Consider the following 72089-nt stretch of genomic DNA (forward strand, 5'->3'; position numbering starts at 1 on the left):
TATCATCTTCCTCAAAAATAGACTTTATTTATTAAAGTCAACTACGCTGAACAAAATGGCCATCTCAAAATTTTGATCCCATGTGTTTGCGGGAAAAATGGGCGTGGGGGGGGGGGGCTAGTTGCCCTCCAATCCCTTTCGACTATTAAAAAGGCCACTAGCCACTCCAATTTCCAATTGAATGAGCCCTTTTCAAAGTTCCTACAACAACTCCTTCGATACGAAGTGCCCAGGTATGGAGAAAGAAGAAGAAAAAAAAAAACATTTTGGCCACATCGTTCTTTACTTAGGCAGCGCTATTGCGCTGCCTATGATTAATTAAAAAAAAATTTCCACAACAAGTTTTACAAAGAAAAGTAAAGAACTCCATTAAACCAAAAATGAGCAAAAAATAAAATCAAATAATCTGCCAAGCGTGAAACTACCACAAATCAGCATTGATAAATAATACCAAAAACGAACAAAAATTTCAATAAATAACCAAGTCAAACTCAAAACAAGCAGAAATTAACATGAGCAGGGCTCAAAACTCCTATGCCTTTCCAAGGCCAGAACATAATTTGCACTTTACTGAAAAAATATAAATGTTTTTTCTTTCATAGCTTTAATAAATCAAATAATATTAACATTTTGATTACTAAATAACAGTATATGTATATTAAAATGACAATTCATATTCATTTGTATTTTTTTACAGTAAACTCAAAATTTTGATTGGATGTGTTTTGGGAATTGGTGGGCGTGGAAGGGGTGTTATTTGCCTTTCAATCACTTTCGACCATTAAAAAGGGCACAAGCCACTCCAATTTCCAATTGAATGAGCTCTTTTCGAAGTTTCTACGACAACTTCTTGGATAGGAAGTGCCCTGGTCTAAAGGGAAAAAATAATAATTAATACATTGAGCCAACACCATTCTTATATTCCCTCGGGGCATAACTTAAAACCCTTGCCCTGAGGGCTGTGGGGGATTGTCCTCCTTAAAAACATAATTTCTATCTAGAAATCAACTACGCTGAACAAAATGGCTATTTCAAAATTTAGATTGGATGTGTTTCGGGAAATGGTGGGCGTGGAAGGGGTGTTAGTTGCCTTCCAATCACTTTCGACTATTAATCACTTAACATATTATATATTTTAAAAACAACTGCATTGAGCAAAATCGCAACCTCAAAACTGAGATTGGTTGTGTGTGGGAAACTAGGTGACTTCGAAGGGGTGATAGTCGCTTTCCGATTACTGCTAAATGTTAAAAAAGACACAAGCTATTCGAATTTCCAATTGAATGAGCCATCTTCGTAGTTTTTACGGCAACTTCATCGATACGAAGTTCCCTGCTCTAAAGAAAAAAATAATAAATGATACATTGTGGCAACATCGTTCTTATATCCCCTCTGGGCGTAAATTAAAACTCTTTCCCCGAGGGTTGTGAGGGAGTGTCCTCCTCAAATACATATCTTCTCTCTGCAAATCCACTACGATGACAAAAATGCCTATCAAAAACTTTTTTTGGGTTTGGTTTAGGTGAATGTTGGGCGTGGGGGGGGGGCTAGTTTCCATACAATCCTATTTGACTATTAAAAGATTGGAGGGCAACTAATCCCCCTTCCACTCCCAACCTCCCACACCCACCCTCCCATTTGCCCATTATGTTTTAATACTAAATGTTGCCTTAAGATTAAATCAAAATGCAATGTGATAATGCTAATTCCCAATAAGGCATCTCAGCAGTATCCCAAGAACGACTGAGGGTATTATGTTCAAACTTCCGGTGATACTTCTGCTCTTAAAATTTAACCAAATCAAAATAGCGTAAGTGTATCCAAGCTATCAAAGAAAGTAAACGAATTTTTTTTGCGAATGGTATCAAGTTGTCCATTTCAGGTCAACTAGAGGAGGTATGAAATTAAATTGAACAGTACTATTTGTGTCCAGGTTTTTAAAAGGGTGTATGTTGTTAAAAATTGCTGAAAATTTTTCTCCAGCATACAAATAGGCCAAACTATAGAGTCTTAAAAAACTAAAAGATATCATGTATTATTTTTCTTATTTCCCTAACAGACAATGTCAATACCAAAATAAAGGAAATTAATTATAAAACTTTTTCTAAAAAGTAATTTTTTCCCAGAAAATTAAAGAGATACATTAAATAAAAAATTAGCAAAAATAAAATCTAACATTCTAGCTAACGTGAAATTAACACACATCAGCATCGATAAGTAAATGAAACCCAAAACGAACAGAAATTACAATAAATAACCGATTCAAACTCAAAACGAGCAGAAATTAACATAAGTTCGGGCGCAAAATCCCAATGCCTTCCCAGGGCCAGAAAAAAATTTGCACTTTATTAAAAAAAATATAATGTTTTTACTTTTATAACTTTAATAAATCAAATAATATTAACATTTTGATTACTAAATATCAGTATATGTATATTAAACTGACAATGCACATTCATTTGTATTCTTTCAGTAAAGTGAAAATTTTGTTCTGGCCATGGGAAGGCATAGGGATTTTGCGCCCAACTTGTGTTATTTTCTGCTCGTTTTGAGTTTGACTCGGTTATTTACTAGAATAACTCTTCGTTATGGGTTGCATTTATTTATCGATGCTGATTTGTGGCAGTTTTAGGCTTGGTCAATGATTTGATTTTATTTTTGCTCATTTTTTATTTAATGGAGTTCTTTACTTTTCTTTGAAAAGCTTATTTTGTGGAAAAAGTTTTTTTTTAATTAACCATATCAAAGATCAATTGAATCAACTTGATTAACTGAATATTTAAAACAAGTGCCTATATTAATCGTTTTCTAGGGACTGCTTGACTCTTTAGGAACAAACACGTCACCTCGGGGCATTACTGCCTCTTAAACGGGGAAGCTCATTACATAGGCCATACATTTCAATAATTTTAAATCGATTGGCTATTTCAGAACTTTCAATGGTTAGCATCTTTGCCCTCTTTTTGGGTCAAAATTGTAGTTCACCACCACAAATTGGTAGGAAAATGCACATTCTTAGAGTGTCGGTTACAATTTGCCCAGGTCACTCCTTACTTCCATGAATTGTATGATACGTCACGCATATCTGATGGAAGCAACGAGCATATCATGTTCTCATGGATTTGATCAAACCACGAGCAAAATATTAAAGATTTGTCTATGAAACCTTTAGGTTAGCGAAACCTAAAAATATCGCTGCGAAAAAAGAATAGAAAAGGGAAGAAGAAGAAGAGAGTGGCAGGGGTAGGGAGAGAGGAAGTATTTCTTGTCCTTTTTAATGGTACGATTAAGAACTGCATCAGCTGTACAATTTGCAAAGGAAGGGAGAAATTTGCAAAAGGAAAGAGAGAGGGAGAGAGAGAGAAGGAGAATGAGGGGAATAAATGAAATTCCAACCGTTAATGATCATTGCAGGGAAATACTTCTACACAAAGATGAAGTTAGACAATCTTGTTTATTTTCATAAAAACATTGAAATTTTACAAAAGGCAGTTAATTATTTCTGCACTTTTATCTTACCTTCCGCCTTTAATTAACAAAAAGCTATAAGCGAACCAAAAACATCGCTTTTAAACAAACGAAATACAATAGTTCAAATATTTTTGTTCACAGAAGAACTACAAAAAAAGCACTTAACCTTGGGAGCTTACCTAATCCAAAACCAAATTTCTTAATCACAGAGAGTTTATATTTTAGGCCCGACTTAGACGATGGTCAAAAGAAACCATTGATGCATTTGTCCAGGTGTATATTTAAAAAAAGTAGTGAAATAGAAAATATTGTAATACTAAGAAGTTTGAATATTAATTAAAAAAAGCTCGAAGAAATGGAATTCCGATTAGCAATCTTTTTCAATGAAAATAACAAAAAGGGTATTCTTCAATGAAGATATAGAAAAAGTATTGTTTGAAATAAAGGAGGGGGAGGGGGAACAAGCAAATGCCTTCCTCCAACTGGCGCCACTGTTTCTCAGCCCTAGCTTATTGGATTTGGTTTATGTAATAATGCACCAACATCAAGTTATTGCAGTTACTTCTTATGGTGTAACCGTACAAAAAAAACTGCTTATTATTTATCTGCTCCTCAATGTAATCAGTGTCCGAGTAAGAAACGAACTTCCAGCTTCCTTGGGGGGGGGGGGGGGAAGCAGACTATAACCTACCGAAGGGAAGGGACAAGTATGTGAAAAAACTCCAGCCCTCCTCAAAGAGGGGTACGATTCTTTTCCGATGAAAACTTTCTATGACACCACGCACATCCTTTGAGCGAGGTTATCTTGTCTGAAATTTAAGGATTATCAGCTTTATAACTTTCATTTCAGCTTTATATATACATTATTATACATATCGATTTATATAGATTATCAGCTTTATATAACTTTGGGATTATCAGCTTGAAGAAAGATGATTCTGATCTATGCAAAGATAACAGTACAGAGAAACAGAAGGGCTACTTGTAAAAATCTCGTGATTCAAAAAGCTTTTTATCCTTTTATTGGTTTAGAATTTCACGCAGGAGAACCTATCAAGTTTTCAAAAAGGCGGGATTATTTGTCTCCCAAGAGATTACAGAAATTAGGGAATAATTTGATAGGTTTACAAAAAAAACGTATCGGGCATAAACGAATGAAATTAAAACACTCTTTACTGGAAACAGGAAAGATTACAGGTAAATCTCTTTTTCTCTTTGGTTGGCAGTCTTCCAATATCCTAGCAAGAAAATATACATGACCAAAACATACAAACAGAAAGCAGGGTGCTTTTAAAATAATCTCAATGAATGACTGTGGTGTTAGATATGTTAGACAGTTGCGAGGGTAGCTATTACATATCCCTTCCTACTTAGTTTAGTTGTTAATAACGAATCAGTGATCGAACGAACAGATGGTTCATACTTGACGTCTTATTTTAGCAGGACTTACTCCGATTTCTACGAATACAAACAAAATTAGGTAAAAGCCATGATACACAAGGTCGACGCCTGAAGCTTCGGGACCGACTTGAATCGATCATCGAATAAAGAGATTGCTCATTCTTAACATTTACTTTTAGCAGTTGGTACTAATATTCCTATGAATACAAACAGAATTAAATACAAATTACGACATACAAGGTCGTAGCGTGAAGCTTTGATATAGATTTGGATCGATCCTCAAACAAATGGATTATTCGTTTTTCACATTTATTTTAGCAGCAGGTAGTAAGAATTCAAGGAATACAAGCAGAATCAAGAAAAAGCTATGATGTCCAAGGTCATAGTCCGAAGGTTTGAGATCGATTTGAACCGATCATCGACACACAAATTGCACATTATATTTAATTTAGTAGGACGTACTCAGACTTCTATGAACACAAATAGAACTAAGTAAAAGATCGGATGCCCAAGGTCGCAGCCTATAGCTCTGATATCGATTGAACCGATCATTGAACAAACGGGTGGTCCATTCTTGACATTTATTTCTGCAGGGCATACTCAGATTTCCAAGAAGAAAAACAAACACTAAGTAAAGCTGCGATGGAGAAGTTCACAACCAAAAGGTTTAATGAAGTTGGTTTTTAAACGAGTTCTGATTCGAAAACTAAAATTTTTTGTCCTAAAAATATACTTTCCAGGCATCTCTTTGGGAATTGTGTCCTTCTTAATTCTAAGGAGAAATTTCAGAGTTCACCATTGTCTCTAAAAGTTTTAATGCAGAGTAGAATAAAAAAAAGAGATTAGTTTCGAGAAAAAAAAAATACAAAAAGAAATGTAAAAAAAGATTGGTTTTCCAATTAGGATAAAAATAGAAGTAACATATGTCCGCTGAAAGCCTGAAAAATTAGAAATACAGGAAAAAGGAAGCTATATTAACAATAAATCAGAAAGTTTTTCTAGCCAGCACTCTTTGTCCCTCATCTTCATATTCTCGTTTGGAGATCCACATTCTTTTGAATGTGTCCAAAGAGGCCAAAATAGATCCGCCAATCCATGTGGAGTATAACCTCTCCTGAGGGGCAGATATCTAAAAAAAAGTACGATGTTATACTTAACTTATCATTTTCGTCCAAGGTAAATACTGAAACGTAAAAATAAAAAAAAATCATTTACGATTCGATTGCGTCAGGAAGAAATCAAGAATGAATTCCCAAGTCAATACACTCAGGATCTAGGGTGTGACGCTGAGGATCAGAAAATAATTTCTATGTGTGTGAGCTAGTGAATGAGTAAAAGAAAGGAAGAGAAAGAGGGAGAGGGAGAGGGAGAAAGAGAGAGAGAGAGAGAGACAGAAAAGGGGAAAAATAAAGAGAGATAGGACGACGGGTGGTCAAGTCTCCCGAAAAGGAACATTTAGGTGATCAGTTTTGAAACTTACTAGCGGGTATTGGTATGCCAACCTAGGGGGGGGGGGAGCCCTATTCCTGTGTGCACATATATCTTACCCTGTGAGTACGTATGTTTCACCCGTTAATAGAATCAGTACTTTACAGAAGATAAACCTATCTTTATTGCTGCTACACGTTATAATGAAAATGGTTTGGTATTCACAATGCAGCAGTAAGTCAAAGGCATCGTTTCTAGGTTTGGGGGGTCACAACCCATTAAGGACTGGTAATCCCATGGGTAAAATGTTACAATTGGCCAGAAGAAACTTAAACATTTAGCTCCGAAAAAAAACCTCTATTTATGTATAGATCTCAGTGGCCAATACAAATGTGACAATAAAAACTTCCGAAAAATGAACAAGCGTCAATAAATAGCTAATGATAAACCTTGGGTTTAAGGATGAAACAGATATCTAGGGTCAATTTGTATTTATTGTAAAGGGGGCTATGAGAAGATTGAATTTATTTTTAGCTACTTTGGGGTCACGTCACTGAAAAGGTTGAATCAACGGTACAAAAAGGCGATTACCATACACTTTTTCGTTGGGTATAGAGGAGTCAACTTAATAGCTTCCCATTTATGAACCTATTTTTACGGATTACGAACCGGTTTTTACGGACCCATTTATGAACCGGATTCGTTCATGTTTTAACCATGCAAAGGCCGAACGCAAACTGAAATTAACGTAACTATCAGCAACCCATACTACAGGAAATAATATTCTCATTTTATTGCTGACAATAAAATTAGTATGCATTAAACTTGCCTATTAAATATCTATTAAACTAAATATATTAATAAATACATGACTTGTAGTCGCGCACTGAGTTGCTTAGAGGGTGCTCGGGGGAGGGGGACGGGCAAATCAAATTTGAATTAGCAAAGCAAATCAGATGTAAACACAGGATTTGTCTGAAAAATTCTTGGCAAATACTCCTCCCGGAGGCTGTAATGATTTACATATGGAAGCAAATATACATTAAACTTCGAAGGAAGTGGATTTTGAAAAGCTACACTCTTTTTTAAGATTTACGCGTCAAAATGGAAGCGCTTAAGTCTTGAGGCAAAAGTTAAGCGGTCTTGAATATTTTTTATAATAAAAAATAACTATATTATATAATAATATTTTTTTCAGTATGATGCTAAAAGATCCAAAGACAAACCTTTATTTTGATGTCTTTTGGTGCCAATCTTTTTACTTCTGACAGCAATCTATCACCAAAACCCTAGAAAGTAAAATCAATTTATTTATTTTTTTTTTTTTTTTGGTAAGCCATGGCTAATTGTAGAAAAAGCCCAGACAGATAGTCCGAGTGAGTGAGAGGCAATCCTGGCATAAGCCCTTTTTAGGATTGTATAAAAATGATGTCATTTCACTTGTTGATAGATAAGTCTATCGTCCATCATTTTAATTAAAAAATTCAGCATATAAAATAGTTTATTTAAAAAGACTGCTACAGCAACCGGTAAATTTATTAGACATAGTAAACAGGAATGAACACATAAGGAAAGTAACAGGCAAGCATTAAATTTAGATAAGTTAAGAATTATTGATTTATTAATTTAGCTAATTATTTAAATTATTTTTAATTATTATCATTATAAGGTTTGGTATAGTATTGCGACTTATTTAAAACTAGCTAAAAAAATATTTCCAAATGCAGTTACATTGCCAGTGACATACCTTTACTTGTTATATCGAATTTTAAAAGAAAGAAAAACAAGACAATCAAAATTGTTATTTTATAAAATGTTGGTTTACAAAAATAAATGTGCTAGTACACATTTGACCTCACATTTAGCTTTTTGACACTTCCTGAGGACAAAATTCTTGATTTGAGATTTTGGCTTTTTTTTTATTGGAACTAATAGAACTAAAAAGATCAGTTAAACAATTATGAGCCCGAATTCATTCTTGGAAGAAGAAATCTAAAAAACGCTAGCTAAACTATGTTTCCATACGACTTTATTTGGAACGGCTTTTGTATGCATCTTTAGCAAGAAAGCCTAGAACTTTTTACACACTTTTTTTTTAAATTATATTTTTGCGGTTATACGGTTACAAACTATTTTTAATAATTTTTTTTGTTGACTTGAAAAATCTTAAATATGCATAAGAAGTTCTATTCCTTAATCTGGATTCAACTTACAACTTAGAATCATGCTGAAATGCCGTCAAATAAATACAACAAAACTTGCACACAAAATTGCTGCGATTCAATTTTTTCAAACTGAATCGCAATTGAATTGAATTTGACGGTATATTTGGTAAAGTTCAAGTTACAGCAATAATTGATCCCGAGATTTTAATATTTCTACGTTTGTGCATATACGCAGGCAACATCGAAAAAAAAAAAAAAAAAAAAAAAAAAAAAATTGCCGAGAAACAACAAAAACAGGCGGGCGACTCACATGAAGAATGCAGGAAATTGTGCATAATTTTTCTGTAATTAGATAGAGTAGATTGCGAACAGATTCATGTTTACTGTAAAATTGGCTAATTTGTGAATTATATCCTGTGCAATGTACTTCAGTGTTCCGCACTTCGATCGACATAATCACCTTACCACTTTTATCACAACAAGCTTGCAGCAGGCCGGTCATCAGAAGAAGGCAAACATTGCCATAACTTCTCTAGGTTCATTCTTCAGCAATAGGTTGTTTCATGTCTTCCAAGTCCAGAACTGGACAAATTTACGAACCAAGATTAGAGTATTGGAAGCTACAGTGATGACAGTGATCTAGTATGGTTCTGAAGCGTGGGCGCTACGAAAGATGGAGGAAGATTCGCTAGATATTTTCCAGAGACACTGCCTCTGGATTGTTTTGGGTACCCTACTGACTGACCGTATCTCAAATAGTAAACTCTACGAAAAATATGGTGCAATCCCGCTTTCCAGGGCTATAATGAGAGAAAGCCTGAGATGGTTAGAACACGTTCTCCGGATGAAGGATGACAGATTGCCAAACATCGACCTTTTGGACCTATCATCTAGGGCCGAACGAAAACCAGCTCGTCCCCGAGTGGGGTGGGAGGATGCAGCAAGGGAAGATTTAAGGGAACTTGCAACTTCTTGGGAGGGTGAAAAGAGGGAGGCTATGAATAGATGGAGGAGAAGCGTGAGTAGCTATGTTGGCCTCAGGTGGCTTGGTACTGCAGTGAGTTGTAAGAGTATACATATTCCAACTTTGGTTGATATGAAATAAATGGAACTTGTACTTTAACTTGATAAGTGTAGTTGTAAAAGACTCAAGATTCTGGAAGAACCAATTTGATATTCCGAAATATCGAAGAATCAGAGTGCTAGCTCGGTATGTATATTCAAATATCATTGGACATAAATGACATTTTGGCTCTGCTTCTCAAGAAAACAAGGAACTACAAGCAACTTGCTACAGCTATAGCAATTAACTAAAGTTTTATTATCTTGAATATATACAAGATACTCTGGGAACAACTTTGCAAGATCTGAGAGGATGGAGAATGCTTCCAGATACTAAGGTCAAGATCAAGATACGAGAGATTTGGTTTTCACCAAATTCAACTAAAGGTTACATTCTATTAATATTTAGTACTATTTTCGTGAAAACTGTGGACAAACGCAGGACCATTTTATTACTATTATTGACACGTGTTCGAGAGAGGCCTTTCAGAAGGTAGACTTGTTTTTGTATATATTGTACATATGAGTTATGGAATTTCTTGTGAGGCGTAAAAAACAGAATATGTAAATAGGATGGAATGGAGGAGGAGTGTCAGCAAGTGTTGGTGTCGTCCTTGCCAAGTGGTTGGCGCGCTGTATTTGGAATCTTTTGTCAGAAGGGCGGGGGTTCGATTCGTCCTTCGGACAAAAGATTGAAGGGCGTCCGAAAGCACAGAATGGCTGGGCCCCAACCCCCTCCCTCCCATTGCACTTCCTGGCTGAAGGGCCTTGAAACAAAGATCAGCATCACCGTTTGGACTTTAAAGGTCTAGTGCCGCATCCTTCACCTTGACCTTAAGTGTTTTGACCGTTGGTGGATTAACGTTAAGGCGAGTTTGTAATAGTGATAATGTTAGTTTTAAGCTATTACTGAGAATAAGAATGTTTCCCTTGTTTATGCCCATTTTAATTCATACGTTACACGCTAAGTAGTAGTACTTAAAATTAGAGAAATATATGTACCTTTGTTAATGTTGATCCTCCAGAGAGAACAATATTTTGGAACAAGACTTTTCGTAAATCCATATCCGATTTTTGAATACTATAGACTAGACATTCGTGAATTCCTTCAGATTCATCACCAATTAAATCCGGTCGGAAAAGAACTTCCGGTGCCCGAAACCTAGCTGCACCAACCTAAAAAAGAGAAAAAATTAAGATCCATTCATGGAGTCCAAATAAAAGTCGGACCTGATTGATTTTTTTTTTCTCAAAGCGAGATCAACTATAATAATCTCCCCTATGGAATTGTGTATAAACATTAACAGAACTGTATATTAAAATTAACAGGCAGATATATTAAAATAGTATTAACTATTAGCATAACTGTGAGTAGATTGAAAGAGGAATTACAAAAAAAGATGTGAAATTTGATTAAATGTGACATTTGAGATGGGATGCAAAAGATATGAAACTTATCACACAAAAAAATTTGTTAACCATAAAGGCAGTTTATTGACGTCTTAAAGCAAAAATCTAGTAATGTGTCATTCATCGTTTCTGTGTCACCAGTTTCTTCTCACTATCGATTAGGAGGTAGATAGGAGATAGACTACTAGCCATTAGGAGATTGTTTTTCAAACTGAGAGGTTGCGTGACCCAGGGAAAGGGGATGCCGCATAGAAATGAAAACACAGTCGGCCAGAAAATAAAAAAAAAACAATCATATAAGAATGTAATTTTTTACATTCTTTTAAAGTAAATTAATATATTTTGAATCAATTAATGTATTGATATATTTTATCAAATATATTCTAGATATACTGTATTTTAAATCAAATGAATATATTTTGCAACAAATTCCATACATTTTTAAAAATAAAATTAAATGTTTAAATCACATTAAATCAGATTATTTCCAATTTAAATGTACATCCAAATGCAAAGACAAAATTTACAATAACGACTAAACATCTATCACCTAATTATAATGAGATTATTTGACTCATAAACAAGTAAATAGGCACTAGTAACCTCAAATTCATCATAAATATATTTTGTAGAATTAAAAAGAGCGTTTAGTCACTTCTAAAATACGGCAATCTGCTAGTGTGCAATTCAACATTTCTCTGTCACCATTTTCTTCTCCCTATGGGTTAGGAGATAGCTGCTACTAACCCATGAGTTCAGGACCTTCAGATGGGGGAGGGGGTCACATAGACATGGGGCTGCAATCGGCCAGAAAATATAAAACTATTACATTTTAATGTGCTTTGTATATACTGATCAATATATTTTTAATTCAAATGTACATCCAAACAAAGATAGTACAATAATAATTAAGGCTTGGGAAATAGGTACTCCCAATTAAAACACAAACTACTCACTTCTAAAATATGACCATCTGGTAGCGTGTAATTCATCCTTTCTGTGTCGACACTTTCTTCTCGCTGAGGGTTAGGAGATAGGTAGCAGGTCCTCTCTTTTAAAGTCCTGACTACTTCAAATTCAGCTGTTGTCCTGAGATTTACCCCTTCTCTTCTAAGCAATAGCCTGTAAAGAGGAAAGTTCAAGCAAAAATGGATAGTATAATGAATTTACATTTTATTTAAAAAAAATATTTTTTAGACTAAGAACCTCCGACGCCTAGTGGCGTAAAGGGCAGCAATTGCTGCCCTTTACGTTGGGCAATCCCGAGCCAAAAGCCACAGCTCATTGAGTGATCAATTACTCTTGCCTCATCTTCAAGTAAACGACCAAAAGGGATCCACTGTCTTCTGAAAAAGTCCAGCACCAAACGTCATAGGGACGTCGTTGTTGTCTCATTCGAGTCATGTTACCCCAATACGCCACCTTCTAAGTCGGACTTCATCGGTTATCTGAGGTACGTAAAAGATGAAATAAAATATAATGGAAATTAAGGATATCTCAAACTCCAGTCTTAATCGATGAAATGGCTTGTCTTAGTTGGCGAACAACACTAATAGAGATTTTTTATTTTTGTGTAACAGCGTCAATAAGGCCAATAGCGCTTATAACACTAAAGTGGAAACTCGTTCTGCCTGCCTATTCATCTTAGTATTCAAGCAATTCCCTCTAACAGGTTCAGAATGGCTACGGTAGGGAAGGTGTAGTCCCTTCTAATTGGCTTATACCTTATAACGAAACTGCTAAAGGAGAAGAAGGGACGGTCTCTTTGAGCAATTCCTGAATCAGCTAGAAATGGCAATTTTGACAGTTTTCAAACTACCTTAGAAGACCGGTTGGCGACATTATAAAACAACGGGTGAAATTTGACAATAGGTAGGTCTATAACTACTTCAAGGTTGTCCAGATTACATAATTTAATTCTTTTTTCTTTTTAATACTGAATTTTGCATCTACCATTACTGAATACTTCCAAAAAAGCAAAAAAGCCAAAATAGACGTTTTGCAGAGTTAATTTTAAAAAATCTGTCCGGTATTACCTTCGGGTAAATCTAAATTAATAAGATTTATATATTTAATTAAATGTTTAATAAGTATTTAAATAAAATCTAAGTATTAATATTTTAGGCATTGATTAAGAGCTGACATCAAAATCTCTACACCGTTGAACCTCAATTAAATTAATTAATTTTATATTAAGTTAATTAATTAAAACATTAATTAAATGTTAAACCTCACCTTTCTTACTTGCCTTTCCTTTCACCTTTCTTTTCTTACTTGCCAGTTATTGTTGTTTCTTTTTTTAAACGCGGTTTCTAATTTTTGGTTACTATGGGCCGTGGTTTGTCCTCAACTAGTTTGCTGCTACCGCTGCAACTATGATGTCATATATGAATATGGACAAGGTAAGTGACGTCACTGGGGGGGGGGGTGTATGTACCCCCATCTAGATATTGAAAGATGTTTTTTTGGGAAGGGGTATCTTCACTAAAGCATGTATATTTTATTTTCACTGAAAAATTGACATATTTAACCAAAGGGACAGCCAGATCATGATTAATAAGTGAGACAGCCTATGGTAATGTCGGCGTTTAAAAAAAAGAAACCTGAGGATTTAAATCCAAATAGTTGATAGATTAAAATTAAAAATGAACAGGGGCTATTTTTGCTGAATATTCTACTGTTTTTTTTTATTGTTTTTCTTTTTATTGTGGCGTGAAAACAATTTAATCTCCAATTTGACCAACAAAAGATAGCAATGGTTAACAGCCAAAAACATCTAGATAAGCAGGAAATATAAAACGCTAAAGCGCTTTTAAATGACACAAAAATCAAGTATCAATAGGAAATGAAATCAACAATCAATCCTTGAAATACATTTGCACATTAGGGGGGGGGGGGCAAATTTTATTTCTGATGTAAATGGGAGGTAAGTTTAAATTTTACCCTCACCCCCCTATTGTACAAATATTAAATTAAAGAATGACACAACTATATATTTTCTCAATAGAACCGAATACACATCCTTTTCTTTTATTTGCAACCAGGGTTGTAGAGTCGGATTTTTAGTAAATTTGTGCTGAATAGAGTCGGAGTTGAAGTCGGTATATTGAAAATGTCTGGAGTCGGTTAAAACTTACAAAATATAGTTAAATGAAGCTTTAAAACAGGGCTCTGGAGTATGAATTTTAGTAAATTTGTGCTGAATAGAGTCGGAGTTGAAGTCGGTATATTGAAAATGTCTGGAGTCGGTTAAAACTTACAAAATATAGTTAAATGAAGCTTTAAAACAGGGCTCTAGAGTATGAGTTTTAGTAAATTTTTGCTGAATGGAGTTGCAGTCAGTATATTGAAAATATCTGGAGCCGGAGTCGGTTATAATTTATAACCGACTCTACAGCCTTGCTTACAACTAAAATCGTATATAATAAAGGTTCTTGCATGGATCTTATTATTTGAAAGATAATCAAATCTTTAAAATAACTCCCTTTAACTTTGACATTCATTTTTTTTTAGAGAACTAATTTCTAAATCTGACCTTTTTAACTAAAAGTTTTATTCTTATAATAAATAGGCATAATAGTACGTAAATATACCCCAACGGTTCTTAAAATAAAATGAAGAGAATGACCTTGATATTTTCTTTTTCTATAATAAACTAATCTAGCATAGGGTAAGTCTACTGATTTTGGCATACATTCTTTTCCAAAAGAACTAATTTCACATCTTGACCTTTTAATAAGAGTTTTCTTCTTGTTATAAATATACCCAAATAGTTCTTGAAAAAGGTAAAGAGAATGGCCTTAAGTTTGTTTTTATTTTGTGTAAAAATAATCCCGAACTGAAATAATCTATCAATTTTGCCATGTTTCTTCAGAAAGGACTTATTTGAAATCATCATCTTTTTAAGCAAGGGTTTCTTTATATTTTAAATATGCGACAAATCACGTAAAACCAGAATGTTCTAGAAGAAAATCCATAAGAATTAGAAAGTTCATAAAAAGTAGAAAGCTTATAAAAGAGAGAAAATTCATAAAAAATAGAAAGCTAAAAAAAGCAGAAAGTTTATAAAAAGTAGAAAGTTCGTACAAAGTAGAAAATTATATAAAAGTCAGAAGGTTCATAAAAAGTAGAAAGTTCATAAAAAGTAGAAAGTTTAAAAAAATAGAAAGTTCGTCTGGTCCAATCGTGCCCCAAGATTCTTCCCGAATTTCGGGCTCTTGTCCCCTTCTCTTAGTTACGACCTTGAGAGCATTTTTCTTTCAGTTGTTTTTCTACTAATGAATGATATTTTCAAGTGTGTTCATATTTCCTATATGACATGATCAAATAGTTGAAGACTCGAGCAATAATCATCGTTTGGCAGGTATGAGGACAAGATATCACGAGCTATTAAAAGGGCATTTAATAAGTTTCATCTACGCAATTCTGGGCAGTAAACTATTTATAAATGTAAATTGCAATTCATAAATTTTGCTTATTCAAGTTTTTACTATTCATAGGTTTTACAACTGAATCAGTTTTTGGAAAAAGGACTGTATAAAAAAAAGTACGTTCTTTTGATACAACTTGTGATTTTAGAAAGTCAACTTATAAAAGCAGGGATGAGGAGATATAGAAAATCGGTACACCAGTCAGAAATACTGCTAAAATCGGATTATTTCCAAGAATAACCTTTTTTTTTCAAGGCCATATCCGGGGGGGGGGGGACCCCGGTTTGACCCCCCCCCCTGAAATTTTTGACCGAGTCGAAAATTAGTCTAAAAAATACCTGTAAAGATAAAACCTTACCAGAAAAAAAATATGCTCCCACATTAAATCCTATTGCATTTTGTAGGTAAACGGTTCTGATCAGCTTACACAGGATGTTAGACAAAGTCCACGGGATAAAATCGGGTAACCCTCCCCCCCCCAACAAAAATCCTGGATCCGCTCTTGTTTTTTGGTATTTTCATTGAAAAAAATTGAAAACGACAAAATATCACTTCTCCCTAGATTTTGGAAAACACATCCCCCCTCCCCAATGTAGGAAATTGATGCCACTGAGATTTTGTTATTTCACCGTAATAAATTATTTAAATTCGAAAAATCACAAATTCCATCATTAATCTTCCGTTTGAGGGAGGGGGGATCCGCATGGGGGGAATGGTCCAAGGAGTAAATTTTCCAATACTTTTGAATTTAAAATATGATCGTTACTAGTAACTTCCTAACTTCCTTTGCTAGCTTCACTAATATTCCTAACTTTGCTTTTTGAAGCATAGAAACACTAAACTAAAAAACTTTCCTTTTTATATACTTTTTATATTTATAAAATTTTCCTTTTGATAAACAAAATGAAAATAGTGCATATATTTTTGTCAATATTCAAAACAAGCTACCATGATGCAGAAACCCCATAGAGAGGGGAGGGGCAGTTCCCCTTTTACACATCAATGGGTACTTGCTCCCTAGATTCTAATTTCTAAAACAATTCTTATAAACACTTTATCGTCATTGTTTTTGGAATACAAACAAGCGCGTGTCAAGGATTTTCGTTGAAGAGGGGGGGGGGGGGGGGTACAACAATTTTTTTTTAACGCATAAAAAATTTATAAAACGCAAAATATTAATTGTTGTTACTCTTTTACGAGTAAAACCAAATTTTTAGGGGGGGGGGGTCAATCCCAGTAATTCCTCCCTAGATATGGAGTTGAATACAAATGATCCATGTTCTCTAAATACCACTTAAAAATAAATCTGCGTTGGGTTCTCTTAATAGTTAAAAATTGCAACCATTTTTTTAATGCAATAATGCAGTGTTTACTTATTTAAACATTTAAGAACTATTTGTAAAAGTGTATCAATTTGGTCATAACAAATAACAAGATATTGTTTAGCTGCAATGGTGGACAAAAATAAAGTATCAGGCAAAAAAAAAAACGAGGAAACTTACCTTAGATACCTAGTGACATCTCTTCCAGCAACGTCTACCCTCATTATACTATGGGGCAGGGCAAAACCTTCATAAATAGGGACGGCATGAGTCACTCCATCACCACAATCTAGGACTACGCCAGTTGTACGGCCAGTAGCATATCTATAAATATAAAGAATTAAACTAATAAGACAGGTTGACAAGTTTACGGACAAGCAGAGCTTTGTCTTCTTTTTTTTTGCAATTACAACGAAACGGATTAGTAAATCTAGTTATCATTTTTTATAAATTTGACATTAAATCAGATGATCAAGTGCACCGACTGGCCTTTAAAAATTGAATGTTCACATGACTTAGTTGACACTAAATGGCAACTAAATGTCGTCATTTTAGTTGATCACATGATTCAGTTGACACTAAATCATATGATCAAGTGCACCGAGTGGCCTTTAAAAAATTGAATTTTTACATGATTCAGTTGACACTAAATGTCAACTAAATGTCGTCAATTTAGTTGATCATATGATTCAGTTGACACTAAATCATATGATCAAGTGCACCGAGTGACCTTTAAAAATTGAATGTTCACATGATTTAGTCGACACTAAATGTCAACTAAATGTTGTCAATTTAGTTGATCATATGATTCAGTTGACACTAAATCACATGATCAAGTGCACCGAGTGACCTTTAAAAATTGAATGTTCACATGATTTAGTTGACACTAAATGTCGACTAAATTTTTTCAATTTAGTTGATCATGATTCAATTGACATTAAATCAAATGATCAAGTGCACCTAGTGGCCTTTCAAAATTAAATCAGCTCTATATGATTTGGGTCAGTCTATTTGGAATAGACCAACCGGTCTATTCAGAGCTGTAGCAGAATCAACACGAATTTGAAAGTGTTCCATTACCAACTTGGAGCAGTTCTGCCACCTTCCCATCAATATGGTTTCCTTCTTTTCAGTAGCATAAAAAGCTTGAGACTTGGATATCGTAAAATAATTTCACTGCAGCAGTACAGGGCGTCCATAAAGTCCCTGTGCATTTAAAAAAATTACAACTTTATTTGTATTTACAATAAAAATGATTTGTAAAATGGATTTAAAAGAAGTAAATCTATATTTTTTTTAAGGTTTCATTGAAATTTCATTTAAGTTTCCACAAAATTCGTGAAAACTGTGGAAGTTATAAAATTTGCTCATTGCTTACGGATAGTATTTGTTATGGGGATGCATGCATACATTTTCGGGTGGGATTGGGGGGGGGGGACAAATTTTCTGCTGGGGGTTTTTACGCGGGGGAATTTTCCATAGGGAGGGAAGTTTCCAGGGAGTGAACTTGTCAGGAGAAATTATACAACTGCAGGAATGTGCCAGAATTCTAATTATAAAATTCTTTTTATATATCTTGCTTTTTCTTTTACGTCTCATTTTTACGCGCGGAGTGGTTAAGAGTAATCATCCGGGGTAAATTTTCACTGGGATTGAATTGTCTAGAGGATATTTCCGTGGGGAGGGGGTTTATCCGTGGAGGTGGGACTAGATTTCCTGGCATTATTTAAACAACGATCAGAAAATAAATAAAATACAAGCTTTTTCAACTGAAAGTAAGGAGCAACATTAAAACTTAAAACGTACAGAAATTATTACGTATATGAAGGAGATTGCCCCCTGCTCAGCATCAAGCCCTTTACGCTGAAGCTTGAATTTTGTCGCAATTCTTTAAGAATGACTCCTGAAACACAAGGGCCGTTTAATTACAACAATAAGACGCTTTTTTAAAAGTACAAAAAAACTTTAGCGTAAAAAGGTGTTGAGGAGGGGGCAACCCCCTTCCTATACGGAATAATTTCTGTTCATTTTAAGTTTTAATGTTGCTCCTTACTTTCAGTTGAAAAAACTTTTCTTATTTATTTAATTAGGAATAGAAAGGATAATATGATTTTACATTTCACGAAAAACATTTGGCAATTGATCTGCCTGAAATCATATTAGTTATTTTAACTTTCAAATCCTAATGAATTAGACCTCGTTGCAAGCTTTATCGCTTTTTTGTAGATTATTTTTATCACAAATAGAAATAAAAATTATACATTGTTTAAAGTGCACACGGACTTTATGAAAACGGACCCTGTAAGGTTTCGAGTCGTTCAATCAGTTCTTGATTTTGAGTGCTTTATGTTCACACTGAAAACATCACTTTAATGTTCAATCGAGTGCCCCTTGGAGATATTAATTGTGGGGTTTGCCCAAGGCCGTATCCCGGGGGGGGTTACCCGGTTTGAACCCCCCCCCCCCCGAAATTTTTGACCGAGTCGAAAATAAGTCAAAAATTAGTAAAACCTAGGTAAAAATCAGTAAAATTAGTCGAAAACTGAGTCAAAAATTAGTAAAACCCCCCCCCCCGAAAAAAAATCCTGGATCCGCGCTTGGGTTTGCCTACAGATTCGATAGCTTGAATAAATTTCACGTGGCTACAGGATTAGCGACAGCCTCCTGTAGGGCTTGGCGTAACAGATGTAACTTTTTGAGACGAAAAAGCTTCTAAACTTGTTTCTTTATAAGTTGCGATGCTACACAGATATAGTTAATAGCTTAGAAAGCATAGAACGGAAACCCTGGGAGGGAAGGAGGTAGGATTCAAAAAATAGAAAAGAAAGAGGAGTGGCGTTTTGAAATAATCGATCTATTTATATCAGCTCTATTTTGAAGTTATGGGTCCGTCAAAAATAGCTTTTAAACGATTTTCCAGTCTCAAACGAACCGATTCCAAAAAAATATAACATCTTGGTTCCTGAAGGAATCAGGCAAAAAGACATGCTAAAGAATAGGATCAGCTAGGGTTAAAAAGTCGTTTTCAAATTTCGACCCTGAGACTCAGCTTGAGCTCAGTGCTCTATATGTGACTGCAGCATCAAATAGCAACTATTGCACCATCAAATAACAATTGCAGCAAAAAATAACAACTATTGTTGAAGTACCAAAAACATCAACATAAATTTTTTTCACAATTTTGACACTGAGATTCAGCCTGAGGTCTGTGCTTTATAGGCGGCTACAGCAGCATCAAATAACAACTATTGTAGCATCTATGGTGCACAACTAAGCTAAAAATAACAACTATGCTGCCAGTAACAACTATTGCAGCAAAAAATAACAACTGTTGTTGAAGTACCAAGAACATCAACATACAAATTTTTGGACCGCTTATCACATCTTTGGTCTATTCACATCTGAAAACCACGTTTTTTTAAATTTTTATTTCGGTTGTTTCAAAATTATGATAATAAGTTTTTAAAGCAGTCCCATATTTTTGACAGTGTTGCCACCTTTACCCATGAAGATAAATAAGCCAAATTAATTAATTACAACACTGTTCGTCTCTAAAATTCAAATATCAACAATATGTTGATTACCAAAGCAGACTAAACCTTCAAAGGAAAACAGTAACTTCTTAGGCTGTTTGGTGCTGTACCTTTTTAGATTATCTTTTGCTGATTTCTTACTAACGTTTCTTTTTTTTTTAATCTGGCACATGCTCCTGCCAGAATATGGATTATTTTTAAAATATTCGACACAAATTTTTAGTGGCACAATATAAGTAAAACTAAAATTTAAGCATCTTAGACATAATAAAATGTATATCAAATTTCAATAATGCAGAGTATAACAAACATATTTTGTTACTCTTTAGTCTTACAGCAAAGAGTAATTCGTTACGTTATTCGGCAACGAAGGTGGCGATACATTGGGCAACGGGACCTGTCCAGCATTCACACGACGATCCGACCTCAATGGGAAGAGGTTTCGCTGGTCGCACACATGCGGGATGACTGGCAGCTCTTTGTGGATGCGCTGGATGCCTCTGGTGGCACAGGAGGATATAAGCCCGCGGAAATTAATTTTAATCTGGGTGAAATTCTATACGAATTTTTTTGATGGGTTGATTTCCACCGGGATTCGGTTTCCCTGAGTTGAAATTTGCGCAAACTTTTTTCATTTATTTATATGTTTCGTAATTGATTCTGTAGATTCAGCTTTCCGGGTTGTCTTTTACTAGGCTGATATTTGCGAGGGCCGTGTTTTTTTTTTGGGGGGGGGGGGTTGAATTTCAATTGAGCTGAGTTTGCTAAACAACATCTTCTAGACAAATAGAATTTTCTGTTTCTTAGTTCATTTTTATTTACTACAACGACGCTTCATTGTTTATGAAACATAACGAGTAAATGTCACATATTTTTCACGAGTTTACGAGTTTTAACGAGTAAATGTCACATTAAAACATAACGAGTAAATGTCACATATTTTTCACGAGTTTACGAGTTTTAACGAGTAAATGTCACATTAAAACATAACGAGTAAATGTCACATAATTTTTCACGAGTTTACGAGTTTTAACGAGTAAATGTCACATTAAAACATAACGAGTAAATGTCACATAATTTTTCACGAGTTTACGAGTTTTAACGAGTAAATGTCACATTAAAACATAACGAGTAAATGTCACATATTTTTCTACGAAGCATTAACATTAGCTATTTAAACATCGACAAAAATTCTTCTAAAAAATCATTAAATAAAAAACAGCCAACGCAATTTGAAAAATTATGCTGGTGGTAAATGCTGCGCAAAAGCATTCGGTTTTTTTTTAGAGGGAGGTTCACTAGAGAGATTATCTTGGTTTTTAAGGCAAAGTTTATTAATAATTTAGTAAAAAATTGTGGCAAACACAGGGACACCATCTATAAAATTTTAATACATTCTTAGACCACACTGGCTATACATGACAAATGATACTCAGAGAGGAAAGAAAATAACAAAATGAAAAATAAAATCAAAAAAGGTGAAAAAACGAGGATTTTGTCAGCCACTGGCGAACCATGAAGAAGGAGAAATAAGCAAATATTTTGACAAGGACATCCGCCAAGTCGTCCTCAGTGCTAAACAAGAAAGAAAGAAAAAAAAAAGAAGCCAATGAAAATCAAACCTGTCTAAGTTTACTTGTCAACGACAGAACAGAAACTAAATAAAAACCAGGTTGGAATCAATGAAAAAGAAAACTACCAAGATGATTGGACAATAATCCTTGTTTTGCTATTGCTTTGTCTGGCCTACAAATTCGTTCATCATTTGATGTGCAAATAGGTTCTTTCAAGTTATACCGGGTGAAAATATTGATTGAGTCCTTCAAAATTAAACTGTCGTAAATTGGGCTTAATGAAATATCTCCAGTATCTCTATTTATTGCTAAATTTTGGTTCATGTATTTTTTTATCTCAATTACCTCTTTAAAAATTTATGGTACGCCATTTATAGTTGATATTAAGGTTGCCTCGTCAAAAAGAACCAGATGGGTCGGATAAATATGCGAAGCCAATGCCGAATCAAAGTTGTCATTGTTATTTTCTAATCTCAGGGACTTATCTATTGGAATTTTGTGCTCATGCAAACGTTCACCGAGTTGTTGATGGGTCCTACCAATGACAAATTTCCCACATGAAAATGTGGGAAATGTCTCACATGAAAAAACTGTGCTTTGCACAGTTGAAAAAACTATATTTTACACCATATGAAAAAACTATATTTCACACCATATTTTCATAAGCATCTTCACTAAAGGCTACTTAAAAAAATACTGTAAAATAAAAGAGGTAAATTTCAGTTCTGAAATCCCTCTAATATATTAGGTTGTGATGCGTTGAAGCAACATGCAATGGCTATTATTTTCAAATCTTAAAAAAAATGTTTAAAAAATCTTAAAATGGAAGTCCGGAGCAAAGTTAACAATTAAAATTATCAAAAAAACATGAAGGAGAGAAGGCCACCATTGGGACACATTTAACTGTTGCTTGAAAAAAATATCTTAAAATACAAGTCCGGAATGACTTAAAGGTTAATTCTCTACTCAAAGAAGAAGGCTAATAATAAAAGAAAAATTCAAGTTTATCTCAAAGAAAAAATAAATAATGCCATTTAGTTTTACCGAGTAAAATAAAAAAAACTAGGCTTATTAGAAAATCCGTTTTTAGGAAAACTGTTTATTTTGATATGTAAATGCAACCAAGGTATAAAACCAAAATAGTGAACTCGATTAGCTCAGTTAGTTGAGCGAAATAAAAAAAAATGAGAGAAGGCCCACCTAGGTCTATTCATACCAGAAAACCACAAATTATGAATTTTTTAGGGCAGGTTCGAATCCGACAATCGGCAGACTTTTATGATATAAAATCCATTATTATTAACAAGCATAACACTTAAAAAAGAACAAGAAAAATCATAAACTGACACATGTCTCATCAGCTAAAAGCAGAAACATAAGGACTGAATTAAAGTTCTGTATCTTTCCCTTTAAATAAATCGAAATTTTTAGCAGCTAAAATACCAAAAAAATGAAGACTTATAAAGACTGAATTCTTGGAATTTAAAGAGTAAAGACATGCAGCTTTTTTTTATTTGCTGCAATATAATAGTTTATAAAGATTGGCAACCACTTACATATTACTTACAAGGAAAGAACTGCTTGCATACTAACAAAAAAGGCAGGAACATTGAATGCTTCGAAAAAAATTTCAGCTGCCTTCTCACGATTTTGCCGAGGATTTAATGGGGCTTCAGTCAACAACACTGGATGCTAGAAGAAAAGATGCGTATTTTGGACCATCCAATGAAATAAAATAGAAAACAGAGGAGAAAGAAAAATTGATATAAAAATATCAATTCAAGTTGCATGTTTGGTTTTACAATGATTGTTATTAGTATGTTACTTTTTATTCCTACCAGCTTGCTTTGTCGGTCCACTTCAAAAATTAATGCAATGTAGCATGATACTGAAGTAGTTATAAACAGGAGAAAAAGAAAATAAAATAAAAAATCTTTTAATATTGAAATTGTCATGACGTAATGCAAATTGAAGTTTTTTGCATTTAACGATTTTTCTGAAGTATTAAACCATCGAATGGAATGAAATAAGAATCGCCGAAACAGAGTCAGAGAGGTTAAGCGGGCTAAGATAACACCCAATAGGGGGACATTTTCCAAATGTCTTTTCATGGGTTATCAGTGAGTTACACGACGATTGGGAGCTGATCTGGAGGTTTTGACACCCCTGGATATGAGCAACTGACTGAAATTTTTTTGGAGAATGCAATTTCCGCAAGAAAATAACCAATTTAAAAAGAGCATATGAGTTTGTATGTCGCTCGTTAAGAAAGGAGAAATTGCAGGGACGAGAATGTTTGTTTCTTTAGGGGTAAGGTTTTGCCTCATCCCTTTTTCTTTTTCCTTCAGGGTATTTTGTTCAGTCTAGACTAATTAGCATAGCCTGAGCTATACATAAGCGTCTTACGCCTATTGTACATGTTTGATATTATTTGTCTTTTTTGTGAGTCATAACAAAAAACTGATTTTCACTGAAATGTAAAAAACGCACAAAAATATGAAATCTTTTTTAATGTCTACAAACTATTTGTTTACCCATAAATAAATTTTTTTGGCTATTTAATAAAATTCTTGGTGTAAAAGAAACGATCCCAAACGCCATTTTTCATTGATGAGGCCCCTAAAATAAGAGTAATTCATCTTAAAGACTGATATACCGAATCTCTAATTAATTGGAAAACCTTTTACTATCCACTGGAAACACGGTACAATTTCGTCGAAAATTTCGAAAATCGGTTTAAGTTCGTTCATGATCTTGCCTACATTCTCAAATACATAGTAGAGAACCGAGTAGCGATACTTAATCTTGATTAGCGCCTCCTCCCCAGTCTCCCACAAAATTTTCAGGCCATATTTAACAAGTTCATTTATTAATAAAATTATTTTCAATGTTGCAAAAAATAATTAACGACTTTATTTTTTAATTTATTACTTAAATTATTTTTTTAACTTAATTTTTATTTTTTAAGTGTTCTTATTGATTAATTATTTAATAATTTATTAATTATTTTCATTTATTATAAGCACCTCTACTTTATTTTAATAAAAATAAAGTTTCAAAAATTACAAAACGATTATAACCGTTACATTATTTATTTGAAATTTTGCGCCCCTAAAATTTATACACCCGGGGTAATTACCCCCTCTGCCATCCCCCCTCTAAAACCAACTCTGGACACAACTGAACCGTATTTCCCGTATCACCTTCAGTGATAATTGCCGCATTGCTTTAGACATTGAATCTGTTGTCAAGTCAGTAAACGGCACAGTAAAAACATTATTTTTCCTGAGACATTTTGGAAGACAGTGACACTTCTTGAACTTCTTTTTAGGAAGTTCAAAAAAAAGTGACAGCCTTCAAACTCTTCCTGAACTTCTTTTTAAAAAGTTTAAAACCAGTGACAGCCTTAACACGGCTTAGATTATTTGTGTGTTTCTTATTCTTGAGTACGCTTGCCCAGTATGCTGGTTATTTCTTAAAAACAGTTTTCACCTCTCTCAAGAGCTTGAGTGAGCCGGTGGGCGGTCTCGATAACTGTAGGCCACAAACGAATCGATCCCAAAGAAACCCTGGGTGTCCTAAAACTAGAGACTATCTGTGACGCAGATGGAGCTAATTTCATAATTTGGCAAATTTATCCTGAATGATGGAACCTTTTGCTATATTTTACCAGATGCCCACAAAAGTACCCGTACTTGTTCTCAACAACTACCATACTACTTTTATGATAGAATGTATACAAGGGTAATTAATTAGAATTACAGACCCTGATTTAGCAGTCTCTAACATGACCTGTACATAGTACCATTGGTATGCTTGTTCTTGGCTTTTACTTCATGAAAACTAATGTTTATATTATTACATGGTAAGTGAGCACTTGTTCTCAACTATTACCAGAAAAACTGAAATAGAATCGGCTGTTTTCACCCGTGTTTTACTGTGGCTAGGGCACGTTCTGCAATTAAAGATGACAGATTGCAAAAGGTCGTCCTTTTCGACCAACCATCTAAAGCCAAACGAGAAGCAACTCTTCCCCGAATTGGGTGGGAGCAGGTCGTAAGGAAGGATTTAGCAGAAACTGGAACTTGTTGAGAGGTGTAAAGATGGAGGCTTTAAATAAATTGAGATGAAGGAGCGTGCGTAGCTGTTTTGACCTCAAGGGGCTAGGTGCTGCAGTGAGCAGTTAGTAGTAATAGTAGTTTTACCAGTTTGTGCTGTGTTTTATCGACATACAGTACGAGTGTGAATAGTTTATTTTGTTTCTGTAACCAAATTAAATTTGTCATAGTTCATAGTGAATAAACAATATTACCAACTTACTTCTCCTGCCACTTCTCGACATTTTCTCACAAAACCAAAATGATAATTGAAAACAATTTGCTCCGCTCCCTTTCTTTAATCAACCTCTCCCATTTTTTTTAATTAGTAGGCTATAGTTGCTCCTCACTAGTTAGCCGCTAGGGTCGAGTTTGAATTGGTCTTTTCTTTTTTACTTATAGATTTAGTCACCACTCCACTTTTATAGGGGGGAGGATAAGGAGTTAATAGCTGGGCGGATCAAAGCCAACGACTTATAACTCTTGACATGATATTCAAGAAGTATAAAGAAATCTGAATGAGGCCACCGCAAAAATGAGAAAGTTCATAATTTAAACCTGGATTCAAAAGAATTCATAAAATTCTTAGCCCAAATTGTAAATCTAGAGTAAAAAAAGAGATAGGACAAATTGACAAACATTTTATCTGGGGTTTTATTGTCAACTGTGTGGAAGATAGTCATGACAACCTTCTCGTAATAGTGTAGTGGGCACAAACAGGAGCCCACTACTAATAATTTTCAGTCCCAGTCCACCCTGCCTAGTGTCTGACCATAAGGCAGGGTATTTTCAGGAATATGCTGCCAAGACTGGATGGTCTGAAGCCAGTAATGGTTACCAAAACCATGCCCGAGAAAGCAGGGGGTCAATCCCCCTGGGCGCATGTACCACCAACCATGGCTGGCGAGCGGTGGGTGACTCTCCTTTAAGGGGCAAGTGTTTCCTGCCGAAGCTGGTCTGAGGCTGCCGTGTAGGGTTCTCGGGAAGAAGAAAAATAATAGTGGTCACCTTGACATTACTAAGGAAGAAATTGATATTAGGAATATAACATTTTTATTGAAAGTTGAAGCTTTAATAGGGGCTGTATGTATTATTGAATGTAATGCGGAGTCGTGTGTTAAGAAAATAAAAAGAAAAAAGACAAAGGCAAAAAAGATCTCAAGAAATGGCTGCATGCGATTTAGAAAAGTACACAAAAGAAATGTAAAACTCGTCTTTTATGCTTTTTTTTACCACTGTCATAATCTAATGCTTAAATTTCGCGAATCAACAGTACAAAAAATTGTTCCAAAGTCCACCACTATGTGTACTGCTATCGACAATGTGAATTTATGCTACACTTGCACCCTGAGTATATAGCCCACTAGCACCGAGTATTATAGCCAATTGCATCCTATAATTGAATTTATAGCCCACTTGCACCAAGTTTCTTGAACCTTCTGGGGACTCTGACCAAAGTTTCACATCAACAAAAGTTTACTATAGAGAATACAAAGAAAAGAAACATCTATCTTTAGATATGTGCTTGACTTTCGGGCATGTAAATTAGAGAATAATTTAAGATATGGTCAAATTCATCTTTTTGGACAAAAGCTTATAAAAACAAACAAATCTTTAGAGTCCCGTTTTCAGGCGTCAGGTTTAAAGCGTGCTTTAAATGATGTCGACAAAATCGTTTTCAGGTTATCTTTGTTCAACCCAGTGAAACTGTAAAACGTTTTCATGTAAAATAAAAGTTTAAAATAGGGATAAAATCCTTTTTAATAGACAGTGTATAGAAATTCACAAAAATACCAGATATTTCGGTCACATATACAGTGACCGTCATCTTTTACTACAGATGACGGTCACTGTATATGTGACCAAAATATCTGGTATTTTTGTCAATTTCTATACACTGTCTATTAAAAAGGATTTTATCCCTATTTTGAACTTTTATTTTATCAACATGGAAAGGCAGCGCGGTCTCCGAAATTATCTACGTCTTTTTCATGTACGAGTTTCAAGCGTGTTGGATAAGGGTTCTTCAAAATTAGAACATGCCAGAACAGCATGGTTGAGCATGGGTTCTGAAAGACCCAAACACAAGTGTTCAAAACGGTAAACTGCACCATCCGTGTCCAACACTGTGGTGGCATGGAAACCTGGCTTAAAAAAATTTTCCTATGGGTACGAGATATTGATAAGGTAAGAAATTCAAGATAGTTTCTGAGAGAGTAAAATAACAACAACCAATGCTATCTAGCTTTACATTGTAAAATCACAAAGCTAATTATTATGATCACTACGAACGGACTAACAAAACTAAGTCGAGGCTCAAGTGAAAAAGGCTCATAGGCTTTTGACAAAGTCTCATTGGTCACTTGACAAAGGCTCAAGTGACCAATAGCTACTAAGCCAAGATATTTTGCCCATCAATTAGATTTGAACTAGGATTTTTTTTTCAAGTGTAATAACTGGCGTACACTGGACTCGTCCATATCGCTAGCAAGTGCGATTTAAGGTAATTTAAGGTAATATTAAAAAAAAAAACTTGTTATGAGGCCAAGGCCTAGATACCTTGGTTCTTGCAGTTTCTAACCTGTTTATAACAAACAATATAACTTGTTTATAAAAAATTCTTTGAGAGGATGGATGGTCCTTAGATGGACATACCTCTTCTTTTAGCTGATTTGTACAATATAGTCTTAAAGCACTATGTAAGATAAAACCACAGCAGCTAATTTCTTAGACCAAACAGCTTTTCCATTTATAAATGAAAATATTTCGATACACAAATAACGGAAATACTGGGTTTCACTCTCTTAAATGAAGAGTTTTACTTGTTATCTGTATAAGTGTTACTGTGAATGTCCAAAATCTGGTTAATGTCGACATTCGCCGGTGAAATTCCAAAATTCCTTTTTTCTCTCCTTGAATTCAATTAGCTTTAAAAGTCAGCTTTTTCAGTCTTATGCAAGCTACAATGGTAAAAATTAAAGTTAGGTTAGATTATATTAGTTTAGGTTCAATTAGGTTAAATTTAGTTATAAATATCGGAAATGGGTTAAAAATCTAAGCTAACCTAACCTGTCATCATCAAACCTTGCATTAAAAAGTTGACTGGCAAGGCTGACTAAATCCAAGGAGAAAAAAAAAGCTGTTTTGGATATTCACCAGTGAATGTCGACAATCACCAATTTCGGACATTCACAGTAACATATCAACATGTTTTCATTCTTTTTCTTCTTTTTTTACTATCTTAATGAAAATATTTACCAATTATTCATATATCAATATAGTTATCTAACCATATCTTATTCACAATAGTAACGCCTAGAAAACACCTCTACTTTCCGATTACATATTTTTTTCATACACTTTAATTGCTTAATTAACATAAGTAGAGCATACTTACTTAAAAACCTCAATATTTTTTCTGTCTATATTAATTTATTATTAAAAAATAGAATCAAACCTCTTCCGAAAATGTATTTAGCTGATCTTTACTGTACACATATTGCCAAATCTTTTCCATGTCATCCCAGTGTGTAATTATACCATGCTCCATGGGATACCTAATTGATAAAAGCCCTCTATGCTCTTCTGCTTTAGGGCCAACAAATATATCACCTTCTAACGCGCCAGCCATTACCCGTACATGCTTTGGTCTTCCCACGCTAGAAGAAGAAGAAGAAAAGGGATAAGACGGTAACCACCCAGCAGCTACCTGTCATAGTCTAATACATCTCATATAAAGAAACAAAAGGAAGAGGGCTAAATAATCTTGAATAAAAATCTAAATTATCGACTAACAGAAGAAGAAGAAGAATTGGAAAATTAAGTCTTAGAGTATGTCACACAGCAACAACAGCAACCGTACAAAAAAATCGAAATATATTTTCTTGATTATTATCGCTTCTAATCAGTAGTTGTACCAAACCTATCCTGCTCAAGTCATCCTCAGGGCTATACTGTGGTGTTTATCCTTCCAATATTATAGTGAAGAGTTTTTTATATCATATTTTTTCCATTATTTTTTTTTTTTTTTTTTGTTTTTTAATTATTTTGCAAATAGGAATTTTTATTATTTCCACAAAAAAAAAACGTCCCCCCAGATCCCAAGTCAAATTCCATAGTGAAAGATACCCATCCTGGCTGGTCAAGCACATTATCTGAAAGTTCTAATGATAGCTCCAATTCGGAGAATAGGACAATGATAACTGTAGGTCCTAATGCAACCATAAATGATGATAATGGGTTTCAAGAGGTCCTCTCTAGAAGCTCTAAAAAAAGGAAAAAAATCTCCCCAATTAAAAGCATTTCCCCTCTCCCTGCCCAGGATCCTCCCTCCAAAAACTTACGAATTTACCTTAAAATTACTCCCACTACCCCCTTTGAAATAAAAATGATCACTGCAATAAGAGTTGCAATTTTTAAATTGCTAAAATCAATGTTCTCTCTTAACATTAACCGTGATGGATCTCTGCTTATAGCTGTAGAAGATCAGAAATCAGCAGATACAATAATTAACCTTAAATCCCTTCTGAATATCCCAATTATTGCATCTAATTGGAAGCCAAAACAATCACCAACAAAAATTGTAGTTTACAATGTTCCCCCAGAGATATCTACTCAGGAGTTAAAAGAAGGCCTCTCAGATAGGGCTGGAAACACAATCCCAGTTGAGGATGTTACCCAACTTGGAAAACCTAACTCTGCTGGCCTAAAAACTAGTAGATCCTTCTTATTCACACTAAAGGATAAAATTGATATCCCAGAAAAATTATTCCTATTTGGGCAAATCAAACCACACAAGGAATACAAACCTAAGCCTATTCAGTGTCAGAAGTGTTTCAAACTGGGACACACGACAAACAAATGCAATGAAATTCTCCAAGAGTGTAGTAATTGTAAATCTTTCCATCCTAAAGAGATGACAACTTGCAAAAACACCCAGCCTACATGCATCAATTACAAAGGTCCACATGAATCTACAAATAAATCATTATGCCCTGCATACAAGAAAAGAGCTCTAACACTCCAAATATCAACAGAGAAGGCCATCCCATACCCATTTGCAGCAATGGAAGCAAATGCTGCCCAACAATACCAAATAAAGCCTTTAATGAAACCAACCAAAACCCCCAAGTCAAATGCCCCAAATGCATCAAGCACCCCATATAAAACAACATCTTCTAAGCCCCCTAGCTCAAATCCCTATCAGAAGGAATCACCAAGCCATCAAGCCTTGTTTTCCGGTGAGATGAGGCCAGCCTGGCCCTCCCTCCCAAGAAGAAACAAACCAGAAACACTACCAGGAATCAATCCCTTAACCAACAAACAGGATGCACTACCAAAAATGCAATCCCCAAATATATTCTTATTCATTCTAAACTGTAATGCAGTTCAGGCAATGAATATACATCAACTACAGAAAACAAAAATTATTGCAGAATTGGCAAAAATCTACATCCCAGATGATATGCTCATTCAAGCAAAAAAAGATCTTGCTTTACTTTTAACAAAGCTGAACATTGATACACAGTCATATGAAGAATAAATCAACAACACAACATTTATCAATACTCCAATGGAATGTAAGATCACTCACAGAAAATAAGCTAAATGAACTAATATCATTTATGAATAATAATTCCATTAATATTGCTTGCCTCCAGGAAACTCATTTAACCCAAAATCAACAAATTAAGTCTCTGGGATACACTATCCTGAGAAAGGATAGATCTTCAGAGAGAAAAGGAGGTGGTGTAGCTTTATTAGTTAATAATAATATAAAATTTTGTGGCATCAATTTTCCAGATTTTGAAAATGATGTTGATGTAATTGGTATAAGTGTTTGGCTGAATAATTTAAAAACCTACATAATAAGCTTTTATAACCCTAATGGCCAAACTTCAGATGCCAAGGATTTCTTTAATTATATAAATAATTCTAATATGTTAAAAAACATCACTATTTGTGGTGATTTCAATGCCCACAGCCTTTTGTGGGGGAATAAACCAGCAAATAAAGCTGGTAAATTTATTGAGCATATGACTTCAAATAATAATGAATTAGCTGTTGCTACCCCTCCAAACCTAAATACATATTTTAACCCCAAAAGTGCCAAATTCTCCACAATTGACCTACAAATTGTGTCTTTAAATTTTTTTAACAAAATTTACATAAATAAAATTGATAGTCTGTGTACAGACCACTTTGCTATAGTTTGCTCCCTAAATGAACCTGCTGAAACTTCATCTCATACCTCCAAATATATCAACACTAAAGCAAATTGGTCTATTTTCCAAAATAAGCTAAATGATGAAATTACAAGTTTCACCCAAAGTTCATGCATTTATAACACAACAGTTGACACACATGCTGAAGCCTTGACATCTTTACTACAGCTTACAGCTTACAAATACAGCTAATCATGCTATCCCCAGGACAACACCTAAGAAAACATTCCCTAAACAAATTCCTAAAGCATGGTGGACAAATGAGTGCCTAAATAAATGGAAGATAAAAAAGGCAGCTAGGACAGAATTCATAAAAAAAACAACACCTACTACATATTTAAAAAAATTACAAGCATAATCTAATCTAAAAAGTACTATAATATATGCTAAATATAAATACTGGAATAATTTTGCAAATAATATCTCCAGAGAAACGCATGAGCCAATTATACATAAAGTCATAAGCCACATATGTGGGAAAAAGACTTCTCCCAACCCACTCCTGTATGAGCTTATACATAATAATACCCATTATGACAATGATATTGAAAAGGCTAACCTATTTGCAACTCTTTTTGTTAATAAGCTAACATCAAACAATCAAAACAATCTGTCCACAATTCCTATGAACCCTAGTTACCAACCACGCCCAGGATCCGAGTACATAACTAATCCATTTTCAATCCAGGAATTGAATAATGCAATACATCATATTAGGTCCAAAACTAGCAGCAGCTATGACAATATACACCCTACATGGATAAAGAATCTCACACCTTCATACAAACAAGAACTGCTAAATTGTTATAATCACGCTTGGGCATCGTCTAGGTTCCCCAATATATGGAAATGTTCGTCCCTCCTACCAATCCTAAAGAAAAATAAACCAAAAGATAACCATGAGTCTTATAGGCCCATAATAATTACACCTGTGATGGGGAAAATAATGGAGAAAATGATTTATCACAGACTCCTCTGGTTTGTTGAGAAAAATAACATGATCCCACACACTCAAACTGGATTCAGGAAATACCACTCCTCAACAGATGCTTTCATTTTGCTAACAAATGCAATAAATGAATCTTTCTCAAAAAATAATATCCTAGTGGCAGCTTTCCTTGATTTTGAAGGAGCATATGATAATGTGAACCACCAAATCCTTTTAAATAAACTTGCAAACCTCGGAGTACCTCCTAAGCTAGTATCCTTTATTAAATCCTTCATAGAAGTGCGAAGTTTCATTGTTTGTGTTGGTTCAGCCTCTTCACCCCAAAAGACAATAACCAAAGGCCTACCTCAAGGAGCAGTCCTCAGTTGCCTCCTATTTGCCCTATATCTCTGGGACATGAACCTACCCCACACGAATCTACAATATGCTGATGATCTGGTGCTATGGTCATCTGGCAACACCTTTGAGATAGCACAGTCAAATCTGCAAAAGTCACTTTTCCAGTTTGAAAAATTCTCTCAACATTCAGATTTACCCATTGCACCCACCAAGTCAAAAATAATCCAATTTCACAGGAAGCGAAACCATGTTAATGCAAAATTAACTCTAAATAAAACAACTATTCCAGGAGATAATAATATTAATTACCTAGGTCTCATGCTTGACCAAAAACTTAATTTCCACCTCCACATTTCAAACACAATAAAAAAATGTTATAGAAAAGCAAATATACTAAAAAGACTTCTTTCCACACCCTGGGGTTGTAAGGAGAAAACCTTACACCAGTTTTATAAATCACATATAAGACCCCATATTGACTATGGGCTCATTGTATATGGTGCATGTGCAAAGACCCAGATGCATAAAATTGAAACAACACAAAATGATATAATACGTCTCATATTTGGTCTTAGGAAACCCACAAGCACCAAGTTCCTGCTTATGGAGAGTGGATTAACAACAATAAGGGATAGACGTAGCTTTCTCTTGATAAAACATCTTACAAAAATTGAATCAAATAGCTCACACACATTACATAATTGGTTAAGAAATCCAGCCATGTATAGAGGTATTGCAAATGAGTATGCCAATATTCAAAAGAAGTTCCCTGTACCAGCAAAGTCTATTGCACCTACTTTCCCCCAATCCCCACCATGGAATTGGTCATTTCCCATAATAAATACTGAATTTTCAAAATGGAATAAAGATTTAACCCACATTGCTTTTTTTGAGAAAAAATTTGAAGAAATTAATAAAGTTACCTATAAAAATCACTTCCAAATATTTGTTGATGGGTCAAAAATGAATGAGAAGGATGCAAGTGGTGTTTTCCTTCCTCACCTGAAAATTGCAATGGGCGAGAGACTATTTAATAATTTATCTATAATGTCTGCTGAGTTAAATGCCATAATTATGGCATTAGAACACCTTAAGCAAAACCAATCTTTGATTGAAAAATTGAATAATATTATCATCTATTCCGACTCTTTATCAAGCCTTGAGTTGCTGGCCTCAGCTCCTCAATATAAGTTGGACATTGACACTTATCATTGTCTCAGTATTATTGATAATCTTGCTTCAAGTGGCATAAAAACTTACTTTCAGTATATTCTTAGCCACTCTGGCATAAGTGGTAATCATCAGGTTGATGAAATAGCAAAAAATGCTATACATATTGACCAGCCAAGTGGGAGACCAATCCAAATTAGAGATATTTACCGATGGAGGCTATCAGATATTAATTTTAATAAGATTAATCCTATCCTTTCCCCCTTTCCCAATAAGTATCTTTCTAAAATTTATCATAGAATTCGTTCTGGAACAAATGGACTAAATTTCCTTGCATTCTCATATAAGATTTCTAATTCAAGTGGTTCAATTCCCCTGTCCCCTCTTTGCAGGCATTGTAATATGAATAATGAAACAATTGACCATTGCCTATTTGAATGTAATATGCTGACGTCTGCACAACATACCTTGCTTTCTAAACTGTTAAAATACTTCAAACACCACAAAATCCCACTATCAGTCAAGAGCCTAGCCAACTATACCTGCACACAGAGCATAGAAATCGACATCTATCATCTTATATTTGAACTCCTAGAGTCGAAAGATCTGCTGAAAGATATCTGAATATATCTAATAAATATGAGGCAATCAAGCCAGTAGCTCTGTAGCCCACAGAGTGAAGCAGAAGGAAAAGGGCTAAATAGTTTTACTGAAAAGCCCGCCTGCTGTTAAATAGAAGAAGAAGAGTATCAGTCCAAACAGGATATTTCCAACCAGTGAAAAAGAAAGAACAAATATGCAGACATTTCGGTTGAGGCCTCTGTTCAACTGTTCTCAGTGCGCCAAAGTATTAAAAAAAAGTATTAACACTTTTTTCAACTCTAATTTTCAGCCGAAATGCTACAAACTAAACTAATTTTTACACAAAAAAAGGTGGCTTGTAGCTGCTGAGTGTATGTACATACTAGCTGCTTGGATATATCTTTTAGATATATGTGATGAATTTTACATAAAAATAAACTGACAACCAAAGCTGGCCCACAAACAGTAAGGAGCAAATATAAAACTTAAACAAGGAGAATTCGCTTCATATAAAATGTTAAATTTAGTGCACAGAAATTACTCTGAATGAAGATATAAACCTTGTAAAGAGCAAGAATTACTAACCTTACTACTACTACTACTACTAATAACTCTCTGCAGCACCAAGCCGCCTGAGGTCAACACAGCTACCCATGCTCCTCCTCCATCCCAAATCAAAAAAATATTTTATCTTAGATTCGAACCTAAGTCACCATGGCCACAGGCAAGTGTTCTCACTGCTGCACCATCAAATCTTTCATAAATTACCAAGTCTTGCACAATTACCAATTATCAAGTCTTACACTATCAAAAATTACAATAAATAGTTAAGACAAGCTTAAAATATACATAAATTACACCAAATAAATGTGGTGTGACTATTCTTCTTAAACTCCCCAAAAGACTAGATAGTCACTTGTAATCTAGTTAAAGCAAAATGTGGTTTGATCAGTTTCTCTTTTTCTATTATTATATAAAAAAAAAAGAAATCAAAACACCACTCCAACTCCAGAGCATTTTTCTTTAAATATTTGGGTATTTGCAACAGAACTTTAACAACAATATAGGGGCCTATAGTAGAACATAACAACAATATATTTAGTTACAGTAGATCAAAAATGACAATCTGTTTTGATCTTGTTGCCTGTTTTTTTTTGGAGGGGGTGAGAAAGGTGGCAACACTATGCTCATTTGTGATAATTCCTGTTGATTTGATTTTAACTTCGCTATTCATTTTAATTTTTGTAGATTATCGGATTTAAATTTGCTGTTTACTTATGTAGAGGAGCTGTTTTGTTTTTAATTTAATTTCTGTTCCTTTTTAGTGTGGTTCAGACACGCTTGGTTAACAAGTTTTTAGAAATAATAGTAATTAACTTTATTTATTATTAGCATAAATGTGTTAGCAGTAGTCATGATGAGAATAGTCCTGGTGGGAGTATTCAGGGCTCGACAGGTCAGTTAGAGAAGTGGCAATGGAAAGTAGTTGTAGTGGTGGTGGTAAAAGGTTGGAATAGTAATGGCAGTAGCAATTATGGTGGGGATGGTAGTGGCAGAAATTGTTGTAGTAGAAACTGTTTTGATAGGGGTATTCAGGCTAAAAATAGTCATGGTAGGGGCAGTTCCAGGAGGACTACCAGTTGTTTGGTTCAATGCTTTCTGTATTGTTTACGCTTAATTTGCTATAAAAAAAAAAAAAAATAGTATTTGACTGGTTCAACTTCCCATCTTTCGACAAATGATTTGTTACCTAGGAAATAACAACTAAACTACAGCAATTTTACTGAATGATTGACGTGGTTCAGAAGACTAAAAAGAAAAAAAAAATTGTTGTTGCTGAATATCTGGTCTTTATTTACTGTATCTTAAAAAACAAACAATTATTATATTGAACATTATTAGATTTCAAACGGATTATCTGTACTCCAGAAAGATATTTCTATTATTTACATTTATTTTTATATTTATCATTTATATTTGTTAATCTATATTATATATTAATACTATTGTAATTTTTCTTTTTTGTATCTTTCTCCTTTCTTTAAGAGCCAAAACTACGAAAATTTTATCTACTTATACTCAGGGCCAGATTTAAAGCTTTGGCGCGTTTGAACCCAAGCGTTTTTGCTGCTCCAGCTTTTGGGAGATTTTCAGGGTTATTCCCTAAAATTCGGGGATAGTGAAAGCAATGAACAGAACGCAACTGATGAGCCAACAGTAATGAAAGAAAGAGGTAGTACCGAACTCTCAGCTGCCAGTTGTTAGGTTCAATGCTTTCTGCAAAGCTAAAGTCTTACTTTAATACCACTCATGCGTTCTGTAAAACAAATCTCTTTAAATTTCAAATTATAATGATGAAATGTCTTGTTTTGAAATGGACTATTTTTATAATTTGGTTCCCTTGCCCCTGAGACTACATGGATCATGCTACCCATAGATCAGATGGCTATATCAAAATGGCTATAATGAAATGTTGATCTGTACCTTGTGGGGCAACAAGGGCGCTTGGCAGAACAAGAATCCCCAAAAATAATTTAACTAAATAATCAGCAAGAAAAAAGAAAAAAGGCAGTATATTCCGGATTGAACTTTGATGAAATTTTAAGAATATAAAAAGCCAAAAGCCCAAAAACATTTTAGGCTCAAATTGATGACATCTTTTAATTGGGGGAGGGGGAGGGGCGGGGCTTTGGACAAAATATAGAAAATTAATCTCTGTTCTTTATGGATTGGTATGGTTGTAGACTACATAGTAAAACAAACATTTACAGGTCTTTAAATAGCAGTTTAAATAGCAATTAAATTTAAATAATTTTAAATGGCATTTTGAATAGCAGTCCTTCTTTCTCCCATTAGACTGTTTGTCATTAAATAATAAGACAAATATCAGGTTAATTATTTTTCAAGTTAACTAGGGTAATTCTTGCCTCTTTCGGTCTAATTATTGAATTCTGAACATAATCTCTATTTTCGTAAAAACAGACATACTCCAAAACAGAAACTATAAATTATCAGTATGCAATTTCTCTTCATTTTTAAGGCAAATAATTATTTTCAATAATAATCTTTAAATATTGTAAATATCTCTAGTTGAACAACATTATATTAAGATTTGTCTTAAAATGTTGGTTATATGATTTACACAACCTTTTTATAAAAATGAGAAAGTTGAAATTATTTGGTAAGTTATTTTAAAGCTTCATCATGTTTAACCTTAAGATCCATTAAAAAAAAACTTGGCTGCATAAAATGCACAAACAGACACTTGTTCTCTTCAACTGTTGGTTTGGCTATCTTTAATTTGCATACTCTTCTACAAACGAAAATCAACACAATTAGACATAAAAATAAAAATGCAAATATTATAAGATGATAGTCAAAAATGAGAATAAAAGAAACAAAAGCAAGAAATCTATTTTAGAAAAGAGGAATCCAAAAAGGGAAGGAACTGCTTCCTTTGTTGATACTAAATCAAAGAAATACTGGAATGCAGGGAAACCCTAAAGTAATGGCCCTGAATCAAGGATAATCAGCCAAAGACAGCCAACACATTCGTATTACAACCCTGGACTAAACAAGGATGATCCAGGTTATGACAAAAAAAAAACAAAGCAACAAAAAACAGTAAGAAACATCCCTTACAAAAAAGTAAACATACTTCTTCATAAATTCCATTAAAACAAGGAGAACGTACATACCAATGATACACAAGCAGTGTGAAAAAAAAAACCACTTGTTAACAATCAGTTGTCCATAGACACAAAAAGAAGAAAAAAACAAAACAAAAAAAGACAAATCTCTTGATAAAGCAGTAACTCATAGAAACTATTAGTCAAGAAATATTGTGAAAACTAGAAACAAGTTGGGGGACATAGCACAGTAAAATCCTTTATATATTCTTTTTCCAAATTCATTGAAGCTTATTTTTTCCACAAAAACATTGAGCCACAAGTAGTTCTAGATTTTTGTTCAGCTAGAACAATCATGTTTTAACAAAGAAGGGTTTAATACTTACTAATTTGGAAAATGGCATTTTGGTACTTGATCACCAGCAAATCCAGCTTTCAGTACGCCAGATCCCTAGAAACAAAGAATATTCATCATTTTTGTAACTTTCAATTTGTCTGTCTTTCTTTGAAAAGACACTTGCAGCTACCATGTTGGACGTTCAAACTAGGCTTTAATCTAACATTATTCATTCACAAAATTCAATTATATAATTCTATAATTTTACATAATATATTAAAATTTAGAGTTAGCATAGAGAAACTCTTGGCCAATGCCCACATATTATGTTCTTCTTGCACGCACAGGAATAGTGGTACTCCTTAGATTTAACATGAGAATTCCCTGCAAAATGTCTGTAAAATCATTTTAAATAAAAAAAACTTCCATATTGATATTGACAAAGCACTTTCTCAAGCATAAAAGCACTTTTTCAAGCACAAAAGCATAAAGGCACTTTTTCAAGCATAAAAACAAAAAGCACTTTTTCAAGCATAAAAACATAAAAGCACTTTTTCAAGCATAAAAACATAAAAGCACTTTTTCAAGCATAAAAGCATAAAAGCACTTTTTCAAGCATAAAAACATAAAAGCACTTTTTCAAGCATAAAAACATGAAAGCACTTTTTCAAGCATAAAAACACAAAAGCACTTTTTCAAGCATAAAAACATAAACGTGGACAGTCTACCTTCCTCCCCCCTAATAATTTACAGGTGTACATCCATGGTTGCTCAGCTGTTTGTTGTTTTTTATTAGGCTTGTACTCAAGTGTCAATTCAAGCATCAAGGCAGTACAATAATTCAAAACAGCAGCTACAACAGAGAGATTATCCTTTGAATTGCATATGCAGGTGCAGCATTCTCCCAACTAAATAATATTTGGAGATCTAGCAAATACTCTCGGAAGTTGAAACTGCACATGTTCAAAAGCAACATGATCTCCATATTGACATGTGGATGGGAATCCTAGAGCCTGTCTAGAGCTGTACAAAAACATTACTTGGATCTGAGAACAATTGCATGCAAAGAATACTTGCAATTTGTTGAGCTGATAGAGTACCTAACACCAAAATCAGGTTTCTCATCAAGCAGCCACAAATAACTGATGTAGCCCAACTTAGAAGGTGGCAATACTGCAGTCACATAACTTGAATGAGTCAAGGACAACTTACCTGTGATGTTATGTACGGGACTCCTTTGGGCCTCTGGAAGAGTGGTAGACAACAGATCCCAATAGCTTGTTCCCTTGAAGATGAGACAAGAGTGCTATAAACCTCCCTCAATGACCAGTGGTCTCTTGCACAGGATTGTCTGATGTGGAGGTCAGCCATTGCTGCCCTATATACCACTAGGCATCAGGAGATGAAAGTTTAAGTAATACTCAAGTACAGATTTTTTTTTCAATACTAATTTTGAGCAAGCAGTCCAAAAGAACGGATCAAATCTGCTATCCACCAAACTCATCAGATCACTACTATGATACAACACTGGGAAGAAAAACAAGAAATAATCAAGGATAAAGGGAAAAGGCCCTAATGCAAATAAAATCACCGCACTCACCCCAAAAATAAGGCATATTCAAAACTGGCAATTTAAATTGCTAATGAAAATATTAACTTTTACTTTAATTTTGAATATGTAATTTTTATTCAGATTGATCTATGCATTGAACTCATCTTCTGTGCATTTCACCTCCCAGAGGAAGATCTGTTGACTTATCCCCTCCCCCAAGGACTGAACTTACAAGCACCTATCTTCACTAAGGAAAACAATTTGCAGAAAATTAAATACCTAAGTTGAGAAACCCTTATCAACAACTATACAAGAGCAGAGCCCCCCTGATGAGCATTAATCAACATTATATAGATAAATTCAGCAAAAAATAGTGAAATTCATCCTTTTCAGCTCCTCAAATCAAATACTGAATATTTTGTTTTTCTAGTTTTTAATTATAACATTAATTTTTAATTCAGGTTCTCACTATGCATAATAGGGGGTTGACAACAACCCATCCAAGTTAAAAAAAAATTTAGCTCTAGTATATATTCCCTGAACTACAGAAGAATGTGTCTAAGCCCCTTTTTCTACAGAGGGGGAGGGGTACAAAATAGATAAAAACACATTGCACAAGTATTATTTTGTATTGACTGCACCTCCTGATACTAGCACCACAAGTTCATGAGGAAGAAATCCCTTGTCCATCAAAACTGTCTGACTCAAATATTGACATCTACCATTCGTAATTTAGTTGTTTCAATTGAAGTTTGTAGTCTATTGGTGAATAGGGTTGTTGGTGATCTTATCAGTCCTGTAAATACCATAGATACATCTAAAGCCCCTATTTTACAACCCTAAATTCATATTATGAGCTGTTAATTTAGCATCCATAGATCAATACAATGATGTAGGCTACTGATGTTATAATCAGGAAGTCATAGCTTGAGTTTAATGGAGTATATTTTCTCAATGAAAAAAAAAATGATTAAGGATTAGTCTGGTTCTTGTTCTCTTCAACTGTAGGCATTCCTAAAGCAATTCATGAGATTAGCCCTGGATTCTAAGCCATATTTGCTTTTTATTCCTTTTTTTTATAGTTGTTCTTAATTTCACAAAAACTTTTTATGCCATATGGATAGAGGAGTGGATATAGCTGGCAAGAACTTGAAAACATCCAACATCTTGTCTACAGGTCTTGTCTACCTTAGAATCCTTAAAGCTTGAATATAATGCCACCAAAAAGACCTCATCAGAGCCCCAAAAAAGGGACCGATATGTGTGCAACATGTGATGAGAATATAGATATAGATTCAAGTACTATGAACTGTGATGGATGTACCCTCTGGTTATGCATTGATTGTCTGGAAATGTCAGAGGCTGAATACTCTCTACTAACAAAAATGATCCAGCGAGTAGGCTGCAAGTGGAAATGCCCAGTTTGCAAAGGTAACCCACAAGTGACAGGTGGGGCGTCTTTGGACAATATTCAAAAACTTTTAGACAAGACTCTCGAACCATGCCGGTCATCTCTTAGTGCAGTAAATGAACTGGATACCAAAGTTAAAGATGCAGTGAAAGAAGCATTTTCCAAACTTCGACAACAGCTAACCACCGCCATTGAAAACCGTTTTGGTAATGTTGAGAGCTGTTAGACAACCCTTGAACAGTCTCCCTCGTTTGACAAGGACGCTGTTCAGAGTTTGGTTGAGTCGGATATTCAGACGTTAAGAAAAGATCTTGAGATGCAGCTTGAAACCAAAGTTAAACAGATGGTTGCAGATGATAGAGACTGTCAGCATCGCAAGCTAAATATTGTTGTTTCTGGTGTCCCCCCTTAGACAAATGATGAACTCTACATCAAAAAATATCTTGTGAGTGATTATGGGCTCCCAAACATAAGCGTCTCTAATGTCCGTTGTCTGAGGAGTCAGCAAAGCCAAGTTGTAACCATCATTACCGAAAAAAGGCCTGTTCCCATATTATTCTCAGTTCCAGATTTCAAGACTAAGAAGCAGATTCTACAAAAGTCTTATGAAAGAAAAGGGTCAGGTACAATCCAGTTCCGAAATGATGTATCCAAGACTGGCCGTCAGAAAAGAGCAAAGTTATATGAGGAGTTGCAGGTCAGGTATGCACAGGGCGAAGTTGATTGGGTTATATGTAGGAACTCTGTAGTTCCAAAAAACAGTCAGATTTTTGCAGCCCTTCCAGCTGCAATGCAACATTAAATGTTTTACCCTACAATGTAACCAGTATAAATAGACAGTTAGAAGGTAACGTGATTCAACGAAACATTAGGGACAAGCAGCCCCCTCCAGGCATGAAATGGAAGAATAATCTTTCTGTGTTGTATACAAATGCTGATGTACTTTCAAACAAACTTGACAAACTTTATTCTTTGGTAAATTTGCAGAAACCTGATATAGTTATCGTGACTGAGGTGCTCCCAAAGCACTGTCTTAACCCCGAAGCACATTTCTTTCAACTGAGTGGCTATAATGTCGTGTACAACAAGCATCCGAAAAGAGGAATTTGTATTTATATTTCGTCGTCATCTAAATTAAAGTATTCAGAAGTTGATGTTTCGTTTACTATGGAATTAAGTGAAGTAATTAGTGTGGAAATTAAGTTGCCAGGGATATCCCAAAATATGAAGATTGTAGGCATATATCAAAGCCCTTCCAGAAATGAATTTAGTATGTTAAATGATGATCGTCTGCCGAGTTATCTGTTGTACCTTGCATTTGTTTCCTCAAAAATTCTTGTTCTTGGTGACTTTAATGCGCCCAATATTGACTGGTTATCCCAAGCTAGATCAGGGACGGACCAGAGTTTTGCTTTTAAACTTGTGCAAACCTTACAGGACAGCTTTCTGCACCAGCATGTTGTGGATCCCACAAGACTCAGAAGCAATTCCACTCCCCATGTACTAGATTTGGTGATCACAAAATCTCCAGATAACATAATAGATCTTAAGATGCTGCCATCTCTAGGTAGAAGCGACCATATAGTTATGTATCTACCAATGAATGTAAGTGCAGCGATGAACTGTGGGTCTAAAGTTTATTATGATTATAGCAAGGGTTGTTACAATGAAATTCAAGATTTTATCCGTTCCGTTTATATTGTTGAGGAGCTTCAGTCTTGTAATTTGGATGTGGATGTTGCTGTTGAGTTCACCCAAGAGGTTATAAAAGATGCATGTGATAGGTTCGTTCCACGTTATTACATTAAAGAAGGTTCAAGAAAAAGAAGACGACTACCAAAATTTGTACTTGATGCTATTAGTGTTAAAAATAAACAATAGAGACAGTATATGTTGGAAAAAAATGAAGACTTGTGGTGTGTGTATAAAATGGCTCGAAATCACGCCACTCGTTCTCTATGCGTTAACCGGGAATCACTCGAATCGTCTATCATTACTAATATTCGAGGGTGTCCAAAGAAGTTTTGGAAGAATGTCAATAGAAATAAGATTGACTCCTCAACTGATTCATGTATTTTTGATGACCCAACTACAAGTGAATTGATAAGTGATGATCAGAAAAAGGCTGATGTGTTTAATCAAATGTTTTCATCAGTTTTTGTAAATCCAAATGATGTCCATGCTTGCAGTCCACCCCATTTTACAAAATTTGTTTCAGCAGACAAAGTGCCCTTTAATGACTCTGATATTTCTTCAGTGCAGGTTTTAAAAATTCTCCATGACCTTTCTGTTAATACAGCTCCAGATATTGATGGTATCTCTAACACTTTTCTTCAGAAGACAGCCATGTGTTTAGCTGAACCTCTTGCGTTTTTGTTTAACCACTGTCTATTGAGTGGTAAATGCCCTGCAGCATGGAAAAAAGCGGTTGTAAACCCACTCCACAAAGGAGGATCTAAATCCCAATTTGGAAATTATCATCCAATTTCAAACACCTCAATTTTTTTTAGAGTTCTTGGAAAGATTATTGTATATTGGATACAGGATTACTTCAACCAAAATAAATTATGGCATCCATCACAGCATGGTTTTAGAAAAAACAGGTCATGTAATACGCAGTTGCTAGAAGTTGTAAAAGATTTCCAAAATATGGCTGATCTCAGTTTGAAGTTTGATTGCTTGTACATTGACTTCAGTAAAGCATTTGACAAAATTTCAATTAGTTTGTTGCTTAAAAAATGTGAAAAGCATAGGCTAGGCAGTAGAACTTTAACATGGATTACAGATTATTTATCAGGCTGTTCCCAGCAAGTTATAGTCGGTAGTGCACTTTCAAGTGAGAGTCCGATTTTAAGTGGTGTGCCACAGGGCAGTTGTTTGGGCCCAGTGTTATTTTGTTTGTTTGTCAACGATTTGCCTGAAGTAATTCGTCACTCCACTGTCAAACTGTTTGCAGACAATATAAAACTGTATAAAAGTGTTACCTCCCCAGTAGATTTCACTCTTATTCAAGAGGATCTGAATTCCCTAAATAATTGGTGTAAATTGAACTCCATGTTTGTAAACCATGAAAAATGTTTTAGTACTTCAGTACTTTTCAAAAAGCTCTACTTATCATTATTTTCTTGGTGATACACTCGTTTCATCTGCAGATTCAGTAAGGGATTTAGGTATCCACTTTGATAATCAACTGAAGTTTTACAAGCATGAGTCAATAATTTTACAAAATGCTCTAATTACAGTCTGTTTCGGATTAAGAGAAGTTTCATGAAATTTAACCTTCACACTTTTATGACACTATACAAGACAATAGTACGCCGGGTGGTAGATATTGTTCCTCTGTGTGGTATCCTACATGGGAATGTGACTTGCAGCTAATTGAAAGGGCTCAACATTGGGCGTCAAAGTTTGTGCCATATTTGAGCCATTTACCATATCAGCATCAACTGGAGTGTTTGGGACTTCCTTCTCTGGAGTTTTAACAGGATAGGATTGACCTGATCAATACAGTCCGTATTATGAAGGGTGTTGATAATGTGGACTGGGCTGATTTCTTCCAACTTAGCCATTTCTCAGCCCCTTGACAAAACTCGTATAAACTGTATCAGCCACAAGTGCACAAGAAAACAGGTCAATGTATCTCTGTTAACCATGCAACAAATCTTTAGAATAGTTAATCTGATACCGTAGTTTATCTGCAAAGAGTACAATCATTTAAGAGTGTTCTTCTTGAAACTGAGCTATATAAAAAACAGTTTCAGTGCTATAGTTGTTGCATAGTTGTTTTTTATTTATGAATATTTTTTTGTTCTATTTCTTTTTGTGTTTTGCTGTGTTGCTGTTTGAGCTGTTATTTTTTTATGTTGTTATGCAACAAGCCTATGGCTTCCTCCTTTATTGAATAAAATAAAAATAATGTCACAAATAGGGCTATTGCCCCAATCCTGAAAATTTCTTTCAATTAGAACAACTATAAGAAGTTAATAATCAGTAAAAAAGAGAGGTGGCAAGTAGCAACTTTGCAGCACCTTGCTGGGCCCTAAATGTGCTGTAGATCCATTCCTGAATGCTTAATCTGATCAACACAACAGCTTTCTTTAGTGAAAAGCCAATAAGATACATTTTTACCAAGCTATGTGCTATTAAAACTAGTGGGCATGTATAGAATCACCATTTTCTCCAAAGATTTTACACTTGAGCTGCACTAAATCTTCTGACAGTTTCACTAGCCAAGCATAACCATTTACAAAGCTCATTTCATTGTTTTTTAAGCAGAGAAGGGACTGCCAGTATTTATTTTAAAATAATAAAAATAGTATAATGCAAAACAAATAGGCCACAGGCTTGGGCGTTGGGAGGGGGGCCGCGGCCCCCCCCCTCGTCCTTCAAATTTCCAATATATATGGCTGAAAAATCAGATGGTTTGGAACAATCAGTTGATAAAACTCCATCACACTATCAACTGCCCCCCCTAGACAATTTGCTGCCTACACCCATGGCCACAGGGCCTCTACAAATGTTCTTATTAAGTGTACATTTGTGTGAGGATAGAAAATCATTTTTTTGTGAAAACAAAAAAAAAAGATTTTGAAAATCCAGGGGAAAATCTGTAAACTTTGGTGAAAATCTATAAGCTTTTCTGTGCAGGGGCAGATCCAGGATTCTTTAGGGGGGGGGGGGAATACGTTGATCCAATAAACTTGCATTAGGAGCAAGTTTAATTAATGTAAATTTGTGTTAATTAAGTAAATTACACTACTTTGTGAAAACAAAAAAAAAAAGATTTTGAAGATCCAGGGGAAAATCTGTAAACTTTGGTGAAAAGCTATAAGCTTTTCTGTGCAGGGGCAGGTCCAGGATTTTTTAAGGGGGGGGGGCAAAATAGGTTGATCCAATAAACTTGCATGAGGAGCAAGTTTAATTAATGTAAATTTGTGTTAATTAAGTAAATTACACTACTTTAGACTATGTTAGGGGGGAAGTAGTCCCCCTCTGGATCTGCCACTGTTTTTGTGTTAGATACAGAGGTAAGTTGTCAAGTCTGGTCAAATGTCCATTTCCTAGATGACCAATTTTAATATTGTAAATTTGGTTATTTAAAGTAATTCCTCTTCCACAATAGACTCCAGAGTTTTAAAATTGACAGCAGTACAATTGTACTGTTTCAGAAAAACCTAATTTTTCTATAACATTCTGATTTTATTTGCTCTTCTCTGATCCTTAAACTCGGTCCCAATATTATGTTCCATTCTTGGAATATTACAAAAAATTCTCTTGTCACTTTTGATAGGTATGATGCTGAATGACCATTTCTGAATCTGATTCCCAGCAATTTTTTAATTGACATCTTTGAAAAAATAACTATTTTTTAATTTCTTGTTACTATGGGTGATAATCTATACTTTGCTAGGTTGTCCCCAAAGAGGCAACCATGATTTTGTATCCACCCTTGCTTGCCATACACTTCTTATTATATTTTATTCAAGCATACAAAGATTACTAGGGCTGTCTAACAAAGCTAAATAGCTTACTTAAACCTTAAATCACATTGTCCAGCAAAATAGGGAATAATCCTGTCATGTCAAATCCTTGTCAAAAGGATTTATAGCACACTTTCAGGGATTCATAATTAGGCTATGTTTACTTTAAATTATACATAATTATTGTTGTTATTTGTGCAGTTGTCCATAAGCATTTCATTTAACATGTGACCAGATAAGTAGGCCTATTTGTTGTTATATTTAACTAATTACATCCAGAGGAGTTAAGGCTATGCAGACAAGTTTGAAAGAAAATACTTGAACACACTTTAAACTACCAACTAAATTGATCACCTATAGCCTTTACAAGTATTGTCAAATGATGCAAGTGGTAGGCTAAATTATTAACTTAGGCCTAGTATTTAGATGGCAATGGATTATCATTTCTGGAAAAATTTGGTTAGAAAACTGGCAGGCCTACCATTTAATTGAGAGCATTGACAACGCTAGAGAAGACAGTAGCCTAGACTAAATAGCCCTACCTTCTTATGGCCACAGATCCATTTCTGGAAGTTTTTGGGAAAACTCTACTTTAGTTACTTTTGGCTATCTTGGAAAGGGGTTAGGTTAGGAAAATGAAACTTCCAGGGATGAGTTTACAGGCTAAAATATGTCCCAGGAAGGTATTTCAACACTCTTTCTTCCTCTAGAGGGTCATGACCTTTAAAAAGCTGTGTGCTATAAAAGTGAAACCTTGCAAAATATATCTTTTGCTTAAATGAAGTACAAGAAAATTGTTTCCAGCTTCACAACTTTGCTCAATCCCAATTTATAAGGTTTTGAAGATATGAAAATACATTTCCTAAATTTTCAAGAAAAAAAAAACATTTATATTGCTTGAAATTCTACTCAAATAACAAGAATTGCATTTTCAGAACTAAAGCCAGAGAAAAAGAAACTGAAAAAAAAATTAAGATAAAATGTTGTTTTGTCAAAATTTTAATAGGTACATTTTTTGCAGTCTATATTATTGACTTATGAATAAAGTGAACATACCACTTGATGCCTTTTTTTATGCTCTTTACAAACATAATAATCATTTTTATTGCAAATGAATTTTTTATGCTCTTTACAAACATAATAATCATTTTTTTTGCCAATGAATTTTACCCCCACCCAGGGGCATCCCAAGGGGGAGGGGTGTACTGCCCCTTCAACAGTTTTGGCATTTGGTAAAATTTTTTCCAAAGGCAAAAATTTAGGAAGAAATTTTGCAAACTTGCCCAAAATTCTTGATTTCTGCAGAAAATTTAGCATAAATCAGGTAGCATTTGGGTAAAATTTACAAAAATCACCTCCCCCCCCCAATGAAATGAGTCTTGGGACACCCCTGGCCCCACCCCTATATATAAAAATTCAGGGTATATAGGCCTATTTGCACATTAGGGGCGGGGGTAAAGTTTAAACTTACCTCTCATTTGCATCATAAATAAACTTTACCCCCACCCCCTAATGTGCAAACATATACGCTGAATTGGTATATATAGGGGTGAGGGTAAAATTCATTTGCAACAAAATGCCTATAGGCTACAAACATCAAGTGAAGAGACCCCTTTTTATCTTGGTCTAATAAATGACTTACATTGTCAATTACAACAGGTTGATTAATAATTATGTCATGATAAGTGTCCATTCTTAAAATAGATCTCTATAATTCTCACAACATCTGAGTAATCGACTAGGCCTATTAACAATTTGGGAAGGTGTTTCCAGGGTTGACGCTCAAGGGGAAATCCATGACGTTATACTTTCGGAAAACCACCAAAAAACACCACAAGAGAGATTGGCGGCGAACACTTTGGCATGGCGAAAGTATCCATATCAATCAAGTAAAGCCAACACCAATAGGAGAGTGGTATTTACGTCCATAAAATGGTTGTAAAGTACAATTTTTCAAAATGACACTTTTGCACTACTTAGCTAGGTCATTCTTAGGCTTTCTGGAAAATCTCACATTTAGTTAATTCAGAAATTTCACCAATTGTCTAGTAGACATAGATGACGTACAATTTTTGTTACATTAAATTTTCAGGTGTAAATTTCAGATAATTTTATCCGTAATGAAATACGGACCCTTAAAATTATTGTTTTCATTACACCTTTATAATAAAGTTATAGAGTTTTTACAAAACCACAACAGGCACAAGAAAGAAAAATACATGTGATGGTCACTTTTTCCTCAGTTATCGGAAGCTATCTGATTTAAAACGAGAGTTTCGAGGGGAAGAATTATAGGGTTTTTCAAGCAAATTCTTTTTGCTATCCAAGTGATAGGAAAAGCTAGCTTTTAAAAATAAATAAGAGGATTTTTCATCTGCAAAAGTACTTCGACAGATCTCTGAGCAGAAAGTGTTTCTTAAGTGTTTTATTTGCACAATATCTTAAACTTCCTCTTAAATATTTCCAGGAAGTGTCATAAAAAAAATGTCCAAACCAAACCCAGCATAGGTTCAACCTATGCTGAGGTATCATCTACATCTAAAATGATTTTTCATCTGCAAAGCTGCTTCGACATATCTCTGAGCAGAAAGCGTTTCTTAAGATTTTTATTTGCACAGTATCCTAAACTTCCTCATAAATATTACGAGGAAGTGTCATAAAAATATGTCCACAAACCCAGCTTAGGTTCAACCTACGCTGAGGCACCATCTACAAAGCTGAGAATGGGCGCAAGGTTTTTCAACTCCTTTACCAATCCAAAGAATGCAGTGGCCTTTGAACTCCTTAGCTTTTCTTTGGTTAACCACTCGAGGTGTTGCCTGTTACCTGGTTACAATTCATCAAAGTAAGTTGGGATTAAACTAACCTCCCTTAGAAGACCTTCAGCACGCCCATGGACCGTCAAAACGGGCATTTTTACGGTATCTCACTGCATTGAACGAGCTTAAAGAACTAAATCTGATCAATTCTTATATCTGGTTGACTCTTTTAGACCATCTATCACCTGCGTTACTGAGACCAATCTCAACAGTTAGATATCTACTAGCGAGGGTGCCATGCAGGGGTACTCACTCCTAAATTGAGACTGAATACAAACCCTTCGTGCAAAATTTGGAGGGAGAGGTAATTTTGTTTGTATATAGGACCACATTCCATTTTAATGTCTGAACTTCCAAAATCAGTAGGTGAAGAAGCTTCATCGGTTATGATGATCCTTCAAACAGGCTTGTGATCATTGAGACTTTATAAAAAAAAAACCTCCAGCCTGCATAAAACTACCTATTTTGAAACTGCCCTTCAATTAAATTCGAGGGCAATACGTTAAGTCTACCATTTTACTCCGTGGAAACCTCAGCTTCCACGATCGTTAAAATTCACGACAGTGTTGGTGAGAGAGAATGAAGTGAATTTCCTAAGAGCAGGGGGGGGGGGCAATTGTTTTTAATGAAGATGTTAAAATTGTTTTGTTTTTTTTTTACAGGAAAAAAACAGATTTTTTTTTCAAAATCCAGGGAGGAAACTTAGGGAGAAAGAAATCCAACCCCAATTGACCTCACAGCTCACGTCATTTTTGTACTGAAACTAGATAATGATTCAAATAAAGTAGACCCATGTATACCTAATAGCCTCCTCTGCTCTAAATTGGGAAAGTTTAAGAAAGTGTTTCCAATCATAAACTTTATGAGCAGGGGCGTCCCGAGCCTCTTTCCATTGAAGGGGGCGAACTTTTTAGATTTTACAAAATCACTACCTGATTTTAACCAACTTAAAAAAAGAAGATTGACCTTTAAAAGTACTTTCATATGTAGAGACCGCATAATATGTATAAGATCACAATTATAGAGAAATTTTCCGAGTTTTCATTCCTTTCCACTTTTGAACTATTTGAACTATCTGAGGCAAGTCACACCGGTCCAACAAAATAAAAATCAAACAAAATCAATCCAAAAAACTAGTCAAAAATTTTGTAACCAGGATTTTCGTTGGGGGGAGGGTTTCAGAGGGGTAATAGTACAAAATAAACTTTTAAAAAACGATTTTCTACGGGGGGGGGGGGGTTGTATTTTCGGGAGGGTAAACACCAGCCACCGATGAAGCATTAGCGATAGCCTTAACTCTCTATGATGCATTGATAATCTAATAAATTGTAATATACTTTGACAAGAGTATTCTCTGAATTGATTGCTAAAATCATAGCGACAAATATTTTTTACCTGTTAGTGATGAATGTAAGCATGCGAAGTAAATTAATATTAGCAAATATGGAAGTAATGAACAGATCGAAATAACGAGGAACGGTAAAAAGTGAATGAGGATGGTGAAATCATTGCAATATTAATGCTCTTTTACATACAAATTAATTCCAAGGATTCGAAATGCCACCCCACTACCCCACGCCTGAAAATGACAGGCTTGTTTAACCCCTTTAAAGACATCCAGAACAACATTCTGGTCAATATATATATTGCGACAAAAAGAAATTTCATGCCTGAAAATATTGATTGCAAGCAGGCATCTGCACTCACTATGGCGTCATCAGGTAGTGGCAGGGTCATAAGAATTGGTGAGGCAGTTATCACCACAGAAATAGTTTCACTGAGAAAAGCTGTAATGACCGTATTATTACATTCTTGCTTTTGCTTCTTTGACGTCGTACACGGGTCTTTCAACAACGGAAAAGTAACATATTTCGGTGCTTCTTCAAGATCGTTGTGAATACGACGAACCCGATCTTTCTTTAAAATAGTCTTTATTTATTTTAGCGTCAAATTCACAGCATTTGACGGCTATACGGTTGCGTCTGGTTACAGAAACATTACGCTTCTTATCGGCACTTGACATTTCAAAGCAAATGTCAGTACAACTATAATACAAGCTAAAGCTAATTTCGCAAAACCACAAGTACGTTACTCAGAAGAAATGTAACTGTGCAATAAATTCTACTTCGCCTTTCTTTTCAAATCCGTCTGAAACTGGCGGACTGACTGACAAAATTACAGTCTAATAAATTTTTTTCCATGTTTCCGAATGGGCTGATAAATTGGTTTATCAATACTTGATAAACCAATGCAATTCAGTACCGGGATGGGCCTAATGCTCAAATTCTAAAAGTTTGGCTCCGGATCAGAGAGGAGCCAATAAAAAGTTTGTCAAATTTAGTGACAGACCAGGACAAATAGAACAACCGAATTTGGTTGTTTTTTAACTGTCTACAGCAACAAAAATTGCGAATGTTTAATGAATTACAATAGAAACCAATGGATTATATTTAACATGTCAAGTTACCCAATTCGAAAATGAGCAGAACTAGTGCTATAAAACTGACAAATTAACCAAATTCGTTCTATAGTAGAAAAAGGGAACTAAATGAACACCTTAGATTACGGAATTTACAAATAGGTGGAACTAGTGCGATAAAACTACCGAATCCACCGATATCGGTAACGTATAGAAGTCAAATGAACTTGTCAAATTACCAAATTTGCAAATGAGTGGAACTGCTACGATACAACTACCGAACTCACCGAGTTCGATAACGAATGGGAACAAAAAAAAAACACGTTAAATCATCTAATTTTCAATTAGGCTGAATCCACATAAATCGGGTAGTGAATGGGAACCAAATACATGCGTTAAATCATGCTATATGAAAACAGACGGAAAATATATAATAGAAATGGACATCATGGCTTCGCCACAATGCCCGTTTTTGCCGAAATTTTCACTTTCAGCGAAAAATTTACCAAATGCCAAAAAAGTTGGAGGATGGGGCACCCCTCTTCTCCCCCCTCCCCCTCAGGACGCCCCTGTTTATGAGTATCCGGAGTAAAACAGCATTTTTAGGAGACTAATCCTATTAAACATGTAATCAAATAATCAAATAAACATGTCTTTAGGTGTAGAATGTCCCCCCCCCAACTGTCCGTTGGGAGAGGCCTATAAGATATGAATATCGCCCATTCTTTACGTATAGTATTAATTATTGGGAAATATACAGACTTCTTTTTTTTGGGGTGGGGGGAGGGGTGGGGGGGGGTGTGCTTGCGATTAATTTCTATGGGAGAATCTTCCTTGGGGATGGAATTTTCTGGGGGGGGGGGGGTGCATATTCCAGGGGATATGTTACGCTGGGGTATTTGACAGAATTACTATAGTAAATTCTTTTTAATTGTCTTACATTCTGTTTGCCAAATATTTCATGTGTAGATTCTCCAGGGGAATTATCCAGGTTTTTTTCCCGTGTGTTTTTTTTTCTGGGAAATATTTTCCACGAAAGAGGGGATTTCTGGAGTGATCAAGAAACCGATTAGAGATTCAAGTCTTATTCAAATGCAAGAATACTAAGGATAATCTTCCAGGCTGAATCTTCCGTAAGCAATTTTACAGGAAGGGGGCTTCTGAGTGAGGATGGAACTATCTGGAGGGAGTTTGACGGGGGGAGGGGTGCACTTTATGTTGAATGAAATGTTCAAGGGGGAGTTTTCCGTGAGGGGTAGGGGTATATTCCATAAGGGGTAAGCCAGATTTACCGGCATTATTTGAAAAACGAACAGAAATTATTCCATATATGAAGGGTTGCCCCGTCCCCAATACTTTACTATTTACTTTAAAGTTTGACTGTTTCTCAAACACGGAGGCCGTTTTATCAGAATAGGAAACTTTTTAAAAATTTTAATAGCTTTTGCGTAAAGATCAAGGTATTTAAAAGGGGGTAACCCGTCACGTAACGGGTAACCCAGACGATTCGAACTGGATTTATTAGGAGATTCAGAAACTCATATCCCAGGGGTGGGAAGCATGAAATTAGGTGATATAGAATTTGTTTACTCAGGCAGGAAGGATGGGGTACATAGACAGGGAGTAGGGCTCATGATGAATAAGGAAGCTGCTAAGTCTTGTTTAGGCTGGGAAGGTATTAATAATAGAATACTAATTGCTCATTTTATGACTAGAAAGTTCAGGGTATCAGTTATAGTAGTGTACGCCCCTGTAGATCCAGCTGACGGAGATACTAGTGACTCAGATGAATTTTACTTACAGTTACAGGAGCAAAAGGTCCCAGGTAGAAACATGATGCTATTACTGGGAGATTTTAACGCCAAGGTCGGTAGAAATAGAAATATATGGTATCCTAGCCTAGGTAAATTTGGTGTAGTAAAGGAAAACAGTAAAGGATACAGACTTTTGCAATTTTGTAGGTATAACAATCTAGTATAACCAATACGGTGTTTGGTCATAAAATGGCTCATAAGTTAACATGGTATTCACCTCATGATAACACAGCAAATCTTTTTCACTATATTAAAGAAAACTAAGAACTGAAATGATCAATACAAGATGCTAGGGCATATTGAAATTTTATTATTGCTTTTGCAAGTAAATATTACCATCTGGTAGTGTCAAGTGTTGGTTTAAAACTGTAGTATTAGAAGGGTAACTACCTCCCGGGAAGTTATAATGTCGGTAGACTCCAGGATGAGAATTTGAGAGAAACTTTCCAGGAACAGCTGAATACTAAACTTGAGAGTTTAAAATTTGATAATGTAGAAGATGGTTGGAATAATTTTAGAAACATTATTTGTGAAGTTGCTGAAGGTGTATTAGGGAAAAAAGCTAGAACTGCAGCTAAGAATATTAGTGAAAAAGCTTATTGTTTAATAGAAAAGAGAAGGGACTTATACAAGAATTATCTGAGTGATATATCATATGAAAACAAAAAAAATGTAAAGAAATGGATAAAGAATTAAAATTTGAAGTAAGGAGGTGTGAAGTGGACGCTATAGATAAAGTTGCTAAGGATCTGAAAGATGCAGTAAAACGACATAATAGTAAAATATTGTACTGGCACGTTATCAAATTTAGAGAGAGTAGTCAATCCAAGCTTGTCCCAGTTAAAGATAGGAATGGGGTCGCAATTAGCGATAAGGAAAAAACTAAAGCGAGATGGGCCGAACATTTTGAGAACTTGCTTAACCGAGATAGAGTTGCAGGAAAAAATATAGAGGAAAATGAAAAAGTTTGTGATACCTTGGATGTGAAGGAAGATTTGTTTTGTGAGGAGGAATTAGCAACAGTACTGAAAAGATTAAAGAATAATAAGGCTCCAGGTTCTGAAAGGGTGGTAAATGAGTTTCTTAAATATGGTGGCTCTGAGGTTCGAAATAAGTTATTGAAGATTATGAATATGATTTTTCAAAAAGGGGAAGTACCTAACGATTTTAGGAAAACCTTAATTAAGCCACTTTATAAGAAAGGTGATAAAAGTGAGTGTGGTAATTATCGAGGCATTAGTTTGGTCTCTGTAGGGTAGCAACTTACTTAGTAATATGATACTTTTTAGACTGAGAGATGCTGTAGACAAAGTTTTAAGAGAAAAACAGTGTGGTTTTAGAAAAGGTAGAGGATGTGTCAACCAAATTTTCACTCTCAGGTTAATAATTGAGAAGTGTCTGAGTTTTCAAACACCTTTGGTCCTCATTTTTTTAGATTATGAGCAAGTGTTTGATTCTATTGATAGAAGAGCTTTAGTAAAGGTTTTATCCTTGTATGGTATACCAGACAAATACACTAAAGTGATTAGTGCTATGTACGAGAATAACACTGCTGCGGTTAAGGTAGCAAATGAGGTTAGCAGCTGGTTTTGTATTAAATCAGGAGTTAAGCAGGGTTTTGTTTTATCCCCCTTTATATGGATTATTTTGATGGACATTGTCTTAAGGAGCACAGGAAAGGCAATGGGTAACCGTGGAATCAGATGGGGAAGAAAAAATATCATGAACTTAGATGATACTGATGATTTAAGCATCCTAGATGAAAGTGTGAGCAAAATGAATGAAGTTTTGGAGGTTTTGCGAGTTCAGGGTGCTATTATAGGTTTGAAAATTAATGTTAGGAAGACTAAGTCATTAAGGCTAGGAATAAGTGAAGATGAAAAGGTGATATTGGGTAATGAAAAGATTGATCGGGTGGGCAACTTCACTTACTTTGGTTGCATTATTAGTAAAGACGGTAAGAGCAGTAAAGATGTTAAGAATAGAATAGCCAAGGCTCAGGGTGTTTTTTCTACGTTAAAAAAAAAGTTTGAAAGAATAGGAAGAACAGTCTGCAAACCAAGATTACAGTCTTTGAAGCTACAGTAATGACAGTGGCCAAATATGGCTTAGAGTCATGGATACTCTAAAAAAAGGATAAAAATTTACAAGATGTTTTCCAGAGAAATTGCCTAAGGATTGTTTTAGATACCCAGCTGACTTACCATATTTAAAACAATAGGCCGTATGAAAAATGTGGCTCAGTACAGCTCTCTAGGGCTATAATAACAAAGAGGTTGAGGTGGCTAGGGCACATTATGCGGTTCAAGGATGACAGATTGCCGAAGATTGTTCTTTTCGGCCAACCGTCTAGGGCAAAAGGGAAAGCAGGCCGTCCTCGTCTGGGGTGGGAGGACGTCATAAAGAATGATTTAAAGGAAATGGGAACTTTGTGGACGGGTGTAAAAAGGGAGGCTTTGAATAGATTGGGGAGGAGGTGGAGCGTGCGTAGCTGTGTTGGCCTCAGGCGGCTTGGTGCTGCGGTGAGTTGTTAGTAATAGTAGTAGTAACCCGTCACGTGAAGAATAAATCTTCCAAAATTAATATGCAAATTTTTTTTTAATTTTTCATGTATTTTTCAGTCAAATTCGAACCAGAATTAGTGAAAAAACGTTCAGAAATTAAATAAAAAAAGTTTTTTAACTGAAAGTAAGGAGCGACATTAAAACTTAAAACGAACATAAATTATTTTGTAAATTAAAGGGGCTGTCCCCTGTCCAACGCCTCCCTCTTTACGTTAAAGTTTTTATTGTTTAAAAAGTATAATTGTGACAATAGCATAAAGAGTGAAGTGTTGAGGAGGGGACAGCCCCATTTACATACGGAATAACTTCTGTTCGTTTTAAGTTTTAATTTCGCTCCTTACTTTCAGTTAAAGAATGTTTTTTTTAATTGAATTTGCTATAGAAACTCTCAAAGCATGGGCACCCATAAGCAGAATTCCAGGGGGGGGGGGGGGCAAACCTCGTCTAATTGGCACTTTTAATGCTATATAATAGAAATCTCAGCACAAAAATATAAAAATAAAGCAACATCATTCAGCCATGGGGGGGGGCCCCCCGTGCCCCCCACCCCATATGGGCGCCCATGTCTCAAAGTGTGGTTTCTATTGCTGACTGTTAAAAGTGAATGAGAAATTTCTTTCTGATTGTTTACTGCAGGTAATTCTCAATGACTTCACTTCCTGTGAATGTCAAATAATGGCGTTTCAAGGGTAGTATCTTGGGACCTGCACTTTTCCTAACCTACATACACGATGTCGAAACAACTTTGAAAGTCCTCTGTATCATTTTGCAGACGACATCACGACGAATGCAGCCATCACAAAGCTCAAAAACCAAACATAATCCACGTACTCTTGAAGATGGTCCTTTTTTCAAATTGAAAAGTGATTCGATAACTGGATGACCAATTTTAATCATAAAAAAGGAGCTACTAATCTTCCAATCGAAAGTTTCACGGATACGCCCCCCCCCCCCAAATTCATCTCCATTAATGAAGCTATCAAGAGAGTCGACGTTGTCTGCCTCCTAGGAATTTGCTTTTTCATAGATCCCTCTCACTTTGATAAGGTGAGAAGCCGTTGTGAGAAGAAAAAAAAATGAGGATAAGCTTTGTAGGAATCATCTTTACTCAAGTCAACTTACAACGTTTTAACTTTGTGAATCAACTTAAAAAACCCTCCGGTGAAACAATTAAATACAATTTAAAAATATTATGTAATTATTATACAGTTTTGAAACAATTTTCGAAATAAGTTAAAGCAATGTAAAAGTGTATCAGCGGATTTTAAAAATAGTGTTTTGATTTGGAATGGAAAGGAATTAGCAGAATTTATAATTGTCGAGCTTTTAAATTTAAAGCACATGCTTTTGTGACATTGCTAGTAGGCATAAATCTGATCAGCCCTAAAAAGATATGTTTTTCTCTTTTTTAGAGGAAAATCAAAACAGTAAGAACTGAAACGTAATTTTTATCTTAAAAGATCTATCATTCAAATGCCACAGGGATTAAGAAGGATGGTGTCATTGACTTTCAGTGACAAATATCAGTTACAATAACAGGCTAGGGCCTATATTGAATGCAGAGTAGGCCTGAGTTATAAGAATTACTGTATCTGGTCAGGCTCATGAAGTCCCAAGAAAAAATGCTCGTTGGTATCTGTTTTGACTAATGCAAACCTTCAAAATAAGTGAAGTTAGAAAAAACATCAAATGATAGGGTGTTTTTCTTCTCTTTTTCATCTGATTTCCATCTTTTAACATAAGTTTACCATTTTAAGCTACAATTTCAATAGTTTAAGATATAAAAACAATTTTGACTGTAGACTACAGTCTTTTTAGGCTTGATTAAATAGGCTATAAACTTATTATAATACTATTAAGAGGCAAAATCAGAGCAAGGAGACAAGACAACATTTTCTAAAAGAATTCTATAAGTTCAGTACATGTTTGGCAATGACAGATTATATGTATAGATTGAATATGTTTATACCATTGTTACATTCAATGAAAGAATGGCACAGAGAATTTATTGATTCTGGAGAAAGTGCTTTTCTGTATAATAGATTCAAATTGCTAAATCTTTGCTAGCCTAGTTTAAAAACACCTAACAATCTTGTTGAATGACTTCAGTATTTTGTTGATTCTGAATTTGGCCTATTAGGCTATTTTAGGCTATAGGCTATTCATCTGTGCAAAAGAAAATCTTATTGTGTGTAGTAAGAGCTACATCAGTAATAGGATTTCAAGTAGAGTTGGTTTCAAAAAATAAAATCCAACAAAAATAAAGGACTAATACCCCAATGACTTGGTATATATTTCTTCTTCATAATAAATTGTATAGTCCAATTTATGACATCATCACTGTCTCTTTGAGTAGAACTTAGATCTCAGTCTAACCTGAAACACCTTACCAAATGATTGGCTAAACTTAATAGTACCAAATCAATTGGTGATTCCAAAACTTGTATAACATGTTTTTGCCCATCAACTAAATATCAAATGTTTCAGAAACTATTAAAACAAAGTTTAAGTGATATCAAAATTTCATTGAGTCAAAATAGCCACAAAATACAATAACTTGGACTCATCTAAAGGCTGTAGCATCATTTGAACTTGCCAAAAACAATGCTGACTTGCTTACCCTAACATACTGTAGAAAGAGAGGAGATGTCATCCTTGCATTTAAGATGATGACTAGTGATACCATTAAGTCCATTTTCAATCACAGTGAATACACCAGAACATGAGAAAACTGCATCAACAAATTAGCAGAAAAGCATGAGAAGTTCTACTTCTTCACCAATTAAATTGTTCCACTATAGGATTCACTCAGAAAATTTACTGTGTTGGCCAGATCAGTTGACAGCTTCAAGATTGGTGCTCCCCATGATTTTAGCAGCAAGTATGGAAGATGCAGTGGGATGAATCAGTATCATCCAACAGTGTCTAATAGGTACCACCACCCCTTTTAGCCCTCAAACATGCCTGGCCAGTGACACATCTAGTGACACCCAACAATGAAACCAAACTGTCATTTATGTATGTAAATAGTGATGATCTACTCATGAACTGTGACATGAATATTGAGTCAACATTACCTGATGACATCTACAGGCTCCTCAACCTTAGTCACTAGAAGATGTGCTTTAAGGTAATGCATTGCCCAATTATGTTTCTGGAGTTTTTTAGCATTAAACACAAATCAAACTACTAATCAAGTTTCTTGGAAAAAAGCATTTCCTTAAAACATTTATATTTCTGGCATTCAATTTAGTTTTACTATTTTATAGAGACTAATTTAGTTACCACTTTTTCTTCATTCTAATTTTATCTAGTTCAAAAGCATGAGAAATTGATGGCTAATATTAGTTTAAAGCATCAGTTTACATTTTGAAGTGGTCTTTTTAGCTTTCAATAAAGTGCAAATGGCATTAGCCTTTAGGGTAGATAAGGATACAGCCACTCAGCTGTTATTCATGATAGGCTAATGTTTGTTTATTTTAAGTTTCACTGCTTATATAACTATTTTTTTCAGAGTTCAATGCAACAGTTATGCTACCATTAATTGTTTTTCTGCTGAGAAGCTGGCAAAAGTGGAATCACTTATTTGGGGAGGGGAGAGGGACTCCTCTCAAAATTTTCAGGCATTTAGTGAAAAGAAAAAGTTTGAGAAATAGTGGATCTTTATGTGTACCTGACATATCTTTAAAGGTTTTAGGTTTGAATTCTGAGTTGCAAAGACCTACCTGACTTATTGGGCAGGTCAATACTGAGTGACTCCTCCTTTTTATTGGTTATAATTATGCAGAAGACTTGGAATGAAGAATGTTTAATTTATTCCATGCTGGACTATAAAAGTTATATGTAAAAGTTCTGAAACCATGGCAAAGACATCACAGTGAAGACTTAAAGGCAACATTATTAAATTTATCTGTTATATAGAACTAAAAATCTAAGCCCTAGAAAATGAAAATTTTGTTAATACTTCTTTTCCAATATTACTTGTGACACAATACTTTAGTTTCTCTGTGGATTTGGAATTCTTACAGGATATTTCAGCCAAAAACTCTGAAAAAAGCTGTTTCTGGAAAATAAAAAAGACAAGAAAAATTAACAGATAAAGTTGATAGTTTTTTTTCATGATGATCAGGTTAACCCTTTTGGAAGCAAGATTTATAAATGATTTCTTAGACAACACTGCCTTTCCATTGATGATTAAAAAAACGAAAATATAGAAAAATATATATGGTATAATTCTTTAATGAGACAGTGGGAAAATAACAAAAAAAGCCCTTTTCCCTTATTAGAAATAAAAGTTTAAGTATTTTCAACTCACATTTGGAAGCCTTCATCAAATGAAACAAAAAAGGAAAAAAACACAAAAAAATTAAACTAAGTTAAACAATACATAAAGTGAAAAGGGAAAAAACAAACAAAAAAAAAAAAAAAAAATTCACATCTAGATTTTGTCCAATATGATAATTATCATTATGCAAAAAAAGCAACAAAACAACAAAACAGGATAAATTAGGCTCTCTGATGAAAGTAGACTATATAAAATACCTGGTTCTTGTTGTAAATTTCATGTGGGCAGCCCATAGCAAAATATAGAAAACAAAATGCAACAGCATAAAAATGCAATATATTCTATTTTAAAATTTAGTTAGAAATAGACATAAAGTTTTGATTCAGCAGTTGGGGAGAATTTGAATTTGTTTGATTTTTCACACCATAATACATTATTTGGTCAAATAAAAATAATTGCTAATTGGTTTTGGCTGTTACAAGGTTTATAGGAAATTATAGGAATTAGGATAATAATCCATATGGGAATTAGTATGTATGGAGATGGAGGAGAATATAGATTGAATTCCGTTTATAATAGATTAATTAATAGACAGGTTAAAACTTTAAATAATGACATTAAGCATAATCAGCCCCAAACAAGTTGAAACCTGATAAATAAAGATCAAAATGAAATGAACTTTGGAAAGAGTTATTGTGATTCTGCTAAATGGGCAATGAAAAGATTTGTTCAATCTATCAGACCTAAGAAAGTAATTGTGACCTGTATTGGATAGTAAATTAACCTAGGAAATACAAAAATCCTAAAAATAAATGGGCTTTTATTTTGTTAGATTTAAATCAGTCAAACAGCCAACTGTGGCCTATTTTGTTGTCTTGTTGCATTGCAATATAAAGTTGAAGATATTCTATTTATCAGACAGACAACCTAATTTATCCAACTCTGTTGTTTTGTTGCCTTATTGCATGGTGATAATTATCATATATCATACTATATACTATTAAGATCGTTTTTTTTTTAATCGTTTTTGCTTTGTTTATTTTTCCATTTTCTTTATGTGTAACATTTAATTTAGTTTGTTTTCTTTTTATTTCTTTGTTTCTTTTTTATTCTTAAAATAAATCTGTATAATTCTCAAAACATCTGAGTAATTGCCTATTAACAATTTGGGAAGGTTCTTCTTCTTTCAGTGTTGCTGCTCAATGTAAAATTTATGACGTTTCCCTTTCAAAAGAATCACCAATAAACACCAACAGAGAGATTAGCGGCGAAATACTTTGGCATGGTGAAAGCATCCATATCATTCAAGTAAAGACAAAATGATAGTGGTATTATGTCCACAAAATGATTGTAAAGTATAATTTATCAAAATAACTCTTTTGCACTCCTAGCTAAGCTATCCCTAGGCTTTCTGGAAAGTCTCACATTAAGTTAATTCAGAAATTTCATCAATAGTCCAGTAGACATAGATTACATATAATTTTTGTTACATTAGACTTTCAGGTGTGAGTTTCAGATACTTTTATCAGCAATTAAATATGGACCCTTAAAATTATGGTTATGATTACAGCTTTATTATAAAGTTATAAAGACTTTACAAAACCACAACAGGCACAAAAAAGACAAACAAATGTGATTGTCACTTTCTCTTCAGTTAATTGAGAAAGCTATTTCATTTTAGAAGAGAGTTTTGAGGGGAAGAATGATAGATTGTTTCAAGCAAATGCTTTTTTCCAAGTGGTAAAGAAAAGTTAGCTTTGCAAAATAAATAATTCTTTCTTCTTCTTCTATTTAACAGCAGGCGGGCTTTTCAGTAAAACTATTTAGCCCTTTTCCTTCTGCTTCACTCTGTGGGCTACAGAGCTACTGGCTTGATTGCCTCATATTTATTAGATATATTCAGATATCTTTCAGCAGATCTTTCGACTCTAGGAGTTCAAATATAAGATGATAGATGTCGATTTCTATGCTCTGTGTGCAGGTATAGTTGGCTAGGCTCTTGACTGATAGTGGGATTTTGTGTGTGGATTATAATTCATCAGCAAAGGTGCTTCGAAAATCTTCTTCTTCTTCTATTTAACAGCAGGCGGGCTTTTCAGTATAACTATTTAGCCCTTTTCCTTTTGCTTCACTCTGTGGGCTACAGAGCTACTGGCTAGATTGCCTCATATTTATTAGATATATTCAGATATCTTTCAGCAGATCTTTCGACTCTAGGAGTTCAAATATAAGATGAGAGATGTCGATTTCTATGCTCTGTGTGTAGGTACAGTTGGCTAGGCTCTTGGCTGATAGTGGGATTTTGTGGTGTTTGAAGTATTTTAACAGTTTACAAAGCAAGGTATGTTGTGCAGACGTCAGCATATTACATTCAAATAGGCAATGGTCAATTGTTTCATTATTCATATTACAATGCATGAAAAGAGGGGACAGGGGAATTGAACCACTTGAATTAGAAAGCTTATATGAGAATGCAAGGAAATTTAGTCCATTTGTTCCAGAACGAATTATATTATAAATTTTAGAAAGATACTTATTGAGAAAGGGGGAAAGGATAGGATTAATCTTATTAAAATTAATATCTGATAGCCTCCATCGGTAAATATCTCTAATTGGGATTGGTCTCCCACTTGGCTGGTCAATATTTATAGAATTTTTTGCTATTTCATCAACCTGATGATTACCACTTATGCCAGAGTGGCTAGGAATGTACTGAAAGTAAGTTTTTATGCCACTTGAAGCAAGATTATCAATAATACTGAGACAATGATAAGTGTCAATGTCCAACTTATATTGAGGAGCTGAGGTCAGCAACTCAAGGCTTGATAAAGAGTCGGAATAGATGATAATATTATTCGAATTTTTAATCAAAGCTTGGTTTTGCTTAAGGTGTTCTAATGCCATGATTATGGCATTTAACTCAGTAGACATTATAGATAAATTATTAAATAATCTCTCTCCCATTGCAATTTTCAGGTGAGGAAGGAAAACACCACTTGCAACATTCTCATCCATTTTTGACCCATCAACAAATATTTGGAAGTGATTTTTATAGGTAATTGTATTAAGTTCTGCAAATTTTTTCTGGACAAAAGCAATGGGGGTTAAATCTTTATTCCATTTTGAAAATTCAGTATTTATTATGGGAAATGACCAATTCCATGGAGGGGATTGGGGGAAAGTAGGCGCAATAGACTTTGCTGGTACAGGGAACTTCTTTTGAATATTGGCATACTCATCTGCAATACCTCTATACATGGCTGGATTTCTTAACCAATTATGTAATGTGTGTGAGCTATTTGATTCAATTTTTGTAAGATGTTTTATCAAGATAAAGCTACGTCTCTCCCTTATTGTTGTTAATCCACTCTCCATGAGCAGAAACTTGGTGCTTGTGGGTTTCCTAAGACCAAATATGAGACGTATTATATCATTTTGTGTTGTTTCAATTTTTTGCATCTGGGTCTTTGCACAAGCACCATAGACAATGAGCCCATAGTCAATATGGGGTCTTATATGTGATTTATAAAACTGGAGTAAGGTTTTCTCCTTACACCCCAGGGTGTGGAAAAAAGTCTTTTTAGTATATTTGCTTTTCTATAACATTTTTTTATTGTGTTTGAAATGTGGATGTGGAAATTATGTTTTTGGTCAAGCATGAGACCTAGGTAATTGATATTATTATCCTCTTGAATAGTTGTTTTATTTAGAGTTAGTTTTGAATTAACATGGTTTCGCTTCCGGTGAAATTGGATTATTTTTTACTTGGTGGGTGCAATAGGTAAATCTGAATGTTGAGAGAATTTTTCAAACTGGAAAAGTGACTTTTGCAGATTTGACTGTGCTATCTGAAAGGTGTTGCCAGATGACCATAGCACCAGATCATCAGCATATTGTAGATTCGTGTGGGGTAGGTTCATGTCCCAGAGATATAGGGCAAAAAGGAGGCAACTGAGGACTGCCCCCTGAGGTAGGCCTTTGGAAATTGTCTTTTGGGGTGAAGAGGCTGAACCAACACAAACAATGAAACTTTGCACTTCTATGAAGGATTTAATAAAGGATACTAGCTTAGGAGGTACTCCAAGGTTTGCAAGTTTATTTAAAAGGATTTGGTGGTTCACATTGTCATAAGCTCCTTCAAAATCTAGGAAAGCTGCCACTAGGATATTATTTTTTGAGAAAGATTCATTTATTGCATTTGTTAGCAAAATTAAAACATCTGTTGAGGAGTGGTATTTCCTGAATCCAGTTTGAGTGTGTGGGATCAAGTTATTTTTCTCAACAAACCAGAGGAGTCTGTGATAAATCATTTTCTCCATTATTTTCTCCATCACAGGTGTAATCATTATGGGCCTATAAGACTCAGGGTTATCTTTTGGTTTATTTTTCTTTAGGATTGGTAGGAGGGACGAACATTTCCATATATTGGGGAACCTAGAAGATGCCCAAGCGTGATTATAACAATTTAGCAGTTCTTGTTTGTATGAAGGTGTGAGATTCTTTATCCATGTAGGGTGTATATTGTCATAGCTACTGCTAGTTTTGGACCTAATATGATGTATTGCATTATTCAATTCCTGGATTGAAAATGGATTAGTTATGTACTCGGATCCTGGGCGTGGTTGGTAACTAGGGTTCATAGGAATTGTGGACAGTTTGCTTTGATTATTTGATGTTAGCTTATTAGCAAAAAGAGTTGCAAATAGGTTAGCCTTTTCATTATCATTGTCATAATGGGTGTTATTATGTATAAGCTCATACAGGAGTAGGTTGGGAGAAGTCTTTTTCCCACAGATGTGGCTTTTGACATTATGTATAATTGGCTCATTTGTTTCTCTGGAGGGATTATTTGCAAAATTATTCCAGTATTTACATTTAGCATCTATTATAGTCCTTTTTAGATTAGATTCTGCTTGTAATTTTTTTAAATATGTAGTAGGTGTTGGTTTTTTTATGAATTCTGTCCTAGCTGCCTTTTTTATCCTCCATTTATTTAGGTACTCATTTGTCCACCATGCTTTAGGAATTTGTTTAGGGAATGTTTTCTTAGGTGTTGTCCTGGGGATAGCATGATTAGCTGTATTTATTAGTAAAGATGTCAACGCTTCAGCATGTGTGTCAACTGTTGTGTTAGAAATGCATGAACTTTGTGTGAAACTTGTAATTTCATCATTTAGCTTATTTTGGAAAATAGACCAATTTGCTTTAGTGTTGATATATTTGGATGTATGAGATAAAGTTTCAGCAGGTTCATTTAGGGAGCAAACTATAGCAAAGTGGTCTGTACATAGACTATCAATTTTATTTATGTAAATTTTGTTCAAAAAATTTAAAGACACAATTTGTAGGTCAATTGTGGAGAAATTGCCACTTTTGGGGTTGAAATAGGTATTCAGGTTTGGAGGGGTAGCAACAACTAATTCATTATTATTTGAAGTCATATGCTCAATAAATTTACCAGCTTTATTTGCTGGTTTATTCCCCCACAAAAGGCTGTGGGCATTGAAATCACCACAAATAATGATATTTTTTAACATATTAGAATTATTTATATAATTAAAGAAATCCTTGGCATCTGTAGTTTGGCCATTAGGGTTATAAAAGCTTATTATGTAGGTTTTTAAATTATTCAGCCAAACACTTATACCAATTACATCAACATCATTTTCAAAATCTGGAAAATTGATGCCACAAAATTTTATATTATTATTAACTAATAAAGCTACACCACCTCCTTTTCTCTCTGAAGATCTATCCTTTCTCAGGATAGTATATCCCAGAGACTTAATTTGTTGATTTTGGGTTAAATGAGTTTCCTGGAGGCAATCAATATTAATTGAAGTATTATTCATAAATGATATTAGTTCACTTAGCTTATTTTCTGTGAGTGATCTTACATTCCATTGGAGTATTGATAAATGTTGTGTTGTTGATTTATTCTTCATGTGACTGTGTATCAATGTTCAGCTTTGTTAACAGTAAAGCAAGATCTTTTTTTGCTTGAATGAGCATATCATCTGGGATGTAGATTTTTGCCAATTCTGCAATAATTTTTGTTTTCTGTAGTGGATGTATGTTCATGGCCTGAACTGCATTACAGTTTAGAATGAATAAACATATATTTGGGGATTGCATTTTTGGTAGTGCATCCTGTTTGTTGGTTAAGGGATTGATTCCTGGTAGTGTTTCTGGTTTGTTTGTTCTTGGGAGGGAGGGCCAGGCTGGCCTCATCTCACCGGACAAGGAAGCTTGTTGGCTTGGTGATTCCTTCTGATAGGGATTTGAGCTAGGGGGCTTAGAAGATGGTGTTTTATATGGGGTGCTTGATGCATTGGGGGCATTTGACTTGGGGGTTTTGGTTGGTTTCATTACAGGCTTTATTTGGTATTGTTGGGCAGCATTTGCTTCCATTGCCGCATAGGGGTATGGTATGGCCTTCTCTGTTGATATTTGGAGTGTGAGAGCTCTTTTCTTGTATACAGGACATAATGATTAATTTGTAGATTCATGTGGGCCTATGCAATTGATGCATGTAGGCTGAGTGTTGTTGCAAGTTGTCAGCTCTTTAGGATGGAAAGATTTACAATTACTACACTCTTGGAGAATTTCCTTGCATTTGTTTGTTGTGTGTCCCAGTTTGAAACACTTCTGACACTGAATAGGCTTAGGTTTGTATTCCTTGTGTGGTTCGATTTGCCCAAATAGGAATAATTTTTCTGGGATATCAATTTTATCCTTCAGTGTGAATAAGAAGGATCTACTAGTTTTTAGGCCATTAGAGTTGGGTTTTCCAAGTTGGGTAACATCCTCAACTGGGATTGTGTTTCCAGCCCTATCTGAAAGGCCTTCTTTTAACTCCTGAGTAGATATCTCTGGGGTAACATTATAAACTACTATTTTTGTTGGTGATTGTTTTGGGTTCCAATTAGATGCAATAATTGGGTTATTCAGAAGGGATTTAAGGTTAATTATTGTATCTGCTGATTTCTTATCTTCTACAGCTATTAGCAGAGATCCATCACAGTTAATTTTAAGAGAGAACATTGATTTTAGCAATTTAAAAATTGCAACTCTTATTGCAGTGATCATTTTTATTTCAAAGGGGGTAGTGGGAGTAATTTTAAGGTAAAGTCCTAAGTTTTTGGAGGGAGGATCTTGGGCAGGGAGAGGGGAAATGCTTTTAATTGGGGAGATTTTTTTCCTTTTTTTAGAACTTCTAGAGAGGACCTCTTGAAACCCATTATCATCTATGGTTACATTAGCCCCTACACTTATCATTGTCCTATTCTCCGAATTGGAGCTATCATTATAACTTTGAGATAGGGTGCTTAACCAGCCAGGATGGGTATCTTTCACTATGACACTTTCACTTGAATTTGATTTGGGATCTGGGGGGACTTTTTTTTTGGAGGACTTCTAATCATTGCCTATTGGAAAAAGCTTTAAACACAGAAATAAAACTAAAACAAGAACGGAAAATGGATTATATCAAACCGTCTGCACTATACTATGGGGGAAGATAAACACCACAGTATAGCCCTGAGGATGTCTTGAGCAGAATTGGTTTGGTACAACTGCTGATTAGAATAGATAATAATCACAAGAAAAATATATTTCGATTTTCTTAAAAGGTTGCTCACCCTGAGGTTGTAAGGAGAACACCTTACTCCAGTTTTATAAATCACATATAAGACCCCATATTGACTATGGGCTCATTGTCTATGGTGCATGTGCAAAGACCCAGATGCAAAAAATTGAAACAATACAAAACAACATAATACGTCTCATATTTGGTCTTAGGAAACCCACAAGCACCAAGTTTCTGCTTATGGAGAGTGGATTAACAACACGAAAAATCTCTGAACAGAAAGCGCTTCTTCTTCTTCTTCTATTTCACAGCAGGCGGCTATTCAGTTGATACTATTTAGCCCTTTTCTTTTTGCTTCACTCTGTGGGCAACAGAGCTACTGGCTTGGTTGTCTCTTATTTATTAGATATTCTCAGATATCTTTCAGTAGATCTTTCGACTCGAGGAGTTCAAACATAAGATGATAGATATCAATTTCTGTGCTCTGTGTGCAGGTATAGTCGGCAGGCTCTTGGCTGATAGTGAGATTTTGTGGTGTTTGAAGCACTTAAATAGTTTACAATGCAAGGTATGCTGTCCATACGTCAGCATATTACATTTAAACAGGCGGCGGTCAATTGTTTCATTATTCAATATACAATACTTGCAAAGAGTGGACAGGGGAACCGAACCATCTGAATTAGGAAACTGATACGAGAATGCAAGAAAGTTTAGTCCATTTTTTCAAGAACGAATTCTGTGATAAACTTTAGAAAAGTACTTATTGGGAAAGGGGGAAAGAGTAGGATTTTTCTTATTAAACATAATATCTGATAGTCTCCATTGGTAAATATCTCTAATGGGGATTGGTCTCCCACTTGGCTGGTCAGTATTTATAGGATTTTTTGCTATTTCATCAACCTGATGATTACCACTTATACTGGAGTGGCTAGGAATATACTGAAGATACGTTCTTATGCCACTTGAAGCAAGATTATCTATAATACTAAGACAATGATAAGTGTCAGTATTCAGCTTGTACTGAGGAGCTGAAGACAGCAACTCAAGGCTTGATAAAGAGTCAGAATAAACTATAATATTATTTGAATTAGCAATCAAGGGTTTATTTTCCATAAGGTGTTCTAATGCCATGATTATGGCATTTAACTCTGCAGACATTATAGAAACATTATTATACAATCTACCACCCATTGCAATTGTCAGGTGAGGAAGGAAAGCACCACTTGCGACCTTCTCGTTTCGTTTGGACTCATCAAAAAAGATTTGGAAATGGTTTTTGTAAGTCATTGTATTAAGTTCAGCAAATTTTTTCTGGACAAAAAAAATAGGGGTTAAATCTTTAGTCCACTTTGAGAAATCAGTATTTATTATGGGGATTGACCAATTCAATGGAGGGGATTGGGAGAAAGTAGGTGCAATAGACTTTGTGGGTACAGGGAACTTCTTCTGAATATTGGCATACTCATCTGCAATGCCTCTATACATGGCTGGATTTCTTAAACAATTATTTAGGGTGTGTGAGCTATTTCATTCAATTTTTTTAAGATGTTTTATGAAGAAAGAGCTACGTCTTTCCCTTATTGTTGTTAATCCACTCTCCATAAGCAGAAACTTGGTGCTTGTGGGTTTCCTAAGACCAAATATGAGACGTATTATGTTGTTTTGTATTGTTTCAATTTTTTACATCTGGGTCTTTGCACATGCACCATAGACAATGAGCCCATAGTCAATATGGGGTCTTATATGTGATTTATAAAACTGGAGTAAGGTGTTCTCCTTACAACCTCAGGGTGTAGAAAGAAGTCTTTTTAGTATAATTGTTTTTCTATAGCATTGTTTTATTGTGTTTGAAATGTGGAGGTGGAAATTAAGTTTTTGGTCAAGCACAAGACCTAGGTAATTAATATGATTATCTTCTGGAATAGTTGTTCCATTTAGAGTTAATCTTGCATTAACATGAATTTGCTTTCGGTGAAATTGGATTATTTTTGACTTTGTAGGTGCAATGGGTAAATCTGAATGTTGAGAGAATTTTTCAAATTGGAAAAGTGACTTTTGCAGCTTAGACTGTGAAATCTCAAACGTGTTGCCAGATGACCATAGTACCAGATCATCAGCATATTGTAGATTCGTGTGGGGAAGGTTCATGTCCCAGAGATATAGGGCAAAAAGGAGGCAGCTGAGGACTGCTCCCTGAGGATGGCCTTTGGTTATTGTCTTTTGGGGTGAAGAGGCTGAACCTACAATGAAACTTCGCAATTCTATGAAAGAATTTATAAAAGATACTAACTTGGGGGGTAGTCCAAGGTTTGCAAGTTTAATTAAAAGGATTTGGTGGTTCACATTGTCATATTCCCCTTCAAAATCTAAGAAAGCTGCAACTAGGACATTATTTTTTGAGAATGATTCATTTATTGCATTTGTTAACAGTATAAAAGCATCTGTTGAGGAATGGTGCTTCCTGAAACCAGTTTGAGTGTGAGGGATCATATTATTTTTTTTCAACAAACCAGAGGAGTCGGTAATAGATCATTTTCTCTATTATTTTCCCCATCACAGGAGTAATCATTAGAAGTTCCTGTTTGTATGAAGGGGTGAGATTCTTTATCCATGTAGGGTGTATATTGTCATAGCTGCCGCTAGTCTTGGTCCTAATATGATGTATTGCATTGTTCATTTCCTGGCTTGAAAATGGGCTGGTTACATACTCAAATCCTGGGCGAGGTTGGTACTTGGGTTCATAGGACTTGGGAGTATTTTGCTACAATTGTTTGATGTTAGATTATTAACAAAAAGAGTGGCAAATAGATTAGCTTTTTCATTATCATTGTTTTAATGGGTATTATTATGTATAAGCTCATACAGGAGTGGGTTGGGGGAAGTTTTTTTCCCACAGATGTGGCTTATGACTTTATGTATAATTGGCTCATGTATTTCTCTGGAGAGATTATTTGCGAAATTATTCCAGTAGTTATATTTAGCATTTATTATGGTTCTTTTTAAATTAGATTCTGCTTGCAATTTTTTTAAATAT

General features: G+C 34.8%; 2 protein-coding genes across 2 annotated transcripts in view; one reads left to right on the forward strand and one right to left on the reverse strand.

Annotated features, from left to right (window-relative positions):
• Window positions 1-3437: 3437 nt before the first annotated feature.
• Window positions 3438-49340, reverse strand: Arp1 (Actin-related protein 1). The gene is made up of 9 exons (XM_089093657.1): window positions 49209-49340; window positions 39173-39237; window positions 29351-29552; window positions 23364-23488; window positions 16870-17013; window positions 11894-12059; window positions 10530-10703; window positions 7527-7589; window positions 3438-6001 (listed from the first exon to the last, which is right to left on the reverse strand). Exons 1-9 carry the CDS (start codon window positions 49257-49259, stop codon window positions 5858-5860), a joined length of 1134 nt encoding a protein of 377 aa, XP_088949783.1. The 5' UTR covers window positions 49260-49340; the 3' UTR covers window positions 3438-5857.
• A 9172-nt stretch (window positions 49341-58512) lies between these two features.
• Window positions 58513-72089, forward strand: part of LOC148949671 (histidine protein methyltransferase 1 homolog) — an 80872-nt gene continuing 67295 nt past the window's right edge. Inside the window, exon 1 of the mRNA XM_089093054.1 lies at window positions 58513-58609. Within this exon, the coding sequence (XP_088949180.1) occupies window positions 58576-58609 (34 nt within the window). The 5' untranslated portion in view covers window positions 58513-58575. The remainder of the gene's footprint in view (window positions 58610-72089) is intronic.

This window comes from Artemia sp. Qi Xiang Cuo, chromosome 8, assembly GCF_049724085.1.
Source record: "Artemia sp. Qi Xiang Cuo chromosome 8, ASM4972408v1, whole genome shotgun sequence".
Lineage (NCBI taxonomy): Eukaryota > Metazoa > Arthropoda > Branchiopoda > Anostraca > Artemiidae > Artemia > Artemia sp. Qi Xiang Cuo.

Coding starts and splice junctions, on each gene's coding strand:
- Arp1 (XM_089093657.1), bottom strand. CDS start 49,259: ATGGACACTTATCATGACATAATTATTAATCAACCTGTTGTAATTGAC. Junction 12,060..16,869: donor GATGTCACTAGGTATCTAAG/GTAAGTTTCCTC, acceptor TCCTCTTTACAG/GCTATTGCTTAGAAGAGAAG. Junction 7,590..10,529: donor GAGGATCAACATTAACAAAG/GTACATATATTT, acceptor TTTACTTTCTAG/GGTTTTGGTGATAGATTGCT.